Raw genomic sequence first — 71744 nt, forward strand, 5'->3', positions numbered from 1 at the left:
AAAACCCCCACCTGTGCAAGCTAAAGGCGGGTAAGTTTATTTGGAAATTAGGACAAATCGTGTGCGATAGACCAGCTAGCTAGAAATATAAAAACAAACTACCCGCCTTGAGCGTTGCAAAAATTGGCGGTTCCACGCCACTTTTCCTTATTATCATACATGCATATTGTTATTGGATCGTGCACGATCTTGGGCACTCCCGCCCCGCATCAATTCCTTTACCCAAATTTTAGTAGCCACCGTACTTCAACTGTCACCACACTCCTCCAACACCGACCTTATAGTAAAATTGCAGTAGCCGAGGCATTTGAACCATCGCCCTCCCTCGTCCACCACCATCTCCACCCACCATTACTAAAATTTTCAGTAGCCGCGGCGTATCCACAAACACCCTCCCCCTCCCCCCCTCGAACCCAAGCTCGTGGCCACCGCCGGCGCCGCCACCAACCCCTATCGGTCTGGTCATTCCTCCTAGCTTAGTTAATAAAGTTCAAGTCCAGCGATTCCCATACCGTCGCCCCACACCCCTGAGTTTTTAAATGAGGCCTGCAGTGTCCCTCCCTGCCAGATCCACATCCCCTGCTCCAGAATGTCGCAGCCTAAGCTCGACCACGTATCCTGGGGAGCCCGATGAGCATTCGGCCAAGAAGAGGTTTATCATGGCCTCTTCGGTGGACATTGGCGAGGTGGCCGCCGTTCGCCCCGACTTGTCGATCCCGGAGCAATAGTCGTCGGGGAAGCCGGCGAATACGTTGACTACATTGCCATGCCGAAGGCTTCATGTCAGCGGGCTAGCATATTACTGTATCTCAGGAAAGCTCGCTACGACATCAAGCTCGTCCACAGTGACGGCTTCACATGGGCCATGTCACAGGTTAGGTGGTCCATCCCCCAACCCCTCTAGTAAAACCGCCATCAATCTTCGATGGCCCTACTGCTAATCTCCTCTGCCAAGCTGTCAATGATTTGCGAGCTTTATACATAATCGAGCCCATTTTTTCACTTCTGAAGGACACATTCTACGGTGGTGGCTTGGGATCCTCAATTGCAAAGTTAGATCTCATCGACCATGACCACAAGGAGGGCACCCACGAAGGTTCTTCCAAGGTGAAACAACCCATCTATGACATCAGAGAGCGCACCATGTGAGGGAGTCCTGGATTAAGGGGTCCTCAGGCGTCGGGGCTATATGACATGGGCTAGACTAATGGGTCGTATAGATACAAGACAGAAGACTTCCTCCCGTGTCCGGATGGGACTCTCCTTGGCGCGGAAGGCAAGATTAGCGTGCGGATATGAATATTCCTTTCTCTGTAAACCGACTCTGTACAACCCTAGCCCCCTCCGATGTCTATATAAACCAGAGGGTTTAGTCCGTAGAGGCAATCATAATCATATAGGCTAGACAATTAGGGTTTAGCCGTTACGATCTTGTGGTAGATTAACTCTTGTAACCCCTATACTCATCAAAGTCAATCAAGTAGGATGTAGGGTATTACCTCCATCAAGAGGGCCCGAACCTGGGTAAAACATTGTGTCCCTTGTCTCCTGTTACCATCAATCCTTAGACGCACAGTTTGGGACCCCCTACCCGAGATCTGCCGGTTTTGACACCGACATTGGTGCTTTCATTGAGAGGTCCGCTGTGCCGTCGCCAGAAGGTTCGATGGCTCCATCAGTCATCTACAACAAAGCTGCCCTGAGGAAGATCTTTCTCCTCGGCCAGATATTTGTTTTCGGCGGCTTCGCACTGTGGACCAACTCGCTTGGCCATCTAGAGCAGATCGACAGCTACGCCCCAGGTCACTAGATTAGTTTTGGAAATCTGGATTATGTCATTGATATCTGAGGAGACTGGATCTTCCAAGGGTTCGCGACCCCAACTTCCGCTCTGACCTTAAATCCGGAGCGCGTCATTAGGTCCGAAGACAGGATTCCCGAGCCTGCCAGACTCTCTGCGGCTATTAAGCCTAGTACGGGAGAGCCAGGGGAAGTCGTATCACCGACAATCATCACAAAGCCGGACTCCTCTCCGAACACTGGCCTCGAACCCTCGGAGTCATCATCTGTGAGCTCGGCCAAAGAGTTCTCTTATTGCCGAACTCCATGAAATCTTTTCTCCCTGAACAAATCTCGCCTTTAAGCGAGGCTCTGGACTTAATGCGATCCCTCGTCATTACAGAGGAGCAACGTCCAAACCACACCCAGCCCGGACTAGGGGCTGAGAGCGGGTCATTTTATGTCCCACCCACCACCCACCTCATAGCCACTATCGAGGACTTAACCGACATGCTCGATTACGGCTCCAAAGACATCGACGGTATGGACGACAATGCCGGAGAAGAGCAGGACCAAAACACGCCATTTAACGGATGATGGATGGCCACCTCTTCGTATGACGTGTATATGGTGGGTACACCCAAAGAGGTTAATGGTGATAACGAGAAAAATCCAGTTGAGGATATACCTCCTGAGACTCAACCAAAGCGCCGATGTCAGCGGCGCCGCTCTAAGTCACGCCGTGGAAAAGACTGCAATACTGGCACCAGAGAGAACAACACTCCGGACGATGCCGAAGACCAAGAAGACCCCGTCGAGCCAACCTCCGAGCAGGACGACCGGGAAGATGGGAAAATTAGCCCTGATGACCAGGATATAAACGAAGACTCAGAGGATAGTAATTATCTTCCACCCTTTGAGGAGGAGGTGAGCCTCGGCGATGAAGATTTATCGTGCCTGAGGAACCCCTTGAGTAGGAACGCTTTAGGCGCAGGCTAATAGCTACTACAAGGAGCCTGAAAAAGAAGTAGCAGCAGCTCCAAGCTGACCAAGATCTGCTCAACGATAGTTGGACTAACGTCATCGCAGCCGAGGAATACGGCCTCGAGCACCCAACCAAGAGTTACCCGAAGCGTAAGCTACTACCGCAATTCGACGACGAGGCGCTCGTGCCCGTACCATCGGCGTGTAATGTAGTCGACCGACCACCACTTGGCCATGACAAAACCATAGCTCAAGCCGAATACCAGCCCGTACTACCTCGTCGTAAAGGTAGAGACACAACAGCTCGGATATATACTTACAACCTGCGGCAGGATTTGGAAAACAAAGCGGGCCGACCATATCGATCTACGGATCGCGGGGGCGTGCTCTGACCCGCAAGGACGGCTATCTAGCCGGGCACGACGGCCATAACCTTGCCCGGGCCGAAAACCGCAGAGGGACTCCATCCGAGCTACGTCGCGACGTGGCCCGCTATAGAGGCGCCGCACACCCCCTCTGCTTCACTGACGAAGTAATGGAACATGAATACCCAGAAGGGTTTAAACCCGTGAATATAGAATCATATGACGGCACAACAGATCCCGCAGTATGGATTGAAGACTTTCTTCTCCACTTCCACATGGATCGTGGTGACGATCTACACGCCATTAAATACCTCCCCCTCAAACTTAAGGGACCAGCACGGCATTGGCTGAGCAGCCTACCAAAAAATTCTATTTGTAGTTGGGAGGACCTGGAGGATGCATTCAAGGACAACTTCCAAGGTACCTATGTTCGGCCCCCAGATGCCGATGATCTTAGCCACATAATCCAGTAACCCGGGGAATCGGCCCGACAACTTTGGACAAGGTTCCTAATAAAAAAGAACCAGATTGTGGAGTGTCCGGACGCGGAAGCCCTCGCGGCCTTCAAACATAGCGTCCGGGACGAGTGGCTAGCCCGACACCTCGGCCAAGAAAAGCCGAAGTCCATGATAGCCATCACCGCACTTATGACCAGTTTTTGCGTGGGAGAATACAGCTGGCTTGCTCGTAGAAGCAATAGCACCAGCGACCCTGGTACCTCCGAAACCAGGGACGACAATAGGACGACAATGGAAAGCCATGACGCGACAAGCACAAGCGTCGAAACAATAATGAAGGAACGCAAGACACGGCGGTTAACGCCGGATTCAGCGGCTCCAAACCCGGTCAACGAAAAAAGCCATTCAAGGCAAACAGAGATGGCCCATCCAGTCTAGATAGAATACTTGATCGGCCTTGCCAGATTCATGGCACCCCAATAAACCCGCCAATCACACCAACAGAAATTGTTGGGTCTTCAAACAAGCCGGCAAGCTTAACGCCAAACAGAAGGGAAAGGGGTTGCCAAGCGACGATGTTTACCAAGAGCTTCGTCAGCCGAACATAAGGGGACAAAAGCAATTTCCCCCCGAAGTAAAAATAGTGAATATGATATATGTCACACATACCACTAGGAGGGAGCACAAACGCGCACTACGGGATGGCTACGCTAGGGAACCGGTCGCCCCCAAATTTAACCCATGGTCAGCTTGTATGATCACCTTTGATTGAAAGGACCACCCAACCAGTATCCGTCACGGAGGTTCGGCAACCTTGGTCCTCGATCCAATCATCAGCGGATTCCATCTTACGTGAGTTCTCATGGATGGCGGTAGCAGTCTCAATCTACTTTATCAGGACACTGTTCGCAAAATGGGTATTGATCCGTCAAGAATCAAACCCACTAGAGCTACCTTCAAAGGAGTAATACCTAGAAAAGAGGCCCGCTGTACGGGATCAATCACACTGGGAGTAGTCTTCGGCTTGCCAGATAACTTTCGAAGCGAATACTTGACCTTCAACATCGTCCCCTTCCGCAGCAGCTATCGCGCACTTCTCGGACGAACTGCTTTTACCCGCTTCAATGCGGTCCCGCATTACTCCTATTTGAAGCTCAAGATGCCCGGTCCACGTGGCGTCATTACAATCAATGGAAACAGGGAGAGCTCCCTCCGCACTAAGGAGCATACAGCGGCCATTGCAGCCGAAGAACATAGCGGCCGTATCAAGCCGCACAGCCCCTCGGCTGTCAGGCCATCAGACTTCCCCACACAGGACCAATCAGTCCTACATACCGGTAGTTCGGCAACTTCAGGGCTGGATTAGCAGTCTAGCCTCCGTCGACTGCCACGTACATCAGCGGAATTCGTACCGTGCATGCACAATTACGCACTCAAAATACCTTGGGCATCGGTGAAGGAAATATACGGACATGCCTATACAAAGGTTAGACATATACGGCCTTGCCCTTTCTTTAATCATCCTTCCCTTTTTACCGCAGGTGAATCAACACCTACTCATTCTTCGGACCCACAAGGACTCTTTCCGAGCCTGGTTCCGTATACATGGCCGAAGACCATTCCTTTAAACAAATCTTTATTATTTGGGCGAAAAGCAGCGCAGACATGCGGCAGGAAGACCACAACTTCGCTCAAGGACCTGTATAGAGCTTTTCCCTTCGCCCTAAACCCCCGACATGCAAAATGGCCTTGGTGATTATGGTACCTTCTGTAAGATTACGTTTTGATGTATCAATTAGATTTCAGTGAACCAAATTCTTATTCGGTATCATTTTTATTTTGTCTTTTATGTGGTTCCACGTACACACCTCGGCATAAAACTGCAGGGGCTCTATAAGGCAACATATGTGTTAGCAAACCAATGTTCGAACAGCTTTTCAGCACAATTCGGTGTCCCGAGTTTGGCATTATATGCATCGGCTTCGAATCATGTCTTTGGTCAATAGTTGGGTTGCCCGGCTCATGTACTTGCTACCTTATGTTCCATCTTATCGGCTAGGGTAGTAAAGGGAGAACTACTGCGATTGTGTTTCTGGTTCGTCTGTGTCAGCGTTCTGGGAAAGGGGGTCCCCAGACTTGCCTGCCTGTGGCCCGCGGCGTGGCTTTGCTAGCAGGCCTGTATGGCCCATCTTCATCAACAAGGAATCAAGACACTCGTGAGGGGCCAAGCCTCGCGAGGCGGACGACACAAGACCTCCTCAGGAGCGGCCTCACCAGGTTGGCTCGTGAGGGGCGGAGAGTTCAATTTCAGGCAAACCTCATGAGGTTCTCGTGATGTGAGCCATGACGATCGAGGCTAGGCGGGCACCAGCACGCGCAACATCCTTATTTTCTCTTTGGTGCTAAGGGGGCAAGCGCAGGCGCGGAGTACTAGGGCGTCAAGCAAAGGTTTCCATATTGGTGCAATGAGACCTAGACCAGAAGGACGGCAAGACGGAGGTCACCGTGGAGCCCAGGACGGCGTCACCACCAGAGTCTTTTGCAGGCGAAGATCACTTTTGTCAGGATAGCTTGTACTAGTTGTCCCCTTTCAAATTGGCCGTTCTTGGCTCCCTTCCCGCTCAATGTTTGGGGAGAGGACCAAGGCCACTATAAATAGAACTAGCCACCACCGTATCTAGGAAGAGGGATCTTAGATTGGAGCCACCACATCCTTGGCTGCTTAAGTTCACCAAGCACAAGAACAGCTCAACCTCAGGAGGCTGTTCTTCCCCTTGTACTATTCATCCTAAGCCCAAGAGGCAATCCACCAACACCACACTGGAGTAGGGTATTACACGACAACGGTGGCCCGAACCACTATAAATCTTGTGTCTTTGTATTGCGAGTTCGTCGAGCTAGTTTGTGAGTTCTTAGCCTAGTTAGGACGTGGGTTGATAGGGGGAAGATCTTCGCGCTCACCCCAGTGTTCGAACCTTAAGGGTTTTGCCGGAACCCGTGATCCGACATTTGGCGCGCCAGGTAGGGGTGCGCCGAAGCCTTCCTTCCGTCGCTCCGCATCATGTCGCTTCATCATCTCCATGGCGGACGCATGTCGCGCCCGCGCTGAGCGCCGGGCTGCCCTCGCCACCCATGTTGCTCAGACGGCCCCTGTCGGCGGGCCACCTCGTCGCTCTCCGTCGCCTGCCACCAACGTCGCCACTGGCCCGGCGGGGAACGAGCAGCAAGCATCCTCGCCGCACCCCTCGGTGCAACAGGACAGCCGCACCGCCACTCCATCACTGACTCCCGCTGGTTCGTCGTCTCATGCTCGTCGCGTTCCCGCGGACGCTCGTGCCGCGCTCCTCATGGCGCACGAGCTCCTGCGCCGTCGCCCAGTCGACGACCTCTATGAGGACTGGCTTGACCGCATCGCCGAGCTTGTCCGCGCCGCAGGGGTCTCCCCTGCACCATCCCACTCTCTGCCTCGTCCTCCTCCAGCCACGGGCGATGCAGCTCATGAAGTACCTCCACCACCTCTGCACCAAGACGACGCCGTAGAGCCCAGGCATGTGGCTCCATGGTGCGACCCACCATGTCCGGTGCCTGCGCGTGAAGAAAGAAGTTGTCAGGAAGTCCCTCGACCGCAAGCGAATGCTCCGCCACTCCTCGCACCTCCGTGCCAGGATCGTTTGCTGCGGCAAGGCCCCGCGCCGCTTGTCGTAGCGGCACGCGGGCGCCAAGACCAAGCTCCACCTCCAAGGCAGGCCCTGGTGACCACGGCCGGCTGCCGCGCCTTCACCCCCGAGCTGCGTAGCGTCACCTGGCCGGACAAGTTCAAGCCAGATCTGCCTCCTTGCTACGAAAGCACCCCTAAGCCCGCAAAGTTCCTGCAGCTCTACGAGCCGAGCATCGAGGCGGACAACGGCGACGAGAAAGTCATGGCGAACTGGTTTCCCATGGCTATTAAGGATGGCCCCCGCTCCTGGCTCCTGAAACTGCCTCGAGGCTCGATTTCCTCCTGGCATGAGATGCGCAACCGCTTCATCACCAACTTCCAGGGCACTCGCGACCGCCCCCCGGTCGTGGGTGACCTGCCCCACATCAAGCAACAACCAAGAGAGACCTTGCAGAAGTACATCCTGTGCTTCAAGAGCGCTCGCATCAAAATCCCCAAGGTGACCGACGAGGCCATCATCTCAGCATTCTCCGACGGCGTCCGCGATGTCAAAATGAAGGAGGAGCTCGCCATCCATGAGGAGATGTGCACGACCTTAGAGCTATTCAACATCGCGACCAAGTGTGCAAGAACTAAGGAGGGGCGCCTCTGCCTCCTCGAGCTCCCTACTGCGGACCCGGAGGAGAAGAAAGCCAAGGCCAAGGACGTGAAGCGCAAGGGAGCTGTCGTGCTCGCGGCAGAGCCGGACACCAAGCGCGACAGAGACCAGCCCGAGTCATCCAAGGGCAGTCGGCCATTCTGCGCCCTCCACAACCTGCATACCCACAACACCAGCGACTGTCAAGAGCTTAGAGCCATTCGAGAAGGACGCTTTGGTCGATGCCCCGAGCGCAGCGACCGGGGCTACGACCGAGGGGGAGGACATGGTGGTGGACGCTGGGACGACCGTGGCCTACGCCAGGAGTGGCATGACAGGCCTCGTGAGGACCACTATCAGGATCAGCCTCGCGAGGGCGCCTGGAGGGATCAGCCTCGTGAGGCACGTCCTCAAGGCAACGCTGGCCTTCCTCCACTTCCGCCACCACCCAGAAGGAATGACGACCACCATCAAGACGAGGGGGCTGGGGGCTTCCAGGAGCCACGTGCTATCGCCTGCATCTTGGGCGGAGCTCAAGCCCCAGCCTCGCAGCGTATCTTCAAACAGTTTGCTCGTGAGGTGAATGCAGTGCTCCCCAAGCTCGAGGCCACACGCCCGCTCAGATGGTCCAGGTGCCCCATCATGTTCAGTTCGGCAGATCAGCTCAAGTGCGCGGCTACTGCAAGCGTCCTCCCAATGCTCTGTTCACCGGTCATCAGCAACGTGCAAGTTACCACACTACAAAAAAAAGACACATCCGTGACATTTTCGGCCGAATGAAAAAAATTACTGTCATACATATGACACTTCTATGACGATAATTGTGACAAAACCCGGTATGATCATAGATGTGGTGGGCTCCTACTTCTATGACAAAAAATCATGACAGAAAATGGGCTTTTTGTCCTGGGCGGGCCAGAGACGCAGCTGCATGACATTCTTTGGGCCGTCCATGACGGAAAAACCCGTGGTAGAAGCGAGGGCGAGGAAAATTTTGGGGAGTTCCCGGTTACGGTGGGAGGTCGGGGGCCGAGCGATGCGCTCTTCTCTCGTACACGTACACGCGTGTGTGCGACGCGTTGGCTCTAACTGAACCCGAGCGAGGCGTTGGGCTCTAACTGAACCCGAGCGATTGCACTACAGGCTACGCATTACTGAACCTGAGCGATTGATGGATGGCTGTTAACTGAACCCGATCGAGCGATTCCTTCACTACTGCTGCTAACTGAAGCAGATCGATGCTGCCTCTGGATGAACAGTGAGCGTTGGGGGGGGGGTGGATGAACAGTTCCTGGTGGGGTGGATGAACAGGACCCCGTGGTGTTGCCTCTGGATGAACAGGACCCCGATCGGTCGAGCCGGTTTGGGCTGGATGAACAGGACCCCGTGGAGGGCTGGATGAACAAGACCACCCCGTGGAGGGCAGGATGAACAGTAGATGGTGGAGGGCAGGATGAACAGTAGCCTGTGGAGGGGTGGTTGAACAGGAGCCCGTGGAGAGGGCTAGTTGAACAGTAGCCGGTGGAGTAGCGCACGGTGGAGGCTAGATGAACAGGAGCCCGTGGATGAACAGTCATAGGTGGAGGCTGGAGGAGGTCGACGGTGGATGAACAGTAGCTCGTGGTGGCTGGAGGGGGTCGACAGTGGAGATGAACAGTATCCCGCGGAGTCCCGTTTTGCGGTATGCCACACCCCTCCCGATGAACAGGACCCCTGTTTCGACCGTAGCGCTCCAACACAAGTCCGTTTCGTCCGTTTTGCGGTATGCCACACCCCCCCAATCAACAGGATCCCCGTTTCGACCGTAGGAGGTCTGTTTCCTCTGTTTTGCGGTAAGCCAGACCCCTCCCGATCAATAGGATCCCGTTTCGAACGTGGCCGGTCGAACACAAGGCCGTTTCCCCCGTTCTGCGGTACGCCAGGCCTCGTTTCCATCGCTTGTTCCGTCCAAGCCCTCCCGATGAACACGACCACGCATTCCATTCCGACCCAGCCGGTTGGCTCCCACGCGTTTCATTGCCTCCCCATGAACACGACACATTCCGTTGCCTCCCCATGAACACGACGCATTCCGTTGCCTCCCCATGAACACGACGACGACACTGTTTCTCCGTTCGGACCCAGCCATGTACACGAGCCGTGGCCGTACATATGCGCGAGTAGGCGTTCGAGACCCCGCCCGTATGTACACATATGTGGCCGTATTTTCTTTCTTGCACCCTGGCCGCTGTACGTACGTGTACATGCTACGTGCGCGCCTCTACTACGACACGTGCACACCTATACATCGACCAGTATATATGTACGTACACGTTCGTGACCAGAATGACAACGCTACGTACGCTTCGACCAGGTGGGTCCCTGTCGGTGTTCTGGGAACGGGGGTCCCTAGACTTGCCTGCCTGCGGCCTGCGGCGTGGCTCAAAGGGGGGCCAGCACGGCCCATCTTCACCAACACAAACCCAAGACCCTCACGAGGGGCCAATCCTCGCGGGGCGGACGACGCGGAGCTTCCTCAGGCACGGCCTCATCAGGCTGGCTCGCGAGGAGGCGGAGAGATCTAGGCGGGGTACCTCACGAGGTGCCCGTGACGCAAGCCATGACGACCAAGGGCGCCAGGCGGGTGCCAGCCCGCGTAGTGTCCTCCTTTCCTCTTTGGTGCAAAGGGGGCAAGCGCAGCCGCGGAGTACCGAGGCATCAGGCAAAGGTTGCCATTTCGGTGCAACGAGACCAAGACCAGGAGGACTACAAGACGGAGGTCATCGTGGATCCCAAGACTGCGTCATCACCATAGCTTTGTGGAGGCGAAGACTACTTTTGTCAGGATAGCTGGTACTAGCTGTCCCCTTTCAAATTAGCCCGCCATTGGTGGCTCCCTTCCCGCTCGATATTTGGGAAGATGACCAGGGCCTCTATAAATAGGACCAGCCACCCGCAGGAGGGGGCAGCTAGCTGAGTGAGAGGTTGGAGATAGAAATCCAAGAGAGAGAGAAGGGTGACTGAACTCCTCCCAGCAGTTCATCCCCCCAGCCAAGAACAGACCCTCGCGAGGCTGTTCTTCCTTGTATTGTTCATCATCATCAGCCCTAGAGGCAATCCACCACACCACACACTGGAGTAGGGTATTACACCACAACGGTGGCCCGAACCAGTATAAACCTCGTGTCCCTCGTGTTATTCTTTCTATAGCTTAGACCTTAGCGAGGCGGAGGGGAGCAGGTAGGTAGGAGGCGAAATCTCCGCGCGCACCCCAGTGTTCGAACCTCAAGGGTCTGCCGGAACCCGAAATCCGACATTTGGCGCGCCAGGTAGGGGTGCGCCGGGGTTCGTCTTCCACCAACCCGTCTCCTCCGACCATCACACCCATGTCTGACGCTCGTCGGGCCCGTGCCGAGTGCCAGGCCGCTTTCGCTTCCCGCGTCGCCCAGACGGCCCCTGTCGGCGGGCGTCCTCGCCGTTCCCCGTCACCTGCCGTCAACGCCACCACCGGCCCTGCGGGGGACGAGCAGCAAGCATCGTCTCAACATCCGTTCGTGCGGCAAGACGGCCGCACCGCAACTCCCTCGCTCACCCCAGCTGGTTCTTCGTCCCGCGTGCTCCACGCGCCCATGGAGGCTCGGGCTGCACTCATCGCGGCAAACAAGCTCCTGCGCTACCGTCCCGTCGCGACGTCTACGAAGAATGGCTCGACCGCGTCGCCGAGCTCGTCCGCGCCGCAGGGGGCTCTCCTACACCGTCCGTTCCGCTGCACCGCACCCCGCCCTGCGCGGGCGATGAAGCTCCGGCGGCGCCCTGGCCGCCTCCTCCTCAGGAAGGCGCCATGGCTCCAAGGCGCGTGGCCCCTGGGCGGAACCCGCTCCGTCAGGTGCCAGCGCGGCAAGAGCAGAGCTGTCAAGAAGTCCCTCGCCCGCAAGAAGCTGCCCGGGCGCTCCCTGCTCCAGCACGTCGCGACCATGCTCCTGCTCCCGCGCGTCAAGACCCTGTGCTGCTCCCAGCTGCAGCGCGTGGGGACATGCAAGACCAAGCTCCCCGTCACCCAAGGCCTCCCGTGGCCACAGCAGGCTACCGCGCCTTAACCGCCGAGCTACGCAGCATCGCGTGGCCCGGCAAGTTCAAGCCAAACCTGCCTCCTCGCTACGACGGCACGGCTGACCCTGCGGAGTTCCTCCAGCTCTACGAGCTGGGCATCGAAGCTGCCAACGGAGACGAGAAGGTCATGGCGAACTGGTTCCCCATGGCGCTCAAGGACGGGGCCCGCACCTGGCTCCTGAACCTGGCTCCAGGCACAATCTCCTCCTGGGACGAGATGCGCACCCACTTCATCGCCAACTTCCAAGGCACTCGCGACCGGCCACCCGCCGTGAGCGACATGCGCCGCATCAAGCAACAGCCCGGGGAGACCCTGCAGAAGTACATCCAGCGCTTCAACAACGCATGCCTCAAGATTCCCAAGGTGACTGAGGAGGCCATCATCTCAGCCTTCTCCGACGGCGTGCGCGACATCAAGATGAAGGAGGAGCTGGCGATGCATGAAGACCTGTGCACTTCCTTGGAGCTATTCAACCTGGCAACCAAGTGTGCCAGGGCCGAGGAAGGGCGTCTCTCCCTCCTCGAGCTACCTGCCGCAGACCCAGAAGAGAAGAAGCCCAAGGCCAAGGATGTGAAGCGCAATGGGGCTGCCGTGCTCGCGGCAGAACCAGACACCAAGCGGGGCAGAGACCAGCCCGAACCTTCCAAGGGCAGCCGGTACTGTGTGTACCACGACCTCCACACCCACAACACCAACGAATGTCAAGATCTCCGAGCCGTGCGAGAAGGAAGGATCGGCCGTCGCCCTGACCGTGGTGACTGGTGCTACGGTCGAGGAGGAGGAAGGAACACAGGACGCTGGGAAGATCCTGGCCCACGCCAAGGGTGGTGCGAACAACCTCGCAAGGATCGCTGGCAAGACCCGCCTCGCGAGGGAGACTGGAGGGATCAGCCTCGCGAGGATCGCCTGCAAGGCAACGCAGGCCTCCCACCGCTGCCGCCATAGCCAAGGAGAAACGAGGACCGTCACCAGGACAAGGGGGCTGGGGGCTTCAAGGAGCCGCGCGCGATCGCCTGCATCCTGGGCGGGGCACAAGCCCCAGCCTCTCAGCGCATCTTCAAGCAGTTCGCCCGCGAAGTGAACGCAGTCCTCCCCAGGCTTGAAGCCGCGCGCCCTCTCAGGTGGTCGGCATGCGCCATCACGTTCAGCTCAGCAGATCAGCTCAAGTGTGCGGCTACAACCGGAGTCCTCCCGATGCTTTGTTCCCCAATCGTCAGCAACGTGGTGGTCACCAAGACCCTCATCGATGGCGGGGCAGGGCTCAACGTCTTGTCCGTGGAAACGTTCAACAATCTCCAAGTGCCCTACAGCCAGCTTCAGCCAACCAAGCCTTTCTCCGGTATCACCGACGGCTCCACGGTCCCGATTGGGCAGGTCCGCCTCCTTGTCACCTTCGGGGCACGCGACAACTACCGCACCGAGCTCATCGACTTTGACGTCGCTCACATTCGCCTGCCGTACAATGCCATCCTTGGGTACCCAGCGCTGGCCAAGTTCATGGCCGTAACTCACCACGGCTACAACATCCTCAAGATGCCAGGAAGTGGCGGAGTCATCACGGTGCCCTGTGAAGAGAAGGACGCGGTGTGTTCCCTGGAACGAGCCTTTCAGGCCGCGTCACTGGAAGACCCGGATCGCGGAAGCAGGAGGCCTCCCAAGACCGCCCCTAAGAAGAAGAAGACATCGTCCGGCCTGGCCACTCAGGAGGCAGGCCCCCCCTGGGCCCGCGCCTGCCCAGGGGGAACCTCCTGCCATCGCATAGGAAAGCGCGCCCGGCGCCCTCCTCAGGCAGGGCTCGGGGGCTCTCCCCTGGAGGGCCACTGACCTAGCTAGGGTCACGAGGGAGGCGCTTGGGCACCACATGGAGGCGTGTTTCGAAGCACATTTCCCTCAAGAAGGAATAAGGCAAGGAGATCCAGACCCTCAGGAGTTCGTCAGCAAGGCCATTCAGGAGCTACAGGAGTCAAGAGTCATGAAAGGCGGTCGCCGCCTACCAGCAGTGGCTCCCCATCCAGGCGAGGATGGTGGGCTGTGCGTCTGCATCAACATACCAGGGCTCAACCGAGTCGCCTCTCTAGAGCGCCTCTGGCCCTCGCGAGTGGGGCGCTGCGGAGGCCCACCCCACAGCTACGTTCGCATGCCTTATGGCTTGCCGAACGCGGCTGCCACGTACCAGCGCCTCATGAGGGGCATCTCGCAGGCACGAGAGGCTAGGCGTTCCGCAGCCCTGGCGGGGATGGAGATGGTCCGCGAGGAGCCGCCAGCGCCTCCGGAGCTTCCCAAGGCCCCTGGGCCTGGGGGCTCGTGAGGATCGGCTCCGGCAGCCCACCGAGTCTGCTACACCAATGCTCCTTCGTCCTCAACGTCATCAGGTAACATCTTTTGAGTTTCATTTCCAGCTGGGAGTGCCCCCCCAGGGCTGCATTATTCCCAGGCCGCGTGGGTCCGTCCCTCCGGCATGTATCCCTTTTTATTTCATGCTGTTAGCTTACCTTGTTGGGGGCGCCCCTCGGGCTGCGTGATCCCCAAGTCGCTCAGGCCTGACCCAGTGATGTCCGCCTTCCCAGCATCTATTTGAACGAATCCACTCCTTCGCGGCTAATGTGTTTTACCTAGTTGCCTGCTCAGCTGACGCCAACTAATGGAGTTGCTCCCAAATGGCACGACGCTTGCGCATGGGTCCGTCCCTGCAACGCCGACAAATCTGAATGGCTGAGCTCTGGCCGCGGCAGCCCCGCATGGCGCCACCTCGTCAAAGCCTTCAGTGCCACATTACCCCTCGGAATTAACCAACGGCTGACTTTCAATTGTCATGGCAACCCCCTTGTTTTTCTATGATGGACCTACAGGACCTCCTGAAGGAGTTGCGTCAGGCGAGGCCCTTGCGGTGTCTCCTTCGCTCTCGTCCGCGTGAACCGCTTGCACATTAAAGGGGGGGGTGCCTGAGCATCGCGACTCAGGGCTCCTACTGGCTCTCCAGCCCTCACCCTCTGGCCTTGTCCACGGCATCACGACCTGGCATACCAGTGACGGCTGAGATCGGCTCGGGGGCCTGGACCCGAGGACATAGAGCAGAAAGGGGAGCAAAGGCGAGAGGGGAGGGACACGCGAGGACCTCGCCAAGCAATCTCATGCCTGCCGATGCACGGACCCGGCGACACACCAGAAAGCGGCCCCTGATTCTCGAGATAAGTCACCGCTCGGAAGCGCCAGCTACCGTGGAATCATCCCCGCACCTAATGCAATCCCATGTTAGCAACACCGCTCTCCTTTCTCACCGAACGACGCCTGCTTGAGCGCCAAAGGGGACCTCCTGAGCATCGCGACTCAGGGGCTCTTACCGGACTCCGGGTCGCTCACCTCCTGGCCTTGACCACGGCATCGCGACCTGGCATACCAGCGACGGCTGAAGCCGCCTTGGGACTGGGACCTGTCGGTGCAGAGCACCAAGCCCTCGTGAGGTTCAAAAGGGAGGACTGAGCTAAAATGGAATGAGCAACTCGCACAATTCTGCGACAAGGGTTATATTAACAAAACAGGATCACAGACACCTTACAAACCCCCACGGGACGCGTCTTTGATTCCTCGCAGGGAACAGATCCTAAAGGGACAGTAACTACGCGCGCCCCAGCAAAAGACGCCATCATCAACAGTGGGCCGTCAAGCACCGGCGACAACCCCATCCAGATCAGAGTCAGCTGTGGCCTGACGAGCCCGCCTTGCTCTAGGAGCGGAGCCGGCTCGGGGGCTCGTAGCTGTCGTCGCTCGTCTCCGGAGTCGCAAAGAGCTCGCCAGAGTCGCTGGAACCTCCTCCGCCTCCTCCGCCTAAGGAGCCGTCAAGGGAGCGGTCGGCGGGCCCAGTCCTCGCCGCAGCAGGGCCCCAGCCACCTCTCCTGGGGCAGCACTCCAGCCGGTGCCCGCTCGCATCGAAGACCTTGAAGAGCATCACCGAAGCACCGTCGTAATCCAAGTGGATCGCGAAGACGCCCCTTGTTCTACAAACCCGGGCGATCTCTCTCTAGCCCCGAGTCATGAAGACCTCGCCCGGGGCAACGACCGCGACCTCTGCCTCGGTCGCGAGGGTGCTGCAGCACGAGAGGGTGCTGCAGCCGGCGTGCTGCAGCCAGAGCTCTAGGGGCTACCCCTGCGGGATGATGGAGGAGAAGAAGGGAGGAAGGCGAATCCAAGACTGAAGAGGAATGGTGACGTGGAGCACGAACTCTCGGGAGGAGCCCTCGGAGTGGACCCCAGGGGGGACGACCCACACCTTCGTGACCCGTCGGTGCCGACGGCGGCGCCACCCGTGGCGGTCAGCATCAGCTCCTTCAGGGCCCTCGACATGGGTGTACAATGGAAGTGGGAACCCCGGCGGCGCCCGCTCGCACCAAGGCCTCGACACCACCTGAAGGGCCCCCTTGTCCGGGCCACGGGGGACGAGCCGTTTCTTCGGCGGGAGTGGGTCTGGTTCCTCTCGGGGAGCCTTTCCCTTCTCTGCCGTCGAGAACCGGCGGATCGGAGCCATCGCAGCAAGACGGAGCAAGGATCGGGCAGAAGGAGAAGCAAGAAGGGATGGACTGGAAGGGCGCGCGCCGTTCCGTACTTATAGCCGGCGAAGGCCAACCGCCGCCCTCCACGATTGCAGGTAATCATGACCCACTTTGCATGCAGGGACTTGTCCAATCCGTGCAGTTGCCGAGGCGCCATGGGGAAGTGTAGACGCCCACGTCCAATCAACCGCCACGCGGCACCCAAGGCCGCAGGCTGTTAGGGCCCGCGGCGCTTCGCTCTTGCCCTTCAGCCTCCCTGCATGGCCAAGTCCAGGCGCGCCTTGGGCCCGGGGGCTACTGTCGGCATTCTGGGAACGGGGGTCCCCAGAGTTGCCTGCCTGCGGCCTGCGGCGTGGCTCAAAGGGGGGCCCAGCGCAGCCCATCTTCACCAACACAAACCCAAGACCCTCGTGGGGCGGACGACGCGGAGCTTCCTCAGGCACGGCCTCATCAGGCTGGCTCGCGAGGAGGCGGAGAGATCAAGGAGGGGTACCTCACGAGGTGCCCGTGACGCAAGCCATGGCGACCAAGGGCGCCAGGCGGGTGCCAGCCCGCGCAGTGTCCTCCTTTCCTCTTTGGTGCAAAGGGGGCGAGCGCAGCCGCGGAGTACTGAGGCATCAGGCAAAGGTTGCCATTTTGGTGCAACGAGACTGTAGGATCGAAAGTTTGTCTAGAGGGGGGGGGGTGATTAGACTACTTGACCAAATAAAAACTAAACCTTTTCCCAATTTTAGTTCTTGGCAGATTTTAGCTATTGTAGGACAAGTCAAGCAATCATCACACATTTCAAGCAAGCATGCAAAGAGTATATTGGCAGCGGAAAGTAAAGCATGCAACTTGCAAGAATGTAAAGGGAAGGGTTTGGAGAATTCAAACGCAATTGGAGACACGGATGTTTTTCCCGTGGTTCGGATAGGTGGTGCTATCCTACATCCACGTTGACGGAGACTTCAACCCACGAAGGGTAACGGTCGCGCGAGTCCACGGAGGGCTCCACCCACGAAGGGTAATGGTTGCGCGAGTCCACGGAGGGCTCCACCCACGAAGGGTCCACGAAGAAGCAACCACCCACGAAGGGTCCATGAAGAAGCAACCTTGTCTATCCCACCATGGCCATCGCCCATGAAGGACTTGCCTCACTAGCGGTAGATCTTCACGAAGTAGGCGATCTCCTTGCCCTTACAAACTCCTTGATTCAACTCCACAATCTTGTCGGAGGCTCCCAAGTGACACCTAGCCAATCTAGGATACACCACTCTCCAAGAAGTAACAAATGGTGTGTTGATGATGAACTCCTTGCTCTTGTGCTTCAAGTGATAGTCTCCCCAACACTCAACTCTCTCTCATAGGATTTGGATTTTGTGGAAAGAAGATTTTAGTGGAAAGCAACTTGGGGAAGGCTAGAGATCAAGATTCATATGGTAGGAATGGAATATCTTGGGCTCAACACATGAGTAGGTGGTTCTCTCTCAGAACATATGAGTTGGAATTGTGTATGTGTTCTGATGGCTCTCTCCACGAATGAAGAGGAGGTGGAGGGGTATATATAGCCTCCACACAAAATCCAACCGTTACACACAGTTTTCCAATCTCGGTGGGACCGAATCAACAAACTCGGTCGGACCGAAAAGGTAAACCTAGTGACCGTTAGATATTTTCGGTGGGACTGACATGCAACTCGGTAGGACCGATATGGTTAGGGTTTGGGCATAACGTAATCTCGGTGAGACCGATTACACAAACTCGGTGAGACCGAGTTTGGTAATAAGCTAACCAGAGAGTTGGTCAGGTAAACTCGGTGGGACCGATTTGCTCTTTCGGTGAGACCGAAAAGTTACAAAAAGGAAACAAAGAGTTTACACTGCAATCTCGGTGGGACCGATTCGCTCTTTCGGTGAGACCGAAAAGTTACGAAAGGGAAACAGAGAGTTTGCAATCCCATCTCGGTGAGACTGAGATCCCTATCGGTAGAACCGAATTGCTAGGGTTTGGCAGTGGCTTATGACAAGTGAAACTCGGTGGCGCCGGATAGAAAGAATTGGTAGGACCAAGTTTGGCTTAGGGTTTAGGTCATATGTGGATATGGGAAAGTAGTTGAGGGTTTTGGAGCATATCACTAAGCACATGAAGAAAGAGGCTCATTAAGCAACACCTCATCCCTCCTTGATAGTATTGGCTTTTCCTAAAGACTCAATGTGATCTTGGATCACTAAAATATAAAATGAAGAGTCTTGAGCTTTTGAGCTTGAGCTAATCCTTTGTCCTTAGCATTTTGAGGGTTCCACTTTCACATCCATGCCATGCCAATCATTGAGCTTTCCTGAAATAGTCATCTTGGAATAGCATTAGCTCAATGAGCTATATGTTGTTATGAATTACCAAAACCACCTAGGGATAGTTGCACTTTCAATCTCCCCCTTTTTGGTAATTGATGACAACATATAGATCAAAGCTTCGACAAATGATAATAAGCATGAAATATATCGTCGCTTTGAGAAGTATGTGACAAGTAAGAGCTCCCCCTAAATTTGTGCATATTTAAAATTTGCTTTGGACTGCAAATGCACAAAGAGTTAGAGTCATGGGTTACTCTTCCATGTCACATACATCTTGGTGGAGCGCTTAAAATGATAAGAATGAAATACATGCACTCATCACCAAGAATAGTGAATGATCACATAAGATAGATAAGATGATAATATTAAGCAAACATTAAGTGTAGCTTATGATGAAACACATGATCATCAATGTCTCACGAGCAATGACATAGTATCTCACACAAAAGCAAACAAAGTTCGAAAAACCACCAAATAAAACAAGAGAGAATAAAAGCAACACTCTCTCTTGAAGCCTATGATCTATACATTTTCTCCCCCTTTGGCAACAAGTTACCAAAAAGTTCCTAGAAAATACATAGTGCTAAGTCGACACTCAGGCTTGATCTTCAGGTGGTGGTGGAGTCCGGAGCACTCCAAGGACGAAGCCTTCTGTAGACGTGGTCGGAGTCGAGGCTGAAGTGGACACTGGAGCTGGTGGAACTGAGGCTGTAGCTGGTGCAGACATGGTGGCTCTAGGGTCAGCAACTGGCACTGCAGACGACCTCGGACCTCGTGGCACTCTGGCAAAGGCATCAGTTGTAGTCTTGCCTCTCCTCTCTTGCATGTCATCCTGGAGCTGCTCCACTGCAGTCTGAATCTCTGTCACTTTGACATCCAAGTCATAGAACTTTTGTTCCATGATCCTCTCTAAGCTTGCCTGGTTCTGAGTTAGGGTGGCTAGTCCTTGCTCAATCCGCAGGGTGGATGCAATCAAGTAACCAAGCTGCTCTTGTTTGGTTTTTAGGAAATATTCAGATGCCTCCTCTTGAGTAGGCATCTTGGCAGCTTTCTCCTTCCTCGCCTTCTCCTTCTTGTCTTGTGCTTGGGAGCTGGCTTGGCCTTGGAAGCAGCTGCCCCTGTTCTTATGGCATCACCCATCAGCTTGGGTGCCTTAGGTGCTGGTGCAGCTACCTCTTCTTCTTCCTCCTCATCTTCCATGATGGAAGCCTTGCCAAGCACTCTGGCTACAGTTTTCTTCACCCTTTCTTTCCCCTTCTTGCCTTCAGCAGCAACTGGCTCAATGGGAGTGGGCTTCTCAGTTGAAGCTCTGGCCTTTGACATAGGCTGCCTGCCTGCTGGCCTTTTGATCTTCATCCCTGGTTTTATGCCCTGTGCTGGCTCAACTCTCTTGGAAGTTGCTTCCTCTTATACCACATAATCCTCATCTTCTGAGTCTGAGGTTCTCTTCTTTCTCTGTCTTGTGGCAGCTTTAGGCAGATTGCTAGGGGTGCTCCTGCTGCCATCATCTGAGGAACTTGAGGGACTAGTGCCCTCACTCATCTGCACTTGCTGCTCTGACAAGTTCTAGCTATCACTTTGGTCTGACATGATGCAAACTCTGACTGCTGACCCTGTGAATAGGTTATAGATGAGATAGAGTGGATGAGCATCACAAAATGCAGAGATTTTCGCGAAAGATAATTCAAAAACTTAGTTTTAGTTTCCCACTGAAAGCATCTCCGATCTACCGATTTCTAAACTCGGTGATACCGAAGCAGTTTCGGCACCTAAACTAGTGAACTCGGTCAGACCGAGTCACAGTTCGGTGGCACCGAGACTGCTAGGGTTTCACAGAGTTCCAAAATCGGTCACACCGATAGGTAATTCTCGGTCAGACCGAGTCTCACTTGTGCAATGGCATAAGCCAAACCGGTGGGACCGAGTTTTTCAACTCGGTGGGTCCGAGATGGTTTCGGCGGAAACCTAACCCTAAAATTTTCGAATTAAGCCTAATCTACGAGTTCATTGACTGGATAGAAGTTTAACAAACGTGGCAAGAATCATGATGATCACAATGTGCTAAGAATCGGATTGGGGAATAGCACAAAGATCGAGTCCATACCCTAGTTCGGCGGAGACTCGCTACGGCGGCAACGGCGGGGTTGAATTTCCGTTGACGGCGACAGAGACCAGCGACTGGAGGCGGCTGGCGGCGAGGAGACGATCCGGAGACCAAGTTGGCAGAGCAGGCTATCGCGCGGGCGAAGGGGTTCGGAGAAATTTCCAAATTTTTGCCCGTGACTATATATAGCCCGACCCTGTCGGTGTGACCGAGTGGAACAACTCGGTGGCACCGAGATGCAAAATTGTATACAGTTGTTGCAACTCGGTGTGACCGAATGGTTCAAATCGGTTGCACCGAGAACGAAAACCTAGATCAACTTAATGATCTCGGTAGGACCGAAAGTAGGGTATCGGTCAGACCAAGAATCATAAAGAGGTTTTGGAAGTTTAAGTCTATGACGAATCGGGGACTCCGAGCGCTCCTCACACAGAGTGGTTCGAATCTGACTTGATCAAATTTTGTGATGTAGCATGAATAGAGTTTGAGACGAGAAAAGCATAGATAGCTAGAGGAGGTTCTTAGGCATTCTTGTCCATCCACTTGGCAAAAGGAAATAAAACCAAACAATCAAAACAACAAGTGGATGTCCTCGAATGAGTAAAATATGCAACCAGCATGCTCACACAATAAGATGGCAAATGAAATATGTGACAAGGCATGCACAACCAATTCTAGCATCTATCAAGCAATTTGCGATGACAAGGTCATCTATATATGAGTATATTGACTTAGGAGTCAAGTGAGAACACTTGATCATAGGTCATACTCATCGTTTAAGCTCAAGTGGGGTTACCACTTTTACATAAAGCATTGTTGTGTTCACATCTTTAGAGTTGCTTTAGCTCAAGTCTTAGAGTAAAGCTCCCCCTAGATGTGATATCCCCCCCGTAGAGGGATGAACTAACCTCGGGTTTTGTCGATGATGACTTCATGTAGATGTTGAAGATGTGGATGCTCAATGTTGATGTAGATCACTTGGAGCTATCCATTTGAGTGAATTGCACTTTCAATACCTACATGGGTTAGTCCCACAAGGAACAAACAAGGATATCCATAAACATAGAGTGATGCACACACAAGATGATGTCCATGAAAACTTTTAGGTTACCTTGTCCCTTGTCTTACCAACAAGAGGGTTTTTGACTCCTTGAACTAGTGCAAGATGTGGAAGTTGATTGCACTTGTTCTTGCCAAAATGATAAGAGTGAAGTATGTTGGTGGAGTCACCCTCAAGAACTCTCTAGTTCTTCTTCTTTTGGATCCACACCATGTTGATGGGAATCCTTGGAGTTGTAGTCATACTTGATGAAGTGGAACTTGAAGTAGTCTTGGGAATCCACTTGACTAAGGTCTTAGGAGCTTCTTCAAATGCATCAATTTCCTCTTGAAGCTTGTCCTTGCCTTTTTGCTTGTAGTCTTGTGGTGGAAGATCATCTTGAGCTTGTGTCCCCTTGAAAGAAGTATCATACTTCTCTTGTTGAGGAACAAACTTTGTCTTGGGGTATTGATCTTCTTCCCACTCAACTCCATTGGCATTGAACTTTCGTTCAAAACCAACACCTTGATCTTCCGGTGCATTCCTTGCTTGCACACAATTTCCTCGAATTGCTTACTCCCGGCAAGGCTTTTGTACACTCCTTTCTCTATAATTCCCTTCAATAAGCTATTTTCTTGCTCAAGTGTAACTTGGCTAAGAGAATCATTAGTGGAATCAAGAGAACTACTAGAAGCAACAATATTGGATTTAGCATGATCGTTGTTACTGCTAGAGGAAGAATCTTTCTTGTTCTTGTTACTAGACTTGACTTGAGGCATGTAAGTGGATAAGAGTAAACGCTTGGCAATGTAAGAAGAACTTTTCTTGCGGAGATCATCATTGATTGCTTTTAAGAACTCATGCTCTTGCTCAAGATTGAGCTTTTCAAAGCGTAATTTCTCATGAGCTCTTAAAAGTTCTCGATGATCTTCGAAGATAGTTTCATAAGCTAACTTAAGAGTGTTTAGTTCTTTAGTTAGAGCCTCAATCTTCTCCTTATCATTGTCATTCGTTTTATCTTGATTAGCATGATTAATTGACGTTTCATCATAGTATTCATCACTAGAGTTGTCAACAAGCAAATCATCACCTAACAAGTCATCTTCATCACTATTGAAATCAACATACTCGGGGTGTGTTACCTTAGGACCTTTGGCCATGAAGCATCTTCCAATTCCTTCATTTGGTGAGTCAAATATGTCGTAGGAGTTGGTTGACACAAGTGCTAGACCGGCAACACCTTCATCTTGAGTATCTTCGGAGTCGGAGTGATAACTTCTCTCGGAGTGGCTGTCGGAGTCGGAGCCGGATACCCATTCACCAACATGAGCTTGATGTCTTCATTTTGTGTAGCTCCTTGATGATTTTTCCTTCCTTTCTGAATCCTTGCTTCTCCGTGAGTATCTTCGTTCATAATGATCATCTCTACTCCTTCTCTCTCTTGGTGGTGATTCTTTGCTTCTTCTTTTTGGAGAATCTTCTCTTCTCTTGTAGGGAGCCGTACACTCATTGGAATAGTGTCCGGGTCTTCCACAACTGTAGCAGTTTCGCTCTTGACTAGAAGATCTTTTGTCATTGTAGGACCTTGACTTGAAGCTTCTATCTTTGCTTCTACTCTTGTAGAACTTGTTGAAGTTCTTCACCATTAAGCTCAATTCTTCATTGAAGTTTTGTTTCTCACTTGATGATGTAGGGGCTTCACATGAGGCTTTGTAGGCACCACTTGATTTGTTGTGAAGTTCCTCTTTATCCTTAAGTGACATCTCATGAGCAACAATTCTTCCAATCACCTCCGTTGGCTTGAGATCTTTGTAATTGGGCATCATTTGGATCAATGTGCACACGGTATCATATTTTCCATCCAAGGGTCTTAGAATCTTCTTGATGATGAATCTATCGGTCATCTCTTCACTTCCTAAGCCGGCAATCTCATTTGTGATGAGAGCAAGCCTAGAGTACATTTCAGCGACACCTTCACCATCCTTCATTTTGAACTTGTCAAGTTGACTTTGAAGCACATCCAACTTGGATTCCTTGACGGAGTCGGAACCTTCGTGCATATCAATCAAAGTGTCCCAAATTTCCTTTGCATCCTCAAGACGGCTAATTTTGTTGAATTCTTTGGGGCACAATCCGTTGAAGAGAATATCACAAGCTTGAGCATTGTATTGCAACATCTTCAACTCATCCGCGGTAGCTTCACGGTTTGGTTCTTTCCCATCAAAGCAGTCACCTTGCAAACCAACACACACAATAGCCCAAACGGCGGGGTTATGTCCAAGAATATGCATTTTCATTTTATGCTTCCAACTAGCAAAATTAGTACCATCAAAGTAAGGACCTCTGCGGTGATAATTTCCCTCGCTAGACGCCATACTCTCCTAGGTTGTGAAACCAAGGCTATGACCACCAAAAGCTATGGAGATCAAAGCAAATGGAGACCAAAGCTCTGATACCACTTGTAGGATCGAAAGTATGTCTAGAGGGGGGTGATTAGACTACTTGACCAAATAAAAACTTAACCTTTTCCCAATTTTAGTTCTTGGTAGATTTTAGCTATTGTAGGACAAGTCAAGCAATCATCACACAATTCAAGCAAGCATGCAAAGAGTATATTGGCAGCGGAAAGTAAAGCATGCAACTTGCAAGAATGTAAAGGGAAGGGTTTGGAGAATTCAAACGCAATTGGAGACACGGATGTTTTTCCCGTGGTTCGGATAGGTGGTGCTATCCTACATCCACGTTGATGGAGACTTCAACCCACAAAGGGTAACGGTTGCGCGAGTCCACGGAGGGCTCCACCCACGAAGGGTAATGGTTGCGCGAGTCCACAGAGGGCTCCACCCACGAAGGGTCCACGAAGAAGCAACCACCCACGAAGGGTCCACGAAGAAGCAACCTTGTCTATCCCACCATGGCCATCGCCCACGAAGGACTTGCCTCACTAGCGGTAGATCTTCATGAATTAGGCGATCTCCTTGCCCTTACAAACTCCTTGGTTCAACTCCACAATCTTGTCGGAGGCTCCCAAGTGACACCTAGCCAATCTAGGAGACACCACTCTCCAAGAAGTAACAAATGGTGTGTTGATGATGAACTCCTTGCTCTTGTGCTTCAAGTGATAGTCTCCCCAACACTCAACTCTCTCTCATAGGATTTGGATTTTGTGGAAAGAAGATTTGAGTGGAAAGCAACTTGGGGAAGGCTAGAGATCAAGATTCATATGGTAGGAATGGAATATCTTGGTCTCAACACATGAGTAGGTGGTTCTCTCTCAGAACATATGAGTTGGAATTGTGTATGTGTTCTGATGGCTCTCTCCACGAATGAAGAGGAGGTGGAGGGGTATATATAGCCTCCACACAAAATCCAACTGTTACACACAGTTTTCCAATCTCGGTGGGACCGAATCAACAAACTCGGTCGGACCGAAAAGGTAAACCTAGTGACCGTTAGAGATTTTCGGTGGGACTGACATGCAACTCGGCAGGACCGATATGGTTAGGGTTTGGGCATAATGTAATCTCGGTGAGACCGATTACACAAACTCGGTGAGACCGAGTTTGGTAATAAGCTAACCAGAGAGTTGGTCAGGTAAACTCGGTGGGACCGATTTGCTCTTTCGGTGAGACCGAAAAGATACAAAAAGGAAACAAAGAGTTTACATTGCAATCTCGGTGGGACCGATTCGCTCTTTCGGTGAGACCGAAAAGTTACGAAAGGGAAACAGAGAGTTTGCAATCCCATCTCGGTGAGACCGAGATCCCTATCGGTAGAACCGAATTGCTAGGGTTTGGCAGTGGCTTATGACAAGTGAAACTCGGTGGCGCCGGATAGAAAGAATCGGTAGGACCGAGTTTGGCTTAGGGTTTAGGTCATATGTGGATATGGGAAAGTAGTTGAGGGTTTTGGAGCATATCACTAAGCACATGAAGCAAGAGGCTCATTAAGCAACACCTCATCCCTCCTTGATAGTATTGGCTTTTCCTAAAGACTCAATGTGATCTTGGATCACTAAAATATGAAATGAAGAGTCTTGAGCTTTTGAGCTTGAGCCAATCCTTTGTCCTTAGCATTTTGAGGGTTCCACTTTCACATCCATGCCATGCCAATCATTGAGCTTTCCTAAAATAGTCATCTTGGAATAGCATTAGCTCAATGAGCTATATGTTGTTATGAATTACCAAAACCACCTAGGGATAGTTGCACTTTCAGAGACCAAGACCAGGAGGACTACAAGACGGAGGTCATGGTTGAGCCCAAGACTGTGTCATCACCAGAGCTTTGTGCAAGCGAAGACTACTTTTGTCAGGATAGCTGGTACTAGCTGCCCCCTTTCAAATTAGCCCGCCATTGTTGGCTCCCTTCCCGCTCGATATTTGGGAAGAGGACCAGGGCCTCTATAAATAGGACCAGTCACCCGCAGGAGGGGGCAGCTAGCTGAGTGAGAGGTTGGAGATCGAAATCCGAGAGAGAGAGAGAGAGAGAAGGGTGACTGAATCCTCCCAGCAGTTCATCCCCCAGCCAAGAACAGACCCTCACGAGGCTGTTCTTCCTTGTATTGTTCATCATCATCAGCCCTAGAGGCAATCCACCACACCACACACTGGAGTACGGTATTACACCACAACGGTGGACCGAACCAGTATAAACCTCGTGTCCTTCATGTTATTCTTTCCATAGCTTAGACCTTAGCGAGGCGGAGGGGAGCAGGTAGGTAGGAGGCGAAATCTCCGCACGCACCCCAGTGTTCGAACCTCAAGGGTCTGTCGGAACCCGAAATCCGACAGTCCCGACTGTCAGGCACTTCCTTGCGTGCGAAGATGTAGCTGGTGGGTCCCAGCAGTCAGGGGCAAACATTTTTTCACGAAATACGGTGGCCCGTCCGGTGGGTCCCCGCTGTCTGGTGGAGGAACGATTATTTTGCGCGTAATAAGGAGGCACTTCCTTGCTGTGGCCGTGGACCCAGCTGTCAGCGTCTCCACGCATAGTACTCTTCCAATGGAAGTCGGTCATTGACCAGATTGACCATGCTGCGTCGAGGGCACCACGGCGGTGGACGACGGTGAGGCCTAGGAAGGGGACGAGGAGGAGCCGGGGAAGACGCGGCAGTGGAAGCGCGTGCGGAGAGGAGTACGAGGGTTCACTGGTTCGGCTGTGGTGTGAGGTTGCCTTCGCTGCAGGGCCTGGCCAATGGTGGGAATTGTAGGGGGCGGTGAGGCCTCTGCGGCAGCACAGCCGGCCACGGGAGGCAGGAGCATGCAGCACAACCGGCGCTGCTTTGGGCAGCTGGAGCAAGAAGACCAGAGGTTGAAGAAGCACTACGGCCGTTGGATGGACATCGTACGGTCACTGGAGCTAGAATCGTTCATATTGACTAAGTTGACAAAGCCCTTCGTCCCTGTCAACTTAGTAGGCCAACAAGTCAGCCTCCCACCAAGGTGGGTCCCAGCTAGCCGGGGGAGTATTCATTTTTTATGCGTAATAAGGAGGCACTTCCGGTGGGTTCGAGCTGACAGCGGGAGGAACGTTTTTTTCGTGAAATACGGTGGCCCGTCTGGTGGGTCCCAATAGTCAGGGGAAACGATTTTTTTCACAAAATACCGGTGGCCCGTCCGGTGGGTCCCCGCTGTCATGTGGAGAAATAAATATTTTCCGCGTAATAAGGAGGCACTTCCTTGCGGCTGCCGTGGACCCAGCTGTCAGCCTCTCCACGTACAGTACTCCTCCACTGGAAGTCGGTCATTGACCACATTCACCACGCCGCGCCGAGAGCACCACGGCGGTGGACGACGGCGAGGCATAGGAAGGGGACGACGCGGAGCCGGGGAAGACGCGGCAGTGGATGCCCACGCGGAGAGGAGTACGAGCGTTCACCGGTTCGGCTGCGGTGTCAGGCTGCCGTCGCCGCAGAATAACAGGGGGTGTGGGTGAGTAGTGGGATGCCCTGGCCAGCGGTGGGAGTAGTAGGGGGCGCTGAGGCCTGCGCGGCAGCATAGCCGGCCACGGGAGGCGGGATTAGGCAGTCCCGCCGGCGCTGCTTTGGCGGCTGGAGTAAGAAGATCAGAGATTGAAGAAACACGACGGCCGTTGGATTGACATCCAATGGTTATGTCTGCTAGAATTGTTTCTTGACGTATATAATAACTAAAAAATCTGGCATACGCGTCAACTAAACAGGCCCACAAGTCAGACCACTCCCTCTTTTTTTTATAATTTATATATAGCTCATGGCAACTTCTTATGCAATTTATTGCAATCGTTTTTTTGGTTGGCCAGGGCAAATTTCGCATATTTCTGTGGGTTCCAAACTATTTTAATACCGAAATGTCCAGCCATATTTAAAGTACTTTAAAGATATATTTAAATTAGGTTAATGCCCAGTGAAATAGGAATCTGAAAATGTAATAAAATTCAGCAATTATAAAGTAATTGCCAATTTGTCATCTGTTTTTATATTTACAACCCATTTCATATTACTTTCAAGATTTGCAGGCGTCTTGAAAGAGTTGCAGCCATCAGGGCGTAGAAAAATAAGTAGGCCTGGATTGGGTATTCTTTAGAAAAAAATAAACTGGGCTCATTTTCACAAAGAAAAAATAGCTGGGCTGGTCACATGGTGAACATAAAATATAAGCCTGGGCTAGACGGGCCACAGCCCAGTACAAACCCTGCTCCGTCTCAACAATACCAAACAAAAAAAATACTGCTCGAGTAGCTACGTCCCAGGTGTCAGCCGATCTTGTGGTGTTCTCTTGTCTATTGACTATATACTCTCACAATGTTGTGGGTCCCAGATGTCAGGAAAACACTAGGAGGAAGCATTTTATTTTTCCATACGCTGACGTGGTGGGCCCCTACTATCATCCTCTCCACGTACTTCTGCTGATTCCTGTTGTTTGTTGACCATGTTGACAACGCGAGAGGGTGGCGCCACGGCGAGCGCACCAAAGCGCGTGGAGGACGTCGACGTTAACGATTTAGGTGATGGTGGGGCGGCGATGCATGCGCTGAGGCGCAGCCAGCCGTGGGAGGCGGAAGCAGGCGGCCCCGCCGGCGCTGGTTTGGTTTTGGCGGCTGGAGGAAGACAGGACTAAAGAAACACGACAGACTGTAAAAGCAGCAGGACTACTTAATAACCTTAACTAAAACCAGCAGGGGCACTTAACAACCAAACCTGAAAGCAGTATGAGTACTTATATAGGTTCAACCGTACAAAGCATGCCTCGAACAGTGCTACTTTGCATACAGTTAACCAAGGTGAGGCCGCCAAGCCCCAGGACAAGGCCCAGGCGCCACCCCGCGCATCCACAACCTTCTGAAAGCGGCTTCATCTCGCAAGGTGGTCAATAAACATGATATTCGCTTTAGAGCCATGGAAAAGCATGAACATAATCTTCTGTCCTATTCTCCAAGATGGACGGGCCTTCATTATTTGAGACCACCCATGAATAAGTATCTTTTCACCTCCAAGGGGAATTGAGTAGGTCGACATAAACATCATGTTGTGACCAAGCGCAAGTCTGACCCGACCATGGTCAGGCATCTGTATAGGAACAATAGAACTCGGCAGTTCCTGTTTCAAGAAGATCACAGCTGTAAAACTGTGTATAAGAAATAGTTTATGAACAACATATATAACAGAAAACAACTCGTACCATAAGTTTCTTGACACAGTTGGACCTGTTCAACGAGTGCAGCAATGGCACACATATCCCACGTGGCCTTCCACCATTGAAACGCCCAACAAGGACCTCAAGACGATTAATAAAGTGTAGGAACTTGTGGATGTCGATCCAGTCAACTTCAGTGCCATAAGTAATAGCCGAGTTACTACAGAGTAACAAATGAGCAGACTGCTTAACTCTGAAAAAACCTACATGTCAGAGTAATGGGCCACGGGTAGGCTAACCCGAGTCCCAGAACCTTTCAAGACATCGGGGCAGGCTGCATCCCTCAAAGACCCCAGGATAAAGAGCCGCCTTCTGAGGAGTCGGCGGGAAGGCCACCGACTAGCCACTCACGGCCGAGTCCCAAGGACGACTTCAGGACGAACCGACTCCTGATTGACGACTTCCCAAGAAGCCGGCCTTGGGAAGTCGGCCCGTGACTCCAGCGAAACCCCATGTCCTCATCAAGATGGACAAGACAGGGGAGTGGCTACAGTGAAGACTGCTCCCACCCCTTTCCAAAGGCAAGAACGGCCACTGTACGCCGTACCCGCGGATCTCCGTGCGGCGTGGCACTGTTGCCATGCTGGCCCTGACATCAGCATCGGTGGACCGAATCCTGCGCCCAAGACGGCTTGTCTGTACGACCTTTGGGCGGCGGGTCCCACCGGCCAGCGGGATCCCAGAAGATGGCAAGTGCGCCACAAGTCAGACCCGTCGGGAGTCGGCCCCCGAGAGTCGGCCGACTCCTCCTCCGGGGCCCACGCGCCATTAACCAGATGTGATGGAGAGTGGCAATAGTGATCGCCCGCCAGGCGGCGGGGCTGTTGCCACGACTCCATGATGAAGCTCACGTCATTAGAAGCACGGCTACAGTAATCAGCAGCCAGCAAGACCCGCCCGCGGCGGAAGCGGCATGTCGGCTCCGTACCTAGCCAGTCGGCGGGGCCCACTAGTCGGGGGGCCCCACCAGTCGGCGGAGGAGATGGAGGCCGGAGGCACTGACGGCTGGGCCCGCATCCAGCCGGATTACCATTGTACCCCTGGGGGGTAGGCCTATATAAACCCCCCAGGGCACCCATGCAAAGGGTTGGAATCCATTAGCACTAGACCAGACCATATAGGAAGGAGAGAGCTAGCCTTGCCTTCGCCTACCTTCAGGAAACAGCTCAAGGAGCAATCGTGTAAACACTTTGCCGTAGTGATCATGCGGAGACCCCGCAGAGCAGCAGTAGGGGTATTATCTCCCCGGAGAGCCCTGAAGCTGTAAGATTCGCCGGCGTGCATGTCTTCGCCTCATCCCGTTTCCAGGCACCAGCGACGTTCTACTCGCCCCCACCATGATAAGCCATCCTTTGGCATATGTCGAACCCAACCCCCGACATTTGGCACCCACCGTGGGGCCTGGTGCACTGTCGTCCGGAGACCTGTTCTGGACGGGAACCCTTTTCCTCCCTGGCGAGCGCAGCCAGCCAGGCACGCCAGACGGAGTCAGTGCTGACGCGCTGCACGGCGTTGAGATCGCCTGCGCAGCTAGCCGCCTCGCCGAACTTGTCGGCGAGGTTCGCATCTCCGACGAACCTGCATCCGATGCAGGCACGGGCGGCTCCGAGAGCCTCCTCGCGGACCTCCTCGATCAACTCCACGTCTCCGGCAAGCCTACCATGGACTTCGAGTCTGTAGGCTCCACCGACCCGATGCTGGTCGACTCCGACACCGCGTCGCTCGACGCATTCCCCACTAATGTGGTGGTCTACGACGAACCTCTCCCTCGCGCGGAGAGCGACGGAAGCACCGTCACCGAGGTGCTCGTCATTAGTCATGACGAGCCTCCTGGCGGAGGAGCGCATGACCCACTTGGCGCGGCGCTACAAGACCTGACTGCGCCCATTCCGGAAGATGCTGACGCGGAGACGTTGGAGGCGCGCCGCCTTCAGCTCGTTGAAGGCGTGAAGAAGCTGGCTAGCATGAGACGCTTGTCAGAAGCCTACCAGCGAGAGATGGATCACGCTGTTGGCGGCTCGCCAGCCCCAGCGGGGCCCAGCCGCCTTGGCGCGGTCCAACAGCACGGCGTAGCCATCGCCAACCTATTCGGGGCAAGCCGCCCTGTGTACGCTACCCCTGCGGAGAACATTTGAGCCGCCCAGGCGGCGGCGGACGAGCTGGACAATTTCGAGGGCGAAGAGCGCCGCCTGATGATGGAGAGAGTCCAGCGGCTCCTCGACGCGGCTGCCGCGCAGAACAAGGCCGGCTGCCGCGCAGAACGAGGCCGGCTGTCGCACAGAGGCGTCGTAGCGGCAAAATGACGACCTTCGCCGAGACCAAGGCGCCCGAGGAAGAAAGGACAAGGATCCGACTGTCAGCCACAGTCGGACTCACATTACCATAGAGCGCGACCGAGACGACCGACCGAGAGCAGTGGAACGACGGGACGACTGTCCGCCTCCTCCTCCTCGCAAGGAAAGGCGATTCTCCCCGCCGCCTATTGATCATCCGACTCTTGGCGACCACCTTGGCCGCCGAGAGGGAGTTGGGGAAAACGACGCCCGCCACCGGATCGACCGGCTTCACCGATCCCTGGCGCTGGAAGAAGAAGACGAGTTGGGTCCGCCTTGTTTCAGGCCCCGCATTCGAGACGATCCCTTTCCCAAAGGGTTCACGCTCCCACGAGACACGACCAAGTACACCAGCTCCGTGAATCCGGAAGACTGGCTAGTCAACTACTCCACGACTGTCAGCATAGCGAACGGCAACAAGCGTGTCGCCGTAAAATACGTTCCGCTCATGCTCCAGGGCACAGCCCGGACATGGCTGAACAGCCTGAAGCCCCGCAGCATCAACAGCTGGGTCGACTTCACCGAAGCATTCGTCCGCAACTTCTCCATCACATACAAGCGTCCTCCCAAGCCTCGTCAGCTCTCCTTGTGCATGCAAGGTCCCGACGAGTCGACTCGCGACTACCTCACGCGTTGGGCCGAGCTTCGGAACTCCTGCGAGGGCGTGCACGAGGTGCAGGCTATCGAGTACTTCACCGCCGGGTGTAGAGAAGGCACCCTCCTCAAGCACAAGCTCCTCTACGACGAGCCAGAAACCCTCGACGAGCTGCTGATCATAGCAGACAAGTACGCCACGGCCGATTCCTCCATGAAGGCGGAGATTCAAGTTAGCGCAACTGGCAAAGTGGCCCCTCAAGCTCCAAGAACTCCAGCGGGAGATGCCAGTCGGTGGCAACAGCAGAGCGATCACAAGCGCAAGGCCCCGCAGCCGGCTTCTAGCAGTCGGCACGTCGCGACAGTTGAAGCCCAACAGCCGGATGGGCAGCCTCCGCCCAAGTGACAGAAAGGCGGCAAGCCCAACTGGTTGCCGGCCTTCTCCTACGAGCAGACTCTGGATGGACCTTGCAAGTTCCATAGCGGCGCGAAGCCGTCGAATCACACCACCCGGAAGTGCCACTGGCTCACCAGGATCGCCAAGGGAGACGGCCTCCTACCTCCCCCGCCTGCTGGGCAGCCGCCGCCGCCTCCGCCCCAGCAGCCGGCTGTCAGGCCAGTCGGCGCAGTACAAGACGAATACCCCGAAGAACACGGAGCCTACGTGGTATTTACCAGTATGGATGATGATCGACGCAACAGGCGGCTGCAGCGACAAGAGGTGAATGCAGTAGCGTCAGAGACGCCAGAGTTCATGCACTGGTCCGAAAAGCCTATCAGTTGGAGCAGGGCTGGTCACCCAAAGGTGATGCCGAGTCTGGGCACTTATGCCTTGGTCCTGGATGCCACCTTTGCCACGGATAGACGAGCTGCTCGTTTCTCGCGAGTTCTGATAGACGGAGGCAGCAGCATTAACATCCTGTACAAGGACACCATGGAGAAATTAGGAATCAAGCAAAGACAACTTCAGAACAGCTGGACTATGTTCCACGACATTGTTCCTGGGCTTTCCTGCTCACCAATCGGCAAGATCCTGATGGACGTCCTCTTTGGAGACAAAGATCACTTCCGCCGAGAGTCAGTTTGGTTTGAGGTGGTGGACCTTGAGAGCCCATACCATGCACTACTCGGCCGACCCGCCTTGGCCAAGTTCATGGCGGTCCCCCACTATGCCTACCTCAAAATGAAGATGCCCAGTTCCAGGGGGATTCTGACCATAGCCGGCGACTACCGAAAGTTGTTTGCCTGTGCGGCTGAGAGCAGTCGGCTAGCCGAGTCCCTGGTGATCGCGGCCGAGAAGCGGTTCCTTGAGCGGGTTGTGGCGATGGCCGGCAAGCAACCAGAGGTATCACCAAGCCCAAAGGAGTCGGAGGTTGAGGGTTCGTTCAAGCCGGCCAAGGAGACAAAGAAGATACCCTTGGATCCGGAGCACCCAGAGAGGTACGCCGTCGTAGGCGCAAACCTCGACAGCAAATAGGAATGCGAGCTCGTCGATTTCCTCCGTGAGAATCGGGACATCTTCGCATGGTCCCCCAAAGACATGCCAGGTGTACCGACGGAATTCGCCGAGCACAAGCTACATGTCCGATCTGATGCAAAGCCGGTCAGGCAGCCCCTGCGCCGCTTATCAGAAGAGAAGAGAAGAGTTGTCGGAGAAGAAATAGCCCGACTCCTAGCAGCCGGCTTCATTATGGAAGTATTGTTTCCAGAGTGGCTAGCCAACCCGGTCCTGGTACTAAAGAAGAAAAAGCAGTGGCGAATGTGTATTGACTACACGAGCCTCAACAAGGCCTGCCCCAAGGACCCATTTGGTCTACCAAGAATTGATCAGGTGATAGACTCCACCGCCGGATGCGAGCTGTTGAGTTTTTTGGATGCATATTCAGGATATCACCAGATCAAGCTGAAACCGGCTGACAGACTGAAGACCGCCTTCATCACACCGTTTGGAGCCTTCTGCTACCTCACCATGACGTTCGGCTTGAGGAATGCCGGCGCCACCTTTCAGCGTTGCATGCAAAAGTGCCTCCTCAAGCAACTCGGGAGAAACGCCCACGTCTACATGGATGATGTGGTGGTGAAGACAGAAAAGCGTGGAACACTGCTGGAAGACCTCAAGGAGACCTTTGAGAACCTGCGTCGATTCCAGATAAATCTCAACCCCGAGAAGTGCGTCTTTGGAGTACCAGCCGGCCAACTCCTTGGCTTCTTGGTCTCCGAACGCGGCATAGAATGCAACCCTGTAAAGATCAAGGCCATTGAGAGGATGGAGGTACCCAGCCGACTGCTGGACGTGCAAAAGTTCACCGGCTGCTTGGCGTCCATCAGCCGATTCATCAGTCGGCTGGGCGAGAAAGCTCTCCCCTTATACCAACTCATGAAGAAGACCACTTTTTTCGAGTGGAACCATAAGGCGGACGAAGCTTTTCTCCAGCTGAAGAAGATGCTGACTACTCCACCCGTTCTGGCGGCTCCGACTCCTAAGGAACCTATGCTCCTGTACATCGCCGCCACCAGCCGGGTAGTCAGCACGGTCATTGTAGTGGAACGCAAAGAGGAAGGCAAGGCGCTACCTGTCCAGAGACCGGTATATTACCTGAGCAAAGTACTGTCGGCCTCCAAGTAGAACTACCCCCACTACCCGAAGATGTTCTATGGCGTGCACTTTACCGCCAAGAAATTGAAGCCCTACTTTCAAGAGCACCTAATCACTGTGGTCTGCACGGCCCCACTTGCCGAGATCATCGGAAGCCGAGATGCTTCTGGCCGAGTGGCCAAGTGGGCCATAGAGCTGGCTCCCTACACCATCCACTACCAGCCCCGCACCGCCATCAAGTCACAAGCACTGGCCGACTTTCTCGTTGACTGGGCCGAGACCCAGTACCTACCTCCAGCGCCCGACTCCACCCATTGGCGGATACATTTCGACGGCTCCAAGATACGCACCGGCTTGGGAGCCGGCGTTGTCCTTACTTCCCCTAAAGGCGACAAGCTCAAATACGCACTGCAAATCCATTTTGCCGCCTCCAACAACGTCGCCGAGTACGAGGCGCTCATTCACGGGCTCCGGCTTGCCAAAGAACTTGGCATTCGCCGGATCCTGTGTTATGGCGACTCGGACTTAGTGGTCCAACAGTCATCTGGCGACTGGGACGCCAAAGATGCAAACATGGCGAGTTACCGTTTCCTCGTGCAGCAACTCAGTGGGTATTTCAAGGGGTGCGACTTCCTCCATGTGCCAAGAAACGACAACGACCAAGCAGACGCCTTGGCACGAATCGGCTCTACCCGCCAAGCAATACCATCCGGCGTCACCCTTCAACGCCTCCTCAAGCCGTCTGTCAAGCCTTCACCAGAATCAGACTCCATCTTCGTGCCGGCTCCTCCCGAAGAAGTCGGATCCGACTCCAGAGCCCCGGCAGACGGTAGAGGAATTTTGGCAGATGGCTCCAAAGGCGCCACAGTCGAAGCCGGCCCAGGGACTGCAGTACCCGGCCCGGGGACTGCGACGGCGGGCTCGAAGACTCCAGAACTCGGCCCAAGAGCCGCGCCAGTCGGCCCGGGGACTTCATTAACCCTGCAAGCGGTTGTTGACTCCAACCCGCCGCCTCCCAGCCCAGCCGCCCTCGTCCAAGTCACAGTTCTGGCAGTCGAAGAAATAGCAGCACCCTCATGGGCCCAGCCCATCCTCAAATTCCTGGTGAGCAAAGAGCTACCAACTGATGAGACCTCAGCTCGGCAAGTACAACGCCGAGCGGCAACGTACACCATAGTCAACAGAGAGCTGGTCAGGCGCAGCGTTACTGGTGTCTACCAGCGCTGCGTAGAGCCAGAGCAAGGCCAAGCAATTCTCAAAGACATCCATCAAGGCGAGTGCGACCACCATGCGGCTTCAAGAGCACTCGTCGCAAAAGCCTTTTGACACGGTTTCTTCTGGCCAACTGCCTTAGAAGAGGCCAAGGAATTGGTCAAAAAATGCAAAGGGTGCCAGAAGTTCAGCTCCAAGCCGCACCAGCCGGCTTCTGCACTCAAGACCATCCCCATTGCCTGGCCTTTCGCAGTTTGGGGTCTAGACATGGTGGGACCATTCAAGACGGCACGAGGTGGCTTAACTCACTTACTTGTCGCAGTGGACAAGTTCACCAAGTGGATAGAAGCGAAGCCAATCAAGAAACTGAACGGTCCGACTACCGTGACTTTCATCTCCGATATCACAATTCGGTACGGCATACCACACAGCATCATCACCGACAATGACACAAATTTTGCCAAAGGCGCCTTGGCCCGTTTTTGCGCAACATAGGGCATCCGACTGGACCTAGCGTCCGTCGCCCATCCACAGTCAAATGGCCAGGTGGAGCGAGCAAATTGCGTCATCCTGTCCGGCATCAAGCCCCGGCTAGTCAAGCCTCTGGAGCGCTCGGCTGGCTGCTGGCTCGATGAGTTGCCAGCCGTCCTCTAGAGTCTGCGCACGACTCCAAACAAGTCAACCGGCTTCACGCCTTTCTTCCTCGTCTACGGTGCCAAAGCCGTCATCCCAACGACATAGAGTTCGACTCCCCGCGACTCACCATGTACACCAAGGAGGAAGCAGAAGAAGCACGTCAAGACGGCATCGATCTGCTGGAAGAGGGCCGGCTATTGGCACTCAGCCGGTCCAGCATCTACCAGTAGAGCCTGCGCCGAGACTACAACAGGAAGGTCAACCGAAGATCTTTCCAAGAAGGTGACCTTGTGCTCCGGCTGATCCAGCAAACAGCTGGCCAGCACAAGCTGTCAGCACCTTGGGAAGGCCCTTTCATCATCAGCAAAGTGCTGGGCAACGACTCCTACTACCTAATTGACGCTCAGAAGCCCCGAGCACGCAAGAGGGACGACTCCGGTAAAGAGACAGAGCGGCCATGGAATGCAAATCTCCTCCGAAGATTTTATAGTTGATGCAGTATGTACCACGCTACCTTTTGTATTAAAGTACCAAGACTTCGGGCCCCCTGAGACGAGCTCGGGGACTGCCCTCTTTTATCTATATGATAAAAGTATACCTATGAGTATATTACTCTTTGTATGCCGCTTGGCACCGGGCTCGACAGGTCGGCCCAGGGACTTGCCGCCTTGCACTATGAAATGCTTCCCGCAGCCGGACAAGTAGTGTGTGGCGCCTAAGCCATCCCCTGTCAGAAGCCGCAGCTCATAGAGCGACTGTACGGTGGGCAGGAGTAAGGTAGAATGGGCGTTCGCATGAAAAATGGCTAAGGACTAAAAGCATAAAACATAGCTTAAGCCGGCTTCCAGCCTTCCCTTTTTCTTTTTACAAACCGACTATTAAGCAGTCGGCTCACCGCCTTCTATTCAACTTCCTAAAAAACTCTAAAACGGCTAAGTACTTGCCTTCCCAAAGTAGCCAAGCATTTGATCCAACGGCAGTCTGCAGAGCGGCTGTCCGATTGGCAAGACAGGCAACTAAGGGAAAGCGGCAAAGGAAAAAAGCCAAAAGAGCAATGAGCAAGAAAAGATAGAATTCGGATAAATATTTACATAGCATAGGCCCTTGGCCGAATCTTCGAGCAGAAGTTCAAAATACACCCCGCGGGTGGAATTGTGCAAATTAACAAGTTCTTCAAGACTACTAAAACAGATAATATAAAGATAAGGCGGCAGCTTAGGAAGCGGCAGACGGATTCGGAGGGTCGGAGGAGGTGGCAGCGTCAGGCGTTGGGGCGGCCGGCCAGGCAGTCTCGGCTGGATCGCCTCCGGCGGCAGTCGGCTCAGTCGCACGCGGCTCGTTGCTGGAGGCGCAGTCGAGCTGAGGCTGGTCGTCTGCCCCATCTTCTGGTGCCTCCGTCTCGCCTCCGTCCTCCACCTCGCCTTCCTCCTCGACGCTGGAGCCGATCACCTCCGCCGAGTCCTCGCCGTAGTCTGGGTTCATCCCAAACCACTCCGGCGGTACCTCCTCGCCGTCTTTAGACCGCTCGGGGACGAAGATGCTGGTGTCGGTGTACTCGGCGATCGCCGTGGCATGCTTGACGAGGGCATCTTCCGCGGCTGCCAGCTCCGGCTAGGCCTCTGACCGGAGTGTGGCCAGCCGGTCTAGATCCAGCCCCAGATACCACGCCTTGACAAACTCCAAGGCCCGACGCGCTCCAGCTCGGGCCGAGGAACCCTTCCAGGCCTCAAAATGACCAGCCGCGACCTCTAGCCAGTCGATAGTCAGGCGGGGGGTGCGCGGAGCCTGCATGTCCGGCCACAGGGCGGCAATCGCCTGGGCACCGACACGTTGAAGCCGGCGCAACATCCGGTGAGTCGGCCGAAGGCAAGCCTCGATGCTTAGGATATGCTCATCAAGGGTTCAGGGGGCGTCGGCGGCGATCTTTGCACCTTCCGCCTCCGACCTTCACGGTCAGCCTCGATGGCTTGGATGGCGGCCTGCGAGTGCCCAAGGAAGAAGTCTGCCAAGACGGAAGAAATGAAGAAACAAGTCAAAAACCGGGAGTCGGTACGATTTATAATCGGTAGCTCGAAGAAAGAAAGTAAAGAAACTCACCATCAACAACGTCTTCAATCTCATGGAAGTCGGAGGCCAGCATTGCCTCTCTGTCAGTCCAGGAGGAGCGCTTGCTCGCAAACTCGGCCAGGAGGGCGGTTTCCGCCTCTTCCGCCTCCTTCTGCGTCTTCGCAAGCAGCTCCCTTTGCTCTGCCAGTTGTGTGGCCAGCAGATCACGCTCTATGGCAAGCTTGCTGCACTCCTCCCACTTGGCGCGCAACGCGGAGTTGGCTTCGCTCAGCTGCTATTGAAGAACAGCATTGGCTTCTGAAGAGAAGGAAGAAAGAAGGCATTAAGTCATCAGTAAAGAAGGTCATCGAGGAGATCCGGCCCGACTGCTCAGCAGTTAGCCCGAATCTCGGGGACTACAGCCCGCGGGTGCGCCAGCGCGCCCCCGCAAAGAAGAAAAAAGACTCACTCCGGCTCTCCGACAGGTCGGCGGTCCGCTTGCCCAGCTCTTCAATGTTGCGGTTGAAGGCAGTGCCACGGAGGTTGTGATAGTCCTGCGACAAATATTCCAGACAAAAGTAAGAACCCAGAACTCACCAATTGGAGTTCCGGGCTGCCTGCTCAGCAGCCGGGACAAAACTCGGGGACTACACCCAGTGGGTGCGCTGCCGCGCCCCCACAGAGAGGAACAAAAACAAGAAAAAAAGAGGACCAAAGAGAAAGCATACCCGGACGGCTGCTCGCGACGCCAGGTATGCCTTGGTGCAATTCTTGATCGCGTCACCCTCAGCTCGCAGCTTCGTCTGGACGTCCAGAAGTGCCTGGTTCAGCGGCCCCGTGCCGCCTCCTCGCACCCACCCAATGGGCACGGCGCTCGTTGCTTCGGCGTCTGGGATCGCCGAGCTGGCGGTGCCGGTCTCCAGGGGGCGTGGCGCCGAAGTCGCCTTCTCGACATGGCGGCGCGTTGGCGAGCCGACTTGAAGGAGTAGCCTCGCCACGGCCTCATCTTCAGTCGGCGGCACCGGCGGGTCCGCCGGCTGTTCGCCTTGCGCGCCCCCAGACGGCGGCAGATGTGGAGGCGGAACGATCACGTCCGACGGGGAGGAGTCGCCGCCTTCCCTCTGCAGGATGGGGTTCTCGCCGCTGGCTTCCCTAGTCTGCCCCATGAACTCCGGAGGCGGCGGCGGAGAGTTCAACGGGGTGACAAACACTGCCGATTGGCGGTGCACGGCCTCCTCAGCCTGCCGCTTCGTCACGGCGACGGCTTCGGCCTCGGCCAGTTTCTTCTTGGCGGAGGCCTCCGCCTTATCGGCCTCCACCTTCTCCAGGCGGGCGGCCTCTTCCTCGTTGCGCTTCTCCTGCGCATTCCGCTCCATCGCCTCCTGGAGGTCGGCGGCGGGGTCAATCCGCCGAGTGGTGGCGGACGTCTCCGCTGACCCCATGACGGAGGCGGCGATGACCCTCTCAAGAGTGAGGGGAGCCCTGAAGCAAGGGAAGCAAGTAAAAGACTCAGACAAAACCACAAAGAAAGAATAAAGTGTTGAGACGGAATACTCACACGGAGACCAGTGGCGGCTTCTTCACTTCCTTACGGAAGCGGATGGCCTTTGCAGCCGCCTCTTCCCGCCGGGTCGCCGCGGCCGAACTCTTGGGCTTCTTCGGCTGACTGCCGAACAAGGTCGGCACGGCCCTACGCTTCTTCCTGCCGCCCGAAGCACCCGGCACGGCAGAAGAGCCCGCACCAGGATGGCTGGCTCCTGGCCGAGGGCGGGGGGCGACCTCCTCATCATTGTTAGGCCAGTCCTCTAGACTGGCCCCGAGCCGCGGGCCGCCTCCTCCCTCGGCGTCGTCTTCCAAAGCCGCCGCCCCCAGATCAGGGTCGTCGACGTCGCTCTCCGCCCGGTCGGCAAGGAACTCGCGGACCGGCCCCGAGGTGCCGGCTGGTGGATGGAGGAGGGGATTCTGACCAAAGCCGACTGGTCAGGTCGCACAAAACAGACTCGGCAAGAAAGAAGACAACTCGAAGAAAGAAAGAAAGGGCAACTCACTGTAGGTGGGGGGTTGGTGCGGGAGTACGGCTCCTTGCCGAACCGCCAGTCCTCCAGCAGCTTGCTGTCCGAGAGGTAGTTCACCATGTAGGCCACCTCCTCATGAGGCATGTCCTTGGTGCACATCCGACTCGGGTCACGGCGCCCGCTCAATTGGCATATCATGTGGGGGCGGCCTTGGAGCGGGAGAACTCGGCGCGCCACGAAGGCGGCCAGCAGGTCCGGACCAGTCAGGCCCTCCGACTGTGTCAGCACTCGGAGTCGTGTGACGGTGCCGGCTCCCGCAAGCGTCAGCAACTTGGCCCGGAACGACCAGTTGGGCAATCTCCCAGCCGGCGGGCCGGCTTCGAGGCTGGCAGGTTGACCCAATCGCCCCTCGCGAAGACGCTCTTCACATAGAAGTACGATCGCTGCCACATCTCCACCAACTTTATCAGCTTGATGGTGGGGAAGGGGTTGTCGGCCCCCAACCTCCGCACGGCGATGAATGCGCCACACTGAGCCGGCACGCCTGTAGCCTGGGTGCCGAGCTTGCAGAAGAAGAACTCCCCCAGAGCTCGAGGGCGGGGAGGACTCCGAGGAAGCCTTCACACAAGGGCATGAAGGCGGACAGGAGCACCACCGTATTGGGCGTGAGGTGGTGCGGCTGGAGGCCGTAGAACTCCAGAAACGAGCGGAAGAAGCTGCTCGCCGGCAGCCCCAATCCGCGCAGGCAGTGCAAGCGGAAGATGACCCGCTCGCCCTCCTCCGGCGCTGGGGAAATCTCCCCCCTCGGCGCAAGACGCACCCGCACATAATCTTCGCCGGGGAGCCGACGAGTCTTGCGGAGGAACTCGATGTGGTCGTCATGAACTTCTGAGCCGTCCCAGGTGCCGGAATGCACCAAGGGAGGCGCGGAGGCAGAAGAAGAACTCATCGTGAGCTGATCGCCACGGTGTTCGGCAAAGCTTGGGCGCGCGGCGGAGCGAAGAAGAAGAAGAAGGAGAAGACCAAGGAGTAGTGGGAAGGAGGGGCGTGCGTGCTCTGCCGCGCCCCCCTCCTCCCCCTACTTATAGCCTCATGGGCTGCGAAGCCGAGGGGGCAGTCGTGGGATTTACTGCGCCCACGGCCCCATGACCCCCACGTTTCCACGACAAAGTTACTGCGCGCAGTAACTCCACGGGAATCCCAACCGTCCACCTGGGCCACAGCGGATCCGCTCGGGTGTCGAGGCACGGTAGTGGCGGGCCCAGCCTACGGGCCTGTCCCGTCACGCGCGTAGGCTGGCAGACTGGCCTGGCCGCGTGTTATCACGTGACAGGCCCGGAACGGGCGGCGGCCAGGAGGCTTAGCTAGCACACTACTTGGATCCTGCCGCGACGTTCGAAATATTGTGCGAGTCAGAGTTGGGCGAGTCCGACTCCTTCTAGCCGGCTCGGCGGAAGTCAAGCGAGATCCATGTCTCGGGCACCCAAAAAGAGACACTGCTGAGGCTCCTCGGCTGATCGTCCGCGGCGCCTCATCAGCTTCGGGGACTACTTGTAACGCCCCAAGACCGGAGCTTCAGGTGCCTTCCATGATTCCTGGATTTCGGCGTGTGATTTGTTTGGTCCGTTGCATTTCATCTTTGCATCATGTGCATTGCATCATGCCATCATGTCATTTCTTTTCTTAACTCAAGTGAATAAATGGCATGGATCTTTGATCCATTTAAACCGAGGGAATTCACGTGGTGATTCTCTTTATAACATATCCTCCCAATAGTAGGGAGTTATATTCAATATTTCATTAATGTGGAATTACCTTGACACACTTGCAAAATAATTCCCCATGCCTTTGACCCATGCATCATCTCCTTCTCCTTTCCTTATTCTTTCTTTCATTTTGGCAAGTGTCCTTTTCTCCTCCTCCTTATATGTTCATTCCTTTCCTGGTGCTAGTTCTCCATGTCTAAACCCTCTCTGTCAAATTTCAAATCCTTTGGAGTTGTTTTGGTTAGGTTCAAAAATGCCTCAAGTTTGAATCATATTTAAACTTGTTGTATTTTTTTACCTCTAAAAATGTCCATACCAATTTTATCAAATAGGGCATGAATTCAAGGTCTTGAGGATATTCTCATATCTCTCATACACCTCTCCTTTCACCCTGTGCATTCATCTTTATTTTTCTGTCTGAAGAAAAAGAACAGAGAAGAGAGTAGCACTGCAGGCCCCAGCGGGGCCTCCAACCTCCTGCACCGGCCCTTTTGGCTTAAGGCCTCCCGCAGGCCCATGGGCACCGCAGCCCACCAAAAACCTAACCCTAGCCCGAGTCACCTCATCTCCCCCTTGTTCCCTACCGCCGCCAGTCATTTGCCCGATCTGGATCGCCCCGATCGATCTCTCCCTCGTTTCCACCTTGTCAAAAGGAGAGCGCACACATCTCTAGGGAGAGACTCCCTCGATCCCCTCCTGCTTCGCCTCGCTCGAACCCAACACCACGCGTGCATCGAGACAGGGAGAGGAGCTCCCCTCGGCGCCCGATCCCCTCGCCGCCTCGGACCGCGACCACAGGAGCAGGAACAGGAGCTCCTCGGCTCGCACACCTACGTCGCGTCCCTGGAGGTCTCCCTCCTCTTGTCATCGAGCTTGCCTCGATCTCTGATGCCGCCGGAGCACCAGCAGCCAACAAGAGCTTGCCGGCGGTGACCAGCAGGAGCGCATCTTCGACGCCGGCGACCTCCAAGGCCTCTTCCCTCGCTGCCTCGTTCCCCTCCAAGCTCGAGCCGCATCGTTCATCTCCTGTCGCAGGAGCCCTGCACCGCCCCGCGCCCTCAAGTGCCCGCAGGCTTGCGACGCCACCGCCTCTCTTCGTTGCCGCCAACAGGAGCTCCAAGCGCCATGGCCGCCCCCTTGATGCTTCAAGTAGCGCCTGACCTCCTCCTTCCGGTGGCCTCAGCCTCGCGCGACGTGCCATACAGGAGAGGAGCTCCCCGCATCAGGGCTCGAACCCATCCAGCCACAGCCACCTAAGACCCCTGCCACACCGGAGGCCCGCCGTTCCTGTGCCTCCATCGTTTCCCTGTTCCAACGAAGCTGCTATCGACCGCGTCACTTCTTGTTGCCTGCCAAGTCCGTCTCCGTGGATTTGCGCTGAGTACCACTACCGCCAAGTTCCGCTCCGTACGTGTACGACTACATCGGGTGATGGGACAAGCCCTGACAATGTGTACATCTACTCCGTCAAGACCGGACCGACAAGTACCCCAATGTCAAGTACCTATGACCAAAGAACGCCAAGTACCTCTCCGAAAAACGAGCATGTACCACTACGTTCGGAGACATCGGATCCGTCAAGTCCAACAACAAATGGGTACAACTATCGGCGACCCCGAATGTCTACGTAACGTGAACCTCGATCGTCGACCCTAGAGCATGCGAGAGCGACTACTTCCACTACCGTCGTCGCGAGAACGACTACTTCCCTCTACGAACGAGAACCGTCCCCTTTGCACGCTACAAAGGTATAACCACCGAGATCGGCATCCGAGAACGAATGCTTGTGTTGTATGAGACGCACCCTTTGTCTGCATCGTGTCCGTTTTGTCTCTCGTTTCCATGCCCCTAACCCGTGGGAACCCGGTTACCGGGAGCACCCCACCGTTCACCACATGACACGCTCCTGTCACTTTCTTTTGCACCGACGTCCTAATGAGTTGTCGGAACCGGAACGTTGCCGTGGCACCGTTTCGTTATCGTCACCGTGGAACCCCTTTCATTTCCGCCACGATGACAAATGTTTCATAATGCTCTTATCAAGTCTTAATAAAAAAATTGCATAAAACTTGCACATGTCATTCGCATCATGATAATAACATTTAAATGTTTAAAAATTGTTGTTGCACCAAATTTCTAAATGCATATGGGGATTTACCGGATTCGTTATTTGTTATATCCGGCCCCACTTAAATTGTTTAGATGGTGTAGTTTTGTTATACCTCACCTCTTGCCATGTTTAACAACATTTAGTATTGTAGGGTACATAACCGAGAGAGAACTAAATAAGGCATGTGGTGTTTCGTCAATATGCAAATCGTTGCATATTGATCTCCACTTAATTTGTAGTTTTGTTTGTGCCCCTTGCCATGCCATGCATATTTAAACTGGATATGCATCATACTTGATTATGCATCATGCCATGTTCCTGTCGTGGTTGTTTACTATGTTGTTTGCTTCTTTCCGGTGTTGCTTCTTCATGTTGGTTCCGATAACGTCGCGTTTGTGAGGATCCGTTCGACTACGTACGTTTGTCTTCTTCATGGACTCGTTCTTCTTCCTTGCGGGATTTCAGGCAAGATGACCATACCCTCGAAATCACTTCTATCTTTGCTTGCTAGTTGCTCGCTCTTTTGCTATGCCTATGCTGCGATACCTACCACTTGCTTATCATGCCTCCCATATTATTGAGCCAAGCCTCTAACCCACCTTGTCCTAGCAAACAGTTGTTTGGCCATGTTACCGCTTTGCTCAGCCCCTCTTATAGCGTTGTTAGTTGCAGGTGAAGATTGGATCTTGTTCCATGTTGGAACATGGATATTTTGTTGGGATATCACAATACCTCTTATTTAATTAATGCATCTATATACTTGGTAAAGGGTGGAAGGCTCGGCCTTATGCCTGGTGTTTTGTTTCACTCTTGCCGCCCTAGTTTTCCGTCATATCAGTGTTATGTTCCCGGATTTTGCGTTCCTTACGCGGTTGGGTTATAATGGGAACCCCTTGATAGTTCGCTTTGAATAAAACTCCTCCAGCAAGGCCCAACCTTGGTTTTACCATTCGCCACCTAGCCTTTTTCCCTTGGGAGTCGTGCATCCCGAGGGTCATCTTTATTTTAACCCCCTCGGGCCAGTGCTTGTCTAAGCGTTGGTCCAAACTAGAGCCCCTTGCAGCGCCACCTCGGGGAAACTCGAGGGCTGGTTTTAGTTGTACGGATTGCTTATCCGGTGTTGCCCTGAGAACGAGATATGTGCAGCTCCTATCGGGATGTCGGCGCATCGGGTGGTCTTGCTGGACTTGTTTTACCATTGTCTAGGATGTCTTGTAACCGGGATTCCGAGCCTGATCGGGTCTTCCCGCTAGAAGGAATATCCTTCGTTGACCGTGAGATCTTGTGATGGGCTAAGTTGGGACACCCCTGCAGGGATTTGAACTTTCGAAAGCCGTGCTCGCGGTTATGGGCAGATGGGAATTTGTTAACGTCTGGTTGTAGAAAACCTGAAGTTGATCTTAATTAAAATGCATCAACCGCGTGTGTAACCGTGATGGTCTCTTTCCGGCGGAGTCCGGGAAGCGAACACGGTGTTAGAGTTATGCTTGACGTAGGTTGTTTTACGATCACTTCTTGATCATACTTTCTCGACCGTGCTTTGCCTTCTCTTCTCGCTCTCATTTTCGTATGTTAGCCACCATATATGCTAGTCGCTTGCTGCAGCTCCACCTCATACCTTTTACCATACCCATAAGCTTAAATAGTCTTGATCGTGAGGGTGCGAGATTGCTGAGTCCCTGTGGCTCACAGATACTTCCAAAACCAGCTTGCAGGTGCCGTTGAGTCCGTGCAGATGACGCAACCAAGCTCAGGAGGAGCTCAATGAAGATCTTATCCTTTGTGTTGTTTCGTTCTAGTTGATCAGTAGTGGAGCCTAGTTGGGGTCGATCGGGGACCTTGTCGCATTTGGGGTTCTTCTTTTATTTTCGTTCTGTAGTCGGACCTTGACTGTATTTGGATGTTGTAATGCTTTATTCATGTATTTGTGTGAAGTGGCGATTGTAAGCCAACTATGTATCTTTTCCCCCTATTCTATTACTTGGGTTGTGTGAAGATTACCTCACTTGCGACATTGCTTTCAATGCGGTTATGCCTCTAAGTCGTGCTTCAACATGTGGGAGATATAGCCGCATCGAGGGCGTTACAAGTTGGTATCAGAGCCTTCCCCGACCTTAGGAGCCCCCCTGCTTGATCGAATTTGCTGACGAGTTGAGTCTAGGAAAAAAATGTTTTGAGTCATTTAGGAATTATATATCGGAGAGTTTAGGAATTCCTTTTACTCCCCAGCCCCTTCATCGCTCTGGTGAGGCATCCTGACGTAGAGTTTTGACTCTTCTCTTCTCAAATTTCACTAATTTTTTTTAGGATCACGCGGGTATATTGGAATCGTTCCGATGGTTTTGTGACGAGAACATTGTTCTTGGTGCCTCCTATCATTTAGGGGTTGTGGCAGTTTCCCGGGGAGTTGAGCTCCGAGGTGTTGTCGTCACGATTTTATCGTTGCAGTTCTGGAATACCTGAGTTTAGTACGCCGACATCGAAAACCTCTTTTATGCAATTCCTTGGTGAGATAACCTCGACGCCACCTAGTACTAGGGCGGGAGTCCGGGAGTATTGCCATAACTTGTATAACAGATGCTTTTCGAAGGTGGAGGTAGACGATTTCCGAAGGTTTCTTGGTTATGTGTTGAAGGATGGATACAGCTGGATGTAGGATTTGTTAGTTTGGGTGAGATATTATGCTTCCCTTGTATCCCCAAAACCTGATTGCATAACCGGAAAATTTCGGGAGTTTATAAGTGGGAATTCAAGTAGCTCTTAGGATATCTTTTCGACAGATGTATGATATGAAATTGGGGTTCGACGTCTAGTGGTCCGCCTATTCACGGTCGGTTTTATAATGGTCTCGTTGTGTCTTAAAGAGTCCTTGGCTATGCCGACTCGGGGACGCTTCGTATGTCATGTGCACTGCCTTGTACATGATGGTGCTGTACGATCGAGCCCGTGTAGGCCCCACCACGAAAACTTCGGACGAAATCTCTATCATATGTTTGTTCCGGCTTATTCTGCAAGCCAATCCTTTTTGTTTTTGTTTTGAGTTGTGGTATTCGATTTGCTTCGAAGTCAAGTGGTGATTCCATACCTTTCCTAAACGGTGTTTCTCATACTTCGATGTGAACACTAATCCTTCATGATAATCGAGATTGCCATGTCAATCCTTTTTCAACCGGCGTGTTTCTCTTCAAGTGAGTCCGATCGTTTTCAATATCAACAAGATCAATTATCACTTCTTCTCAACGGTGTTGTCTTCTTCCGTTCCAAGTTGACTTTGTTTTTCCCACCCACCCACCCCTTTTTCGTCAAGGACTCAGATTTCTTATTCAAGTATCCATCTTATTGATGTGAATTCTCTTCATTCTTTTCTATCAATATTCTTATCCGGTGATTCTCATGAAGATTCTAACGGAGCTTCAAGTTCGTCTCTCATCACTCGTTTTCTTCTCTGGTGGATCCAATTCAAGCTTTCGGTGTTGTTCATATTCTTTTCCGTATTTAAAATGTTTTCTCATACCGGTGCACCTTATATTCAGTCATTCCACGCTCGTTATTCTATTGTTCCGGAGTGCTCAAGATATCTCGATGATTCGTGTTTTCCACTCTGCTTTCGTTCAAGCTCTTTCGAGGATGTTATCTCATTCAAGTCATTTAATTCAACCGGTGCAACCTCTCTTTTAAATCATTTCAATGGTGTTTTCTTTTCAGTGGGCCCTAACCCACAGGTCTATTCCTAGGATCTTACCTGACTCTTCTTATTTCCCGGAGATATCCTCAAATTTCTTGTCAAAGTTTGACGTAAGAATGAATTATCATCGGTCAAATGTATTTCTCCAAGATCTTTCAAATTCTTTTCATTGTTGGCTCAACCTCTTCATTTTGATTCTTCCGGAGTGTCTAAATAATTCTTGGTGGTGTTTCTCGTCGTCATTCTCAACATTTGAAGACCGAAGAAGAGTTTTTCCTCCATATCTTATCCGTTCTCTCAGAGATTCGTGGCTCTAGTTCGAGGCCATCCTCTCATAATTGTTTGATTGTGAGAATTCTTTTCACCTATCTGGAGCTATTCAAGAGTCTTCTCAGTGTGTTATACGGAGCCCATCAATTCAGGTTTATTCATTCTCAGCTGTCAGTTATCATTCTCCAATTTTACCAGTGCTTCATTCAAGTGATTTTTAATCGGCTCGTGATCTCTTCGTTCATATGTATCTAAATCCTCTCAAGTATCTTCATTCATTTGCTAATTCTTCCCGGTGTTTATTTATCTTCTCTTCGTTCATTTTCAATTCTTACGGTGGTTTGCTCAAGATTCTATTCCATGGTTATCATATCAACTCATTCGTTGTTTTCCAAATCCTACCGATGGTTCGTCGAAGACGTTCCCAAGTTTATGTTATATCTCTCTTAATCTTTTCTACGAGAATAAGTAATATGTCAAATCCGTTGTTTGTCATCAATTTAATTGGTGAAGGATAAGCATAAAGTAATTCTTATTCTTGTTTCATCCAAGTGATTAATTCCTTATTCCGGAGCCTCATAAAAAATCTTGGTTTCAATTGTTTCATCTTTTCTTTCCCGGAGTTCCAAGCTCTCGCAATTATGTAATCACGGAGATCTATCAAAAATCTTTACAAGGATTCACCTTGTGTTTTCAACTTCTTTTTCCTTCCGTTTGATCATCCTTTTGTTACCGGAGTTCTTCATGGAGGCTCGACATGGTGTTTCATCAAGGAATTAATTCCTTCTCGAAGTGTTCATCGAGATTCTTTTCTAAGAAACTCAAGCTTTCATCATCTTGCTATCCGGAGTGCAATTCTTTCTTCCGTATTATTGGAGGTGGTATTATGTCATTCTTGATAATTGAGTTCATGTTTTCATGATTCACATTTTGTCAAGAATGAGATATTTTAAATCCATCAATCTCGTCATTGCAGTTATCTTGGGCTATATTTCACCTAAAGCCTTCCCTAAGGATCATAGCTAATTGTGGTGCTCATAAATGATCCAATTTCTTCATTTATCCTTTCCGGTGCGATATAGTTTCTCGTCTCCTGGTTGATACCAATCCAATTCTTTTTCTCGTGAGTGGCAGGTTGTCACCTCATAATTTGAGATGTATTCCATAATACCATATCAAGCTTATTATTTCGTTGTGGTTTTCCAACAACTCCGTTCTAGCATTTGTTGTAAGCGTGCTCTCTCAAGACCTTGTTTCCCTTCGTTCACTCCATTCCATTCTTACTTTTATTCTGGAGGCATTCTGATGTTCATCCTTTCAACCCATCATCTCGTTTTGTCAAAGATCATGTTCTTTCCATGCCTATCCATTAAACCAGAGTGTTGTGCCCTTTTGCTCAAGTTCTTTTCGCCTTATCAAGTCTTGCATAACTTCTCAACCGCAGTGCTGCTCAAAGTTGTTCTTCCTTGTCCCTCTTTTCTAACGGAGTGTTTTCAACTTTGTTCATCTCCGTTGTATTCTTTCTTTCAATTTGTTTAACTTTTGCAAGGTTCTTTGGTTTCACTCATTGGTCAAAGGAGCAACTTAGTTTTACCTCTTCTCTTTCTCTTCCGTTGTTCCTCCGGTGCCATTCTAGATCTTGGGACGAAAACCTCTTGTAGTGGTGGAGTGTTGTAACGCCCCAAGACCGAAGCTTCAGGTGCCTTCCATGATTCCTGGATTTCGTCATGTGATTTGTTTGGTCCGTTGCATTTCATCTTTGCATCATGTGCATTGCATCATGCCATCATGGCATTTCTTTTCTTAACTCAACTAAATAAATGCCATGGATCTTTGATCCATTTAAACTGAGGGAATTCACGTGGTGATTCTCTTTATAACATATCCTCCCAATAGTAGGGAGCTATATTCAATATTTCATTAATGTGGAATTACCTTGACACACTTGCAAAATAATTTCCCATGCCTTTGACCCATGCATCATCTCCTTCTCCTTTCCTTATTCTTTCTTTCATTTTGGCAAATGTCCTTTTCTCCTCCTCCTTATATGTTCATTCCTTTCCTGGTGCTAGTTCTCCATGCCTAAACCCTCTCTGTCAAATTTCAAATCCTTTGGAGTTGTTTTGGTTAGGTTCAAAAATGCCTCAAGTTTGAATCATATTTAAACTTGTTGTATTTTTTTACCTCTAAAAATGTCCATACCAATTTTATCAAATAAGGCATGAATTCAAGGTCTTGAGGATATTCTCATATCTCTCATACACCTCTCCTTTCACCCTGTGCATTCATCTTTATTTTTCTGTCTGAAGAAAAAGAACAGAGAAGAGAGTAGCACTGCAGGCCCTAGCGGGGCCTCCAACCTCCTGCACCGGCCCTTTTGGCCTAAGGCCTCCCACAGGCCCATGGGCACCGCAGCCCACCAAAAACCTAACCCTAGCCCGACTCACCTCATCTCCCCCTTGTTCCCTGCCGCCGCCAGTCATTTGCCCGATCTGGATCGCCCCGATCGATCTCTCCCTCGTTTCCACCTTGTCAAAAGGAGAGCACACACATCTCTAGGGAGAGACTCCCTCGATCCCCTCCTGCTTTGCCTCGCTCGAACCCAACACCACACGTGCATCGGGACAGGGAGAGGAGCTCCCCTTGACGCCCGATCCCCTCGCCGCCTCGGACCGCGACCACAGGAGCAGGAGCAGGAGCTCCTCGGCTCGCGCACCTACGCCGCGTCCCTGGAGGTCTCCTTCCTCTCGTCATCGAGCTTGCCTCAATCTCTGATGCCGCCGGAGCACCAGCAGCCAACAAGAGCTTGCCGGCGGCGACCGGCAGGAGCGCATCTTCGACGCTGCCGACCTCCAAGGCCTCTTCCCTCGCTGCCTCGTTCCCCTCCAAGCTCGAGCCGCGTTGTTCATCTCCTGTCGCAGGAGCCCTGCACCGCCCCGCGCCCACAAGTGCCCGCCGACCTGCGACGCCACCGCCTCTATTCGTTGCCGCCAACAGGAGCTCCAAGCGCCATGGCCACCCCCTTGATGCTTCAAGCAGCACCTGACCTCCTCCTTCCAGTGGCCTCAGCCTCGCGCGACGCTCCATACAAGAGAGGAGCTCCCCGCATCAGGGCTCGAACCCATCCAGCCGCAGCCACCTAAGACCCCTGCCATGCCGGAGGCCCGCTGTTCCTGCGCCTCCATCGTTTCCCTGTTCCAGCGAAGCTACTATCGACCGCATCACTTCTCGTTGCCTGCCAAGTCCGTCTCCGTGGATTTGCGCCGAGTACCACTACCGCCAAGTTCCGCTCCATACATGTACGACTACATCGGGTGATGCGACAAGCCCTGACAACGTGTACATCTACTCCGTCAAGACCGGACCGATAAGTACCCCAACATCAAGTACCTATGACCGAAGAACGCCAAGTACCTCTCCGAAAAATGAGAATGTACCACTACATTCGGAGACATCGGATCCGTCAAGTCCAACAACGAATGGGTACAACTATCGGCGACCCTGAACGTCTATGTAACGTGAACCTATACCATCGACCCTAGAGCATGCGAGATCGACTACTTCCACTACCGTCGTCGCGAGAACGCCTACTTCCCTCTACGAACGAGAACCGTCCCCTTTGCACGCTACAAAGGTATAACCACCGAGATCGGCGTCCGAGAACAAATGCTTGTGTTGTATGAGACGCACCCTTTGTCTGCACCGTGTCTGTTTTGTCACTCATTTCCATGCCCCTAACCCGTGGGAACCCGGTTACCGGGAGCACCCCACCGTTCACCACATGACACGCTCCCGTCACTTTCTTTTGCACCGACGTCTCAATGACTTGTCGGAACCGGAACATTGCCGTGGCACCGTTTCGTTATCGTCGCCGTGGCACCCCTTTCATTTCCGCCACGATGACAAATGTTTCATAATGCTCTTATCAAGTCTTAATAAAAAATTGCATAAAACTTGCACATGTCATTCGCATCATGATAATAACATTTAAATGTTTAAAAATTGTTGTTGCACCAAATTGCTAAATGCATATGGGGATTTACCGGATTCGTTATTTGTTATATCCGGCCCCATTTAAATTGTTTAGATGGTGTAGTTTTGTTATGCCTCACCTCTTGCCATGTTTAACAACATTTAAAATTGTTGGGTACATAACCGAGAGAGAACTAAATAAGTCGTGGTGTTTCGTCAATATGCAACTCGTTGCATATTGATCTCCACTTAATTTGTAGTTTTGTTTGTGCCCCTTGCCATGCCATGCATATTTAAACTGGACATGCATCATACTTGATTGTGCATCATGCCATGTTCCTGTCATTGTTGTTTACTATGTTGTTTGCTCTTTCCGGTGTTGCTTCTTCGTGTTGGTTCCGATAACGTCGCGCTTGTGAGGATCCGTTCGACTACGTCCGTTTGTCTTCTTCATGGACTCGTTCTTCTTCCTTGCGGGATTTCAGGCAAGATGACCATACCCTCGAAATCACTTCTATCTTTGCTTGCAAGTTGCTCGCTCTTTTGCTGTGCCTATGCTGCGATACCTACCACTTGCTTATCATGCCTCCCATATTATTGAGCCAAGCCTCTAACCCACCTTGTCCTAGCAAACCGTTGTTTGGCTATGTTACCGCTTTGCTCAGCCCCTCTTATAGTGTTGTTAGTTGCAGGTGAAGATTGGAGCTTGTTTCATGTTGGAACATGGATATTTTGTTGGGATATCACAATACCTCTTATTTAATTAATGCATCTATATACTTGGTAAAGGGTGGAAGGCTCGGCCTTATGCATGGTGTTTTGTTCCACTCTTGCCGCCCTAGTTTTCCATCATATCGGTGTTATGCTCCCGGATTTTGCGTTCCTTATGCGGTTGGGTTATAATGGGAACCCCTTGATAGTTCGCTTTGAATAAAACTCCTCTAGCAAGGCCCAACCTTGGTTTTACCATTCGCCACCTAGACTTTTTCCCTTGGGAGTCGCGCATCCCGAGGGTCATCTTTATTTTAACCCCCCCGGGCCAGTGCTTGTCTAAGCGTTGGTCCAAACTAGAGCCCCTTGCAGCGCCACCTCGGGGAAACTCGAGGGCTGGTTTTAGTTGTACGGATTGCTTATCCGGTGTTGCCCTGAGAACGAGATATGTGCAGCTCCTATCGGGATGTCGGCGCATCGGGTGGTCTTGCTGGACTTGTTTTACCATTGTCGAGGATGTCTTGTAACCGGGATTCCGAGCCTGATCGGGTCTTCCTGTTAGAAGGAATATCCTTCGTTGACCGTGAGAGCTTGTGATGGGCTAAGTTGGGACACCCCTGCAGGAATTTGAACTTTCGAAAGCCGTGCCCGCGGTTATGGGCAGATGGGAATTTGTTAACGTCCGGTTGTAGAAAACCTGAAGTTAACCTTAATTAAAATGCATCAACCGCGTGTGTAACCGTGATGGTCTCTTTCTGGCGGAGTCCGGGAAGCGAACACGGTGTTGGAGTTATGCTTGACGTAGGTTGTTTTAGGATCACTTCTTGATCATACTTTCTCGACCGTGCTTTGCCTTCTCTTCTCGCTCTCATTTGCGTATGTTAGCCACCATATATGCTAGTCGCTTGCTGCAGCTCCACCTCATACCTTTTACCATACCCATAAGCTTAAATAGTCTCGATCGCGAGGGTGCGAGATTGCTGAGTCCCTGTGGCTCACGGATACTTCCAAAACCAGCTTGCAGGTGCTGTTGAGTCCGTGCAGATGACACAACCAAGCTCAGGAGGAGCTCAATGAAGATCTTATCCTTTGTGTTGTTTCGTTCTAGTTCATCAGTAGTGGAGCCCAGTTGGGGTCGATCGGGGACCTTGTCGCATTTGGGGTTCATCTTTTATTTTGGTTCCGTAGTCGGACCTTGACTGTATTTGGATGTTGTAATGCTTTATTCATGTATTTGTGTGAAGTGGCGATTGTAAGCCAACTATGTATCTTTTCCCCCTATTGTATTACTTGGGTTGTGTGAAGATTACCTCACTTGCGACATTGCTTTCAATGCAGTTATGCCTCTAAGTCGTGCTTCGACACGTGGGAGATATAGCCGCATCGAGGGCGTTACACTACTGTCGGAGTAATGGGCCACGGGTAGGCTAAACCGAGTCCCAGAACCTTTCAAGACATCGGGGCAGGCTGCGCCCCTCAAAGACCCCAGGACAAAGAGCCGCCTTCTGAGGAGTCGGCGGCAAGGCCACCGACTAGACACTCACGGCCGAGTCCCAGGGACGACTTCAGGACGAACCGACTCCTGACTGACGCCTTCCCAAGAAGCCGGCCTTGGGGAGTCGGCCCGAGACTCCAGCGATACCTCATGTCCTCATCAAGAGGGACAGGACAGGGGAGTGGCTACAGTGAAGACTGCTCCCACCCCTTTCCAAAGGCAAGCATGGTCACAGTACGCCGTACCCGCGGAGATCTCCGTGCGGCATGGCACTGTTGCCATGCTGGCCCTAACATCAGCACCGATGGACCGAATCTTGCGCCCACGACGGCTTGTCTGTACGACATTTGGGCGCCGGGTCCCACCGGCCAGCGGGATCCCAGAAGACGGCAAGTGCGCCACAAGTCGGACCCGTCGGGAGTCGGCCCCCGAGAGTCAGTCGGCTCCTCCCCCGGGGCCCACGCGCCATTAACCAGATGTGATGGAGAGTGGCAATAGTGATCGCCTGCCAGGCGGCGGGGCTGTTGCCACGACTCCATGACGAAGCCCGCGTCATTAGAAGCACGGCTACAGTAATCAGCAGCCGGCAAGACCCGCCCGCGGCGGACGCGGCCTGTCGGCTCCGTACCTAGCCAGTCGGCGGGGCCCACCAGTCGGCGGAGAAGACGGAGGCCGGAGGCATTGACGGCTGGGCCCGCATCCAGCCGGATTACCATTGTACCCCTGGGGGGTAGGCCTATATAAACCCCCCAGGGCACCCATGCAAAGGGTTGGAATCCATTAGCACTAGACCAGACCATATAGGAAGGAGAGAGCTAGCCTTGCCTTCGCCTACCTTCAGGAAACAGCTCAAGGAGCAATCGTGTAAACACTTTGCCGTAGTGATCATGCGGAGACCCCGCAGAGCAGCAGTAGGGGTATTATCTCCCCGGAGAGCCCTGAAGCTGGGTAAGATTTGCCGGCGTGCATGTCTTCGCCTCATCCCGTTTCCAGGCACCGGCGACGTTCTACTCGCCCCCACCATGATAAGCCATCCTTTGGCATATGTCGCACCCAACCCCCGACACTACACGTGCCACCAATTATAAGAAAATATTAGTTAGAAGTAGCATCTTCGTGAGAGATTCGTTGCTACTTCTAAAGTTAAATTGTGATTAGTTAGACAGAATAGGTTGATTAAGAAGTAATCGAGGCAACAAGCAAGAACTGATGAGGACATCTCTTCTATTGTTACACCCGCCGCAACTCCTACATCAGTTATTCCACTTGGTCCTATTACTAGAGCGTGGGCGAGACAAATTAATGGCCAGGTACTATCGCTTCTTCGTACATATGATTAACTAATAAGAATATAATATTACACTCATGTTTGGATTTTCTTGTACTTGAGAATAAAGGAAAGATTAAATATGAAGACAATATGGGTTCAGATCAAATGGAGCAACGCTCTTGCATGCATGTCACACGTCCTATCCACCAAGCATGTCACGTACGCATGCATGAAGTGCACCAGGACAAGAGACTTGGATTAATGGCCCAACATTACCACGTGGGTGGGCCCTAGAGCTTTCGGCCAGGCCGCCAGGTGCTTGCCGCAAAGTCTACGAAGACCAGCCACGTACGGCCTCGAGCAGTCCGATTTGTGGACAACAGATACCGCCTTCGACCGGAAGCAGCAGTTAATAAATAGCTATTATAGTTTAGGGTTTAGACTCGGGTTTTATTGTATTGTCTAGCCATCGCTACAATTCGCATCTACGAGACGTGTAGGACTACCGCCTTGTCAGATCCACAGTGGAACCCCAACTTTTTTATCTAGTTCGTGTGCTCAGTTTATTATCCGCAATTTCAGTTGCAATTCACCTTTGTTCTTGCCGGTTCATCGGTTGCTTGCAGGAACTCGAACCTCGTTGTTCAGGTTGATCGTGCCTACGGCAAGGTCAATAACCATCGGAGATTGGTTTTGCGATTGTCGAGGCATATCGTCGGGTACGGTATAGCCGGATCGTCAAGGTCAAAATCCACCAAATCGATAATTATCCCCACTCTCATCAAAAGATCGGGCCGCCGTCACATCAAGTGGTATCAGTTTTCAGGTTCATCGGTGAGAGATTTACAGTTTTCATAGTTTAGTTTATTTTTCTGTCCTATAAACCCACGAAAAAGCCCAAAAAAAATTAGATTAGTTCATCCATTACACCTACCTTTTTAGCCTTTAGCAAATTTTGCATCTAGTATTTGCGTAGTTGAATTTTTGGTTGCATACATCCTAGAATTAGTGCTGGTTTAGATTGGTTAGGGTGTAAAATTATCTACTAGATCAATATGTTTTTGTCCACCCACATAATCCCTTCCGCTCGTTCATGATCAAAAAATAAATAAATATTGCGATCGATTGTTTCCGATTCTTATTACCTCCGGACGCCTGTGTTTTTATTTGCTATATTTTTATCAGTCGATGATTTGATCGCACAAAATCACCGTCGCACAGTAGCAGTTTACGGCCAGACAGACAATCATCCGTGTCTGACACCGTACGTCCGCCCATCCATCCACGCGCTTGCTTTGCTAGAGACCGCCAGCGCCGCTTCACCACACGCACCACGCCAGACATCCAAATCTCTTTGTCTGCCTCCACACGCGCCACAACCAACACTCGCCACCAGCAGCCTACTGTTTCTGTGCATTAGTACTACTAGTTTTAGGTAATCTCAACACCAGTGCACGTATAGCTAGCTCTCGTAGCACCTTTGTCCAGTAGCCTTGCTCTGTGTCCCTGACGTCTGCTAGCAACCGGCCTCAAAAAAAAAGAGAAAAAAAAGAAAAAAAACAAAAAAAGAGTGAAAAAAATCAAAAGAAAAGTTAAAAGAAAAAGTTGCAAAAAAAATCAGGCCGGCTAGCATCTGTTTTGGGCTGATATTTTCTTTTCTGGACATTATTTTACTGCTACAGTGTTCATCGCTGCGTCTTTTATCATCTGCTTTCGAGCTTTATTATACACGGCATTTATACCTCACTTATATCTAGCTACTTAGAGCTATCATATTTTTCATCGGTTTCCACTCACTTGTTTCAGTATCTAGGCTTAGATTGTTTTATCTCTTACTAGTCGACTGCCAGCACTAGTTAGGAGTTTGAGCAATTATTCAGCTTGCATTACTTTTTGCTTAATTGTGCCACATATTGTGAGTTGAGGAAACCTTCACCAAGCTCCACTTCCTATATCGTATCTTGTTCGGTCCCTTGGTAATCGCTATGTCAATCTTTTGATCACTTTTGACATCGCCAACGGCCGACAACCACTGCAGCACGGTAAGAACTGGTAAGAGCTTGGTAATTGCTCGAGAGTTGAGAGACATTTTCCACCGCCTCACTATAGTTACTGTAGGAGCAATATACTTGTGATTTTGTTCTTGTTCCGTCCTAACCATGGCAGGTGACGAAGACAACATGAAAGCCACGGTGGCACGCCTTGAGGAGGATGTGCATGCATACACCGAGCGGTTCACATCGTTCGAGGGCGCACTTGATAAGCGTCTCAAGTCGATCGAGGATAGCAATGAGACGTTCACCCAAACACTTGAATCTATTATGAAACGTCTTGATGCCCAGGATGCCCATCTAGGTGCCGCCTCCACTTCCGCTCCGCATCTTCCAGCCACCAACACAGGTCTGCAATGAGCTCGTCGGGTACTCCCAGGAGACCCGGGGCACCCTCTTTCATACACCGATGCCGTCGACCAGCCCCGTCCTTGCAATGCCAACTCGATAGCCGACGACATCCAAGATGACAACTATGATGGTGATTCTGAGGATCCTGATGCAGTTAATGATAACAATGATCGTGATCATCGTCGACTACGCAATAATCAACAAGGTATGGGATGACACCAGCGTCCTCAGGTACGTGGCCATGACAATTCTTTGGGTAGAATTAAATTTGTCATGCCTCCTTTTGATGGGAAATATGATCCATATGTTTATATTGACTGGGAATTACTAGTTGATCAAAAATTTGCTTGCCATGATTTTCCTGATGATAAAAGAGTTAGGGCTGCAACTAGTGAGTTTAGTGATTTTGCTTCTGTTTGGTGGAGAGCACATTGTCGTAAACATCCTAATAATATCCCTGCCACTTGGGAAGCTTTGAAATTAGTAATGCTTCACCGTTGTGTTCCTGGATATTATGAACGTGACTTGCTAAATAAACTACAATGCTTGAACCAAGGATCTAAATCTGTGGAAGACTATTATCAAGAATTGCAAATGGGCATGTTACGTTGTGGTTTAGTTGAGACTGAGGAAGCCACTATGGCTAGGTTCTTGGGTGGATTGAATAGAGAAATTTATGACATACTTGCTTATAAAGATTATCATTCAATGACCCATTTATTCCATCTTGCTATACATGCTGAACATGAAGTGCAGGGTCGTTCCAGACTGCGTCCTAATTTTTCTGCAGGTCATACTTCCACATGGGCGTCGCGCACTCCTGCTGCCCCGTCCACTCGCACCTCTACAACAGCACCTGCAACCTCTCGACTGGGGCCTTCTTCATCAACTTCAGCATCACACACTTCGACACCATTGAAAAGTACTACACAAATCCAACAAAAAGTTCATCGTCATCGTCCGCTTCCTCCAAAAGAACAAAGGATATCCAATGCCACACTTGCAAGGGATTTGGCCATGTCATGAAGGAGTGTCCTAATAAGCGTGTATTGATCATTCGTGAAGACGGCGAGTACGACTCTGCTAGTGATTTTGATGAAGACACATATGCCTTGCTTGCTACACATGAAGACGATGACACAAGACCGGAGCAAGAGGAAGAACATGTGACCGCTGACGACGCCGATAAGTACATGAGTCTTATATCACATCGTGTACTTAGTGCTCAGATTGTCAAAGCAAAGAAGGATCAACGTCACAACCTCTTCCACATCAAAGGAGTCGTCAAGGAGCGTTCCGTTCGCATAATCATTGATGGAGGGAGTTGTAACAATTTAGCAAGCATTGACATGGTGGAAAAGATCTCTCTACCTTCGCGACAACATCCACAACCATACTACATTCAATGGTTTAATGATGGTGGAAAGGTAAAGGTAACACGCATGGTGAGAGTTCCTTTTTCTTTAGGTTCATACCATGACACTATTGATTGCGATATTGTGCCTATGCAAGCTTGTTCTATGTTACTAGGAAGGCCATGGCAATATGATAAACAATGTTTACATGATGGTAGAACTAATCAGTACACTCTCACACATAAAGGAAAGAAAATCATTCTACACCCTATGTCTCTTGAGCAAATTTTAAAAGATGATCTTGCTAGGGCTAGTAGAAACACAAATATTGAGCGTACTCAATCTGAAAATCAGAAAGTTGTTGATGAGTTAGAACAATTTAATAAGCTGCACAAATCTGATCCTAGCACATCTAAAGAAATTAAATTGAACGGTGTATCTTTCTTAGCTACACGTGCTGAAATTTTTGAGTTAGATGCTCATACTGATGAATGTTATGCTCTTATTTGCAAAGAAGTTTTGTTTTCATTTGAGGATATGCCTTCTTCTTTGCCTCCTGTTGTCGCTAACCTTTTGCAGGAGTATCATGATGTTTTTCCAAAGGAAGTACCACCGGGGCTGCCACCTATGAGAGGAATTGAACATCAAATTGACTTGATCCCTGGCGCCTCATTACCCAACCGTGCGCCGTACCGGACTAATCCAGAGGAGACTAAGGAGATTCAGCGACAAGTTCACGAACTACTTGAAAAAGGTTACATTCGTGAATCCCTTAGTCCATGTGCTGTACCAATTTTACTTGTTCCTAAAAAAGACGGTACTTCGCGTATGTGTGTTGATTGTAGAGCCATCAATAATATTACAATTCGATATCGTCATCCTATTCCTAGATTAGATGACATGCTTGATGAAATCAGTGGCTCAGTTGTGTTTTCTAAAGTGGACTTGCGTATTGGCTACCATCAAATTCGTATGAAACTAGGTGATGAATGGAAAACTGCTTTCAAAACTAAATTTGGTTTATATGAGTGGTTAGTTATGCCTTTTGGATTGACTAATGCACCTAGTAATTTCATGAGACTAATGAATGAAGTTTTGCGAGCTTTTATTGGACGATTTGTGGTAGTATATTTCAATGATATTTTGATTTATAGCAAGTCACTAGAGGAACACTTAGACCATTTGCGTGCTGTTTTTTCTGCTCTGCGTGCTGCACGTTTATTTGGTAATATCGAGAAGTGCACTTTTTGCACGGATCGAGTCGCTTTTCTTGGCTATGTTGTGACAGCGCAGGGAATTGAAGTTGATAAAGCCAAGGTTGAAGCGATCCAGAGTTGGCCGACCCCTAACTCGGTCACACAGGTACGAAGTTTTCTCGGACTTGCTGGGTTCTACCGGCGGTTCGTGAAGGATTTTAGCACCATCGCAGCACCGCTCAATGAACTCACAAAGAAAAATGTGCCATTTGTTTGGAGCGACGCACAAGAGGAAGCCTTCACTATTCTTAAAGATAAGCTTACACACACCCCTTTGCTGCAATTACCTGATTTCAATAAGATGTTTGAATTAGAATGTGATGCTAGCGGCATTGGTTTAGGTGGTGTTCTATTGCAAGAAGGCAAACCAGTAGCATACTTTAGTGAAAAACTCAGTGGGCCTAGTCTGAATTATTCAACATATGATAAAGAACTTTATGCACTAGTTCGGACTTTGGAGACATGGCAACATTATTTATGGCCTAAGGAGTTTGTTATACATTCTGATCATGAATCACTCAAGAATATTAGAAGTCAAAGCAAACTGAACCGTAGACATGCAAAATGGGTTGAATTTATTGAATCTTTTCCTTATGTTATTAAGCACAAGAAAGGGAAGGAGAATGTTATTGCCGATGCATTGTCTAGACGCTATACCATGTTATCACAACTTGACTTCAAAATTTTTGGACTTGAAACTATAAAAGAGCAATACGCTAATGATGTCGATTTTAAAGATATATTGCTCAATTGCAGGGAGGGTAGAACTTGGAACAAGTTCGTCATTAATGACGGATTTGTTTTTCGCGCTAACAAGCTATGCATCCCAGATAGCTCTATTCGTCTTTTGTTGTTACAGGAGGCGCATGGAGGAGGACTTATGGGACATTTTGGCGTCAAGAAGACAGAAGACATCCTTGCTAGTCATTTCTTCTGGCCAAAAATGAGAAGGGATGTAGAGAGATATGTTGCACGCTGCACGACATGCCAAAAAGCTAAGTCACGATTGAACCCACATGGTTTATATATGCCTCTTCCTGTTCCTAGCACTCCTTGGGAAGATATATCTATGGACTTTGTATTAGGACTGCCTAGAACACGACGGGGGAGAGATAGTATATTTTTTGTTGTCGATAGATTCTCTAAGATGGCACATTTTATACCTTGTCATAAAAGTGACGTTGCTACTCACATTGCTGATTTGTTCTTTCGCGAAGTAGTTCGTTTACATGGTGTGCCAAATACAATTGTTTCTGATCGTGACACAAAATTCCTTAGCCACTTTTGGAGGGTGTTGTGGACAAAATTGGGGACTAAGCTTTTATTTAGTACTACATGTCATCCTCAAACTGATGGTCAAACTGAAGTGGTTAATCGTACATTGTCTACTATGCTTAGGGCTGTTTTGAAGAAGAACTTAAAAATGTGGGAAGAATGTCTACCACATGTAGAGTTTTCTTATAATCGTTCCGTTCATTCCACCACAAAATTATGCCCTTTTGAGATTGTTTATGGATTTATACCTCGTGCACCAATTGATTTATTACCTATTCCATCTTCGGAGAAGGTAAACCTTGATGCTAAAGAACATGCTGAATTAGTATTAAAAATGCATGAGATGACTAAGAAAAATATTGAACGCATGAATGCCAAATATAAACTTGCTGGTAGTCAGGGAAGGAAAAGTGTTGTTTTTGAACCAGGTGATTTAGTATGGTTGCATTTGCGAAAAGACCGTTTCCCTGATTTACGAAAGTCAAAATTAATGCCTCATGCAGATGGACCTTTTAAAGTGCTTGAAAAAATTAACGAGAATGCATATAAGCTTGATTTACCTGCAGAATTTCGGGTTAGTCCCACATTTAATGTTGCAGATTTAAAGCCTTATTTGGGTGATGACGAGGAGGTACCGTCGAGGACGACTTCGATTCAAGAAGGGGGGGATGATGAGGACATCTCTTCTATTGTTACACCCGCCGCAACTCCTACATCAGTTATTCCACTTGGTCCTATTACTAGAGCGCGGGCGAGACAAATTAATGGCCAGGTACTATCGCTTCTTCGTACATATGATTTAACTAATAAGAATATAATATTACACTCATGTTTGGATTTGCTTGTACTTGAGAATAAAGGAAAGATTAAAGATGAAGACAATATGGGTTCAGATCAAATGGAGCAACGCTCTTGCATGCATGTCACACGTCCTATCCACCAAGCATGTCACGTACGCATGCATGAAGTGCACCAGGACAAGAGACTTGGATTAATGGTCCAACATTACCATGTGGGTGGGCCCTAGAGCTTTCGGCCAGGCCGCCAGGTGCTTGCCGCAAAGTATACAAAGACCAGCCACGTACGGCCTCGAGCAGTCCGATTTGTGGACAACAGATACCGCCTTCGACCGAAAGCAGCAGTTAATAAATAGCTATTATAATTTAGGGTTTAGACTCGGGTTTTATTGTATTGTCTAGCCATCGCTACAATTCGCATCTACGAGACGTGTAGGACTACCGCCTTGTCAGATCCACAGTGGAACCCCAACTTTTTTATCTAGTTCGTGTGCTCAGTTTATTATCCGCAATTTCAGTTGCAATTCACCTTTGTTCTTGCCGGTTCATCGGTTGCTTGCAGGAACTCGAGCCTCGTTGTTCAGGTTGATCGTGCCTACAGCAAGGTCAATAACCATCGGAGATTGGTTTAGCGATTGTCGAGGCGTATCGTCGGGTACGGTATAGCCGGATCGTCAAGGTCAAAATCCACCAAATCGATAATTATCCCCACTCTCATCAAAAGATCGGGCCGCCGTCACATCAAGAACCAGATACAAAACTAACATGGATGAACAATTGGAATGACGTCGGGGTGGAAGATCGCAGTGAAGATGATACCAGGTTCTGCTATTTCCATCAACATTCATGCGCCAACTTTCAGTCTGTAACTCTTGAGAAAGGTTATCCAGGTTCGGCCATAAAAAAGCAGCGATCTTCTTGGTTCATGAACCCAACTCGGAACTTATATCCATGGCTTGTCTTCACCGTGACCATTAAACTATTGTATTCAGTTATGGCAAGGCCGAGCATCTTGAGTACTTGTGTTCTGGCAGAGCAAATAATACACTGCAGGAAAAATAATATGAGAACATAGCATGTTCAAAAAAAACCCACCCTCCTGGATAGAAAAGAGGATTCTCGGAACATACTATGCGCGTTTCAAAATGCTGTGTTATGATGAGAAGGAACAAGTGTGGCATCTTGCCGAGGGCGCAGAAACCTGTAGGGTACTGCACTTTGGGCACTGCAAATGAAACACACTAGATTCAGTAGGAAGAAAAATGCATCAATGGCGGCGGCTGCCATCCTAGGATTACCTGCGACCAAGGGACTTGGGTTTATCGGGGATGGATGAAGAATTCGTACCTGGTTCTCGATGAGAAAACCCTATGCAATCGCCGAGAGGGGGTTTTCTCTGAACAAGCAGACGCGGGAGAAGGGGATTCAGGCCTAGTGAAATATTGCCGCTTCGTCCGTCCAGCTTACTGCTAAAGCTGGAAAGGGGGGGTTGTGATTTGACGGCTCATTGGGCATTACTGCGGCGCTACGACCAGGGCGTGTCTACCGTTAAGTTGTGCACTCTAATTTGTGCATATGGCACGTGGACCCCGTTGCCGGTTTCCCCACATATCAGCGAAAGGAAGTAGAAAGAAAGGAGTAACTAGTTACACATAAATATATATTTTGACAGAGAGATACTCCCTCTCTAAAGAAATATACAATCTTTTATATCACAGGCTCACCTTACCGAGAAATATACTCCCTCTGCAACGCACATGCATTATGGGGGTTCAGCTGAGAATATAAATAGATTTTTTTGAGGGATAAAAGCTGCTTTATTGAAGATTAACAGTCATAGGTATACAAATAATTTCGGGGATTCCTGTGAGCCAAAGATGGCATCCACAGGGCAAAGAAGTAGCAGATTTTGCGAGCACATGCGCTTCAACATTACACTCGCGTTTTTCATGTATGATCTCCATGGTTTGGAACATATTCTTCTTCATCTTGATCTCGTCCATAATAACTTTGCTGGGCCCCAAGTATGCCTCTCCGATATGCTTGACTGTTGCTGAACAATCGGTGCTAATATGAACTTGTTGCAGGTTTAAGTCAAGAGCCAGAGAAAGCCCCTCGCAACATGCCATTGCCTCTAGGATCTCTGGATTAGTAACACTTCCGCACACCAGTGCCGATGCTCCAAGGAAGAAGCCTGTATGATCCCGGCTCACAACTGCCAGGGCTCCCCTTTCACCATTGCGAGATAACGCAGCATCAACATTCATCTTCACCCAACCCACAGCAGGAGGAGGACGCCACTTCTGCATTGAGCTAGTGCTTCTCGAAACCAGGTTCTGGACTTTGGGCCGCATGCCGACCCTGCATGTTTGGGGGCCCATGTGTTCTACCTCAGCACTTTTCATATTGCAAGCGATCGGTACGGCGCTGGTTTTAGATGTTGTCGCAAGGCGAATACACAAAATTGAATAAAGCACGGCAGCTGTTGGAATGAAATCGAACGATAGTTCCTAACCAGCAATCAGAGTTGCAATTCTATCAACGATATACCATGTGATAAATAATACTATCATACTACTTATACACACAGGACACTTGTTTCACCATGCCATATTATTACATCAAAATCTCTCGGAGGATAGATCAGTTAGGCAGTTGCGTGCTACTACTGAAGAATTTCAAAGTTGATTGAGACCAGCTCTCCTTGCCGAGAAAGTTCGATTTTGACATCATCCCCTACCGCAAGATATGATTTTGATATAACCTTGACCATCCTTTAGCAGCAATCATCATGCGACCATCCTTTGTACTTACGATATATTGAGCAGGTTCATTCACACCAAGGCTGCGCATGGTAAGAGAAACTTGGCCGCGGTCGCCTGGATTGTTGAACGACTCCCTCGTTGCTCTAGGAATTCTCTATTCGCAAACAAGAAGACATACCCAAACAGTTAGATCAACACAGTGAATTATGTGAAACAACATGGAAAGAAAAAAGAATGAAGCACTTGGGCGGCCAATGCTTACCAAGAAGGTGGACATGTCGGTTTTTGTAAGGACTTTGGTATATGAAGTGCGAACTGCAGCCCAGTCTGTTGCTGGTGCAACTGCACGGCCGGAGCAAATGCAAGTGCAAGTGTTGGTGCAGGTGCTGAAGTCGCTGCTGCTGCCGAAGATGGTGCTCCTTGTAGAGCTGGTGCCAGTGTCGGAGCAGGTGTCGGTGTCGATGCTCGATCCTCCGGTAGATCATACTGATCCGCTGACGCGGTCGATGCCCAATCCTCAGCTGGATCAGACTGAGCTGCTGCCGCTGTCAGTGCTAGAGCAACTATCAGTGCTCAATCTGTGCGAGACAGCGGCGATCGTGTCTGATCTGCTATGATCAGCTTTCTAACTTGACTAGGATCCGTGACTGTGATCCAGTTTTTTTCTTCATTTCTTTTAAACGCGAGAAGGACTAATTGTGGCATTTTTGTTAAACCAAACTGCAGTTCATCATAGGGATTCATCTTGTACTCAGACGATAGACTGATCCAATTTTTTCCAGTAATATAAGTGATGGACAGTGCCTTCGTTACTGACACGACATAAGAAGTGAAACCTGCAAAAATAGCCATCGTAGAGCAAACCAAATGGTTTATTCTGTGATGAATGTCACATGGAAAAACCTGCATCGTAAAATTGCAGGAAAAGAAAGAAAACATGACATTAAATCAATAAGATTTAGACAGTAAATCAATAAGATTTACTTGATGTGACACGAGTGAATCCTTACCAGGAAATCACTATGTTGAAGTACTAAACAGAAGATTGATCGTCCAACTACGCGTGGCATGCAGGGGCCCCTCCTACTCCCACAAGCAGGACAGTCCAAAGGTCGTGACAAATCGTATGGGCCGAACATCCATGGGGCTGGAAATCCTGGTGGGTGCAATAAACCCTGCAATGCATACATATATTGGAGTGTAACCATAATTGATACACCGTCCTCACAAAAAAATATGATATGGATACTTCAAAATATACAGACTGAATTGAGTGGACAGACATTAACATAGACCGTTCTCAGGACTGACCACACACCAAAAGCGGCAGTAGTAATAAACAATACAGGGTTCACAAACACAAATCAAATACTGAACAATAGTACTTACTACAGACAAGCAAAGTTGCACTAACTAAACTCTGCAGACTATTTTTTGCCACTGACCTACGGGATGAACCCCGCATAACTGACTAGGCCATGGACTTCGTCTGAAATGTCTACATGCACCATCACCATCTTGTCAACCTTGGAGAACCTAACAGAGTGGTCTTTCCACTCATAAACATGATGATGAAGACAGGCCGCATCAGATTTATTGGGAAGCTTTCCAAGAACCACACCCTTCATAATCGAAGGCACAACCAGGAAATTGTTGTGGTCAAGTACAGCCTCGAGAACACGCCTGACAACAATGGGGAGAGGAAGCAAAGGGGGCGAAACGGCTGAAAGGCAATGCAATCTACGGGAAGGCGGAGGGAGCGGGGAATCTTTTGGTTTTCACCACGGCAAAACACCAGTCGACGACTTCTCACATCAGGGAGCAGTGGGTACAGGCGGAGTCATCGTGACTAATTGCTGCCGCGCCTGCTCCCGTCAATCAAAAAATTAAAAATCCTGTCGCGCCTGCTCCCGTCAATCAAAAAATTAAAAATCATGCCGCACCCAAACACCAGAGCAACGCCACGGTGGATATTTAAATTTACCTGCCGGCAAGTCAATAAAAAAGGGGTGAAAAAACAAATGTGGCGGCGGCCTAGCTAATCGATCGAACTAGCCCAACTAGCTAGCCACCATGCTTCACTGATGTACTCGGCAAGAAAGGTGGTCTTTCGTGATTTGACGACTCATTTACTTGCTTCGGTGCTACGACCGAGGAGGACCCAGAAAACACGCGGTAGGGCATCCCACGTCAGGAAGAATATATGCGTGCACCACCCGGGAGGACCCCGAAACCGCGCGGTAGGGTGTGCCACGTCTCGGCACGGAGGAAAAATGTGCGTGTAAAAATATATTGTATCAGATGTAGTACCTATGGTTCGACCTCGGAACCGAGCCAGTCGGTTGAAAACACCCCACTAGCCACACAACTTTATCATGCAAACGTGGCACGAAGGATAGATGTGGTTAGCTCCGTCTCGACCAGCCACAACGTCTCTTGTTCTAGGCGATTCTTCTATTTTCAAAGTTTTTTTAGTTGTAATAACACCACGGCAAGCTAGCGCCGCTCTTCGTGTGTGCCCGTGCAAAGGTTAGATGATGGAGAGAAGAGAGATTGAGATCATAGACCAGGGACGCACCAGTAAGTGAGATAACGGTCATGCACGTGTGGACGAGGCACTCCCTCTACTCTACTCAACGCAAGTACTGTATAAAATCAAGTTATGGGACAAAGCCAACAACTGTTCATTTTTTCAGGCTATCGACTTACGCTTTGTAGTCCAGTTTGCCAGTTCGAATCTCGTCTTTCAGATTTGTTAGTTTTAGGTCCAAATTTGATTAATAACAAGTGGGACCCCCGTGTGTTGTTCCGATATTTCAGTGTAGGATGGTTTTTTTGAACAAACACTTTGCGCGGTTAGACAAGTTACAGCACGAGTTACACGTTTTTTGCAAGTTTACGAACGAAAATGACAGCGACATAGAATATCACATCCACCCCGCAGCTTAGATACTATGGTGATACGAGTTTTTACACCATTGGAAGTGAGATCCAATGGCTTGGGAGTAGTCTTTGTAATTATGCGCAATTTCCAAACTCTCCAAAGGTTTTTTTGCAAATAAAATATTCAGGCCTCGTGTGTGCCGCTGCATCTTCGATCCAATGGCTCCCCGGTGCTCATATTAGGTGCTCCCCGTAGTTTAATTACCCGCTACGGTGATTGGAGTAGTTGTGGGCCGAATGCTATGAAAATATAATCTAAACCAACTGGAATAAATGTCCTACACAAATTAATCCAAGGTTGGAGTGCCCCTCGCAATGTAAATAGCTCCGGCTTTGCGAGGGATGGAGAGGTAGTAGCTTCAACGCGTGGAAGATACGGTATGAGAAAGCGAGGTCAATCGAGAGACATATAGATAGAGAGACAAAGTGAGTGTGGTCCGACATTCATTAAACAAATATATATGCTCTGGAGAGATATTGTCTGATTGAGCTTTTTGGCAAGGGTGAGGGCTGTAAGATAGAGCTTGAGAGATGATCCAGTCACAGATGTGTAGATATATTTTGTGCGTGGGAGGAAGCAAGGTCAACCGATCACATAGGGTCGCCGTGCGATCGAAAGAGTGAGACGGGTTGGAGAGAGTGACCTAGATAGACGATGTGCGTGAGAGAGTATACAATGTGAATAGGTCGAATTGGGCTCAAACATGGTGATATATCGTTTTTGTCTGAGAAAGAGCGAGGTTAATCAAGACATACAGAGAGAGAGAGGGATTGAGTGAGAGTGGCCCACCATGAGGTCGAAAGAGTGGTGGCGGCTTGGATGGACTGACCTAGATAGACAATCTGCGTGAGAGAGTATAGAGTGTGTCGATCGAGGCCCGAACAGGGAGATATATCATTTGTGTGTGAAAGAAAATGAGGTTAAATGAGATTCAGATAAAGAGAGCGAGATTGAGCGAGTGTGGCCCGCCGTGCGGAAGAAAGAGTGGGACAGTCTCGAGGGAGTGACCTAGATATACAACATTCGTGCGTGCGCATGCACGAGAGGTTGGGGGGCTAGATAGGCAATGCATGTATTTAGCGCGAGAGGGTGAGAGGGAGAGGGGGGGAGAGAGAGCTCGACATGGGGTGCAATGGCAGGTGTGTGAAGTAAATACATTTGGTAATAGAGTGGAAAAAGGGGTTGTGTAGTTGAGAGACTTAGAGATCGAAACATGGAGAGAAAGAATGAACATGTGTTGGAAACCGATAGATTCCTAAGGTGGTTAGGAGAGGAAGATTGACCGATACAGGAAGTATGTAGCGTTTGTGGGGGGGGGCTAAAAACAACATTTGAATGTACATAGTATGAGACTTAATATTGATGTTTCAATTTGGTGTACATTGTAAGATTTGAACCGAGGGCCAGGCATACGGGTAATTATTTCGAATTCATGCCATACTAAGTTTCGAAAAGTTGACATTGACTCAGTTTGTTGTGCTATTTTGTAGGTCATATGTTTGAATCCATCCAAAAGTTTTCTCACTACCATGGTGTTCATCATATCCATATGAATTTGTATTAAAAAAAGTAGCATGGATACAGTGAAATGCGAAATCCACGTTAGAATTGGAGATCGCTACGTGACACACACTCTAATTCAAATAACTAACTACGTCACACACACTCTAATTCAAATAACTAATTATGTGACACACACACACTAATCCACGTTAGCGTGGGTACCATTTCGATTTTTTTTCAAATAACTCCTCATTAATTAATTTATAGTACTCCCTCTGTTAACTTTTATAAGACCTTGAAGACATTTCAGACAATGTGCAAAATAGTTCATTTTAAGTTGTCTGAAACGACTTACAAAAGTGAATGGATGGAGTATCTCGTTTTGAATGGCTAATTATTGCAAGGAAAACACGGGCATGGTAATTGAGGGAGTCCTGGATTAGGGGGTGTTCGGATAGCTGAACTATACCTTCAGCCGGACTCCTGGACTATGAAGATACAAGATTGAAGACTCCGTCCCGCGTCCGGAAGGGACTTTCCATGGCGTGGAAGGCAAGCTTGGCGATACGGATATGAAGATCTCCTACCATTGTAACCGACTCTATGTAACCCTAACCCTATCCGGTGTCTACATAAACCGGAGGGTTTTAGTCCGTAGGGCAACATACACATCAACAATCATACCATAGGCTAGCTTCTAGGGTTTAGCCTCTCTGATCTCATGGTAGATCTACTCTTGTACTACCCATATCATCAATATTAATCAAGCAGGACGTAGGGTTTAACCTCCGTCGAGAGGGCCCGAACCTGGGTAAAACTTCGTGTCCCTTTCCTCCTGTTACCATCCGGCCTAGACGCACAGTTTGGGACCCCCTACCCGAGATCCGCCGGTTTTGACACCGACATTGGTGCTTTCATTGAGAGTTCCTCTGTGCCATCGCCGTCAGGCCCGATGGCTCCTATGATCATCAATGGCGATGCAGTCCAGGGTGAGACCTTCCTCCCCGGATAGATCTTCATATTTGGCGGCATCGCACTGCGGGTCAACTCACTTGGCCATCTAGAG

The 71744-nt window shown here is 51.2% G+C and overlaps 2 protein-coding genes across 2 annotated transcripts; both read left to right on the forward strand.

Moving 5' to 3' along the window:
• Positions 1–7135: 7135 nt before the first annotated feature.
• On the forward strand, positions 7136–58792 carry LOC147965723 (uncharacterized). The gene is made up of 3 exons (XM_087530577.1): positions 7136–7255; positions 7462–7867; positions 58548–58792. The coding sequence occupies exons 1-3, from the start codon at positions 7136–7138 to the stop codon at positions 58790–58792; spliced, it is 771 nt and encodes a 256-aa protein (XP_087386703.1).
• Positions 58793–58898: 106 nt separating this feature from the next.
• On the forward strand, positions 58899–60599 carry LOC147965724 (uncharacterized). Its single transcript, XM_087530578.1, has 3 exons — positions 58899–59014; positions 59574–60506; positions 60587–60599. Exons 1-3 carry the CDS (start codon positions 58899–58901, stop codon positions 60597–60599), a joined length of 1062 nt encoding a protein of 353 aa, XP_087386704.1.
• The last annotated feature ends 11145 nt before the right edge of the window (positions 60600–71744 follow it).

The sequence above is a fragment of the Triticum urartu genome, chromosome 6A (assembly GCF_056163025.1).
Source record: "Triticum urartu cultivar PI428250 chromosome 6A, HENAU_Tu73, whole genome shotgun sequence".
Taxonomy (NCBI): domain Eukaryota; kingdom Viridiplantae; phylum Streptophyta; class Magnoliopsida; order Poales; family Poaceae; genus Triticum; species Triticum urartu.

What these genes read in the sequence shown, in the direction of transcription:
- LOC147965724 (XM_087530578.1), top strand. Translation starts at nt 58,899, where the DNA reads ATGACAACTATGATGGTGATTCTGAGGATCCTGATGCAGTTAATGATA. An exon ending in GATGACACCAGCGTCCTCAG is followed by an intron (nt 59,015 to 59,573) that starts GTACGTGGCCAT and finishes ATTTTTCTGCAG; the next exon opens with GTCATACTTCCACATGGGCG.
- LOC147965723 (XM_087530577.1), top strand. Translation starts at nt 7,136, where the DNA reads ATGTGGCTCCATGGTGCGACCCACCATGTCCGGTGCCTGCGCGTGAAG. An exon ending in CGCACCTCCGTGCCAGGATC is followed by an intron (nt 7,256 to 7,461) that starts GTTTGCTGCGGC and finishes AAGTTCCTGCAG; the next exon opens with CTCTACGAGCCGAGCATCGA. An exon ending in ATTCAACATCGCGACCAAGT is followed by an intron (nt 7,868 to 58,547) that starts GTGCAAGAACTA and finishes TAACCATGGCAG; the next exon opens with GTGACGAAGACAACATGAAA.